The 57,204-nt window shown below is 48.0% G+C and overlaps 2 protein-coding genes across 11 annotated transcripts; one reads left to right on the top strand and one right to left on the bottom strand.

Annotated features, from left to right (window-relative positions):
- Positions 1–22,530: 22,530 nt before the first annotated feature.
- On the bottom strand, positions 22,531–24,888 carry NDUFB11 (NADH:ubiquinone oxidoreductase subunit B11). The gene is made up of 3 exons (XM_004323603.4): positions 24,536–24,888; positions 22,911–23,041; positions 22,531–22,756 (listed from the first exon to the last, which is right to left on the bottom strand). The coding sequence occupies exons 1-3, from the start codon at positions 24,740–24,742 to the stop codon at positions 22,630–22,632; spliced, it is 465 nt and encodes a 154-aa protein (XP_004323651.3). The 5' UTR covers positions 24,743–24,888; the 3' UTR covers positions 22,531–22,629.
- Positions 24,889–25,360: 472 nt separating this feature from the next.
- RBM10 (RNA binding motif protein 10) lies at positions 25,361–54,894 on the top strand. 10 transcript variants are annotated; one of them, XM_033850075.2, is made up of 24 exons: positions 25,361–25,828; positions 27,682–27,823; positions 39,753–39,936; positions 41,413–41,643; positions 43,504–43,573; positions 45,437–45,510; positions 46,937–47,023; positions 49,094–49,154; positions 49,298–49,474; positions 49,857–50,017; positions 50,193–50,290; positions 50,377–50,464; positions 51,070–51,256; positions 51,360–51,502; positions 51,589–51,706; positions 51,791–51,882; positions 51,970–52,134; positions 53,126–53,275; positions 53,372–53,437; positions 53,513–53,701; positions 53,781–53,855; positions 54,146–54,252; positions 54,328–54,457; positions 54,552–54,894. In XM_033850075.2, exons 1-24 carry the CDS (start codon positions 25,513–25,515, stop codon positions 54,675–54,677), a joined length of 3,237 nt encoding a protein of 1,078 aa, XP_033705966.1. In that variant the 5' UTR covers positions 25,361–25,512; the 3' UTR covers positions 54,678–54,894. The 10 variants fall into 10 exon arrangements, with proteins under 10 accessions (XP_033705966.1, XP_033705964.1, XP_033705967.1 ...); XM_033850073.2 differs by having other exon boundaries at positions 39,711–39,936; positions 49,857–50,014; XM_033850076.2 differs by having other exon boundaries at positions 39,711–39,936; positions 51,142–51,256.
- The last annotated feature ends 2,310 nt before the right edge of the window (positions 54,895–57,204 follow it).

The following is a 57,204-nucleotide window of genomic DNA, read 5'->3' as shown; positions in this document are numbered from 1 at the left end:
CAATGTGGATGAACACAGTGGACGTTAAGCTAAGTGAAATAAGCATGATCTTATGTGTGAAAATATTGCATGATCTTACTTATGTGTGAAATCTAGAAAAGTCAAACTCATAGAAGCAGAGAGTAGAACGGTGGTTAACAGGGGTGGAGAGGTGGGGGAAATAGGGAGATGTTGGTCAAAGGGTAGAAAGTTGCAGTTTTGTAGGATGAGTAAGTTCTAGAAATCTAACGTATAGCATGACTATAGTTAATAATACTGTACTGTATACTGGAAATTTGCTAGATTTCACAGGAAATCACAGAGTAGATTCCACAGGACTTCCCCGGTGGTTCAGTGGTTAAGAATCCACCTTCTGAGGCTGTTTAGGGGGGACGAGGGGAAGATGGCGGAAGAGTAAGACGTGGAGACCACCTTCCTCCCCTCAGATACACCAGAAATACATCTACACGTGGAACAACTCCTACAGAACACCTACTGAACGCTGGCAGAAGACCTCAGACCTCCCAAAAGGCAAGAAAGTCCCCACGTACCTGGGTAGGGAAAAAGAAAAAACAGAGACAAAAGGATAGGGACGGGACCTGCACCAGTGGGAGGGAGCTGTGAAGGAGGAAAGGTTTCCACACACTAGGAAGCCCCTTCGCGGGCAGAGACTGCGGGTGGCGGAGCAGGGAGCTTCGGGGCCGCGGAGGACAGCACAGCAACCGGGGTGCGGAGGGCAAAGCGGGGAGATTCCCGCACAGAGGATCGGTGCCCACCGGCACTCACCAGCCCGAGAGGCTTGTCTGCTCACCCGCCGGGGCGTGCGGGGCTGCGAGCTGAGGCTCGGGCTGTGGTTGGAGCGCAGGGAGAGGACTGGGGTTGGCAGCGTGAACATAGCCTGAAGGGGTTAGTGCACCACGGCTAGCCAGGAGGGAGTCCGGGAAAAGGTCTGGAGCTGCCGATGAGGCAAGACACTTTTTCTTCCCTCTTTGTTTCCTGGTGCACGAGGAGAGGGGATTGAGAACGCTGCTTAAAGGAGCTCCAGAGACGGGAGCGAGCCGCGGCTAAAACCGCGGACCCCAGAGACGGACATGGGACGCTAAGGCTGCTGCTGCCGCCACCAAGAAGCCTGTGTGCAAGCACAGGTCACTATCCACACCTCCCCTCCCGGGAGCCTGTGCAGCCCGTCACTGCCAGGTTCCTGGGATCCAGGGACAACTTCCCAGGGAGAACGCACGGCGTGCCTCAGGCGGGTGCAACGTCACGCTGGCCCCTGCCGCTGCAGGCTCGCCCCGCACTCCATGCCCCTCCCTCCCCCCAAGCCTGAGTGAGCCAGAGCCCCTGAATCAGCGGCTCCTTTAACCCCGTCCTGTCTGAGCGAAGAACAGACGCCCTCCAGCGACCTACACGCAGAGGCAGGGCCAAATCCAAAGCTGAGCCCCTGGGAGCTGTGAGAACAAAAAAGAGAAAGGGAAATCTCTCCCAGCAGCCTCAGAAGCAGCGGATTAAAGCTCCACAATCAACTTGATGTACCCTGCATCTGTGGAATACATGAATAGACAACGAATCATCCCAAACTGAGGAGGTGGACTTTGAGAGCAAGATTTATGATTTTTTCCCCTTTTCCTCTTTTTGTGAGTGTGTATGTGTATGCTTCTGCGTGAGATTTTGTCCGTATAGCTTTGCATCCACAATTTGTCCTAGGGTTCTATCCGTCCGTGGTTTTTTTTTTTTTTTCTTTTCTTAATAATTAATTTTAATAACTTTATTTTATTTTACTTTATCTTCTTTCTTTCTTTCTTCCTTTCCTTCCTTCCTTCCTTTAGACAAGGAATAATCCCAAATTGAGGAGGTGGACTTTGAGAACAAGATTTATGATTTTTTCCCCTTTTCCTCTTTTTGTGAGTGTGTATGTCTGTGCTTCTGTATGAGATTTTGTCTGTATAGCTTTGCTTCCACCATTTCTCCTAAGGTTCTATCCGTCCATTTTTTGGTTTTTTTTTAAATTTATTTTCTTAATAATTATTTTTAATTTAATAACGTTATTTTATTTTATTTTATTTCATCTTCTTTCTTTATTTCTTTTTTCCTTCCTTCCCTCCTTCCTTCCTCCCACCATCCTTCCCTCCCTCCCTCCCTCCTTTCTTTCTTTCTTTCCTTCTTTCCTTCTTTCCTTATTTTCTTCTTCCTTCCTTCCTTCCTTCCGTCCTTCCTTCCTTCCTTCCTTCCTTTCTTCCTTTCTTTCTTTCTTTCTTTCTTTCTTTCTTTCTTTCTTTCTTCCTACTTTGACTAATTCTTTCTCTCTATTTTTTCTCCCTTTTATACTGAGCCGGGTGGATGAAAGGCTCTTGGTGCTCCAGCCAGGAGTCAGTGCTGTGCCTCTGAGGTGGGAGAGCCAACTTCAGGACACTGGTCCACAAGAGACCTCCCAGCTCCACATAATATCAAATGGTGAAAATCTCCCAGAGATCTCCATCTCAACGCCAGCACCCAGCTTCACTCAACGACCAGAAAGCTACAGTGCTGGACACCCTATGCCAAACAAATAGCAGAACAGGAACACAACCCCACCCATTAGCAGAGAGGCTGCCTAAAATCATAATAAGTCCAGAGACACCCCAAAACACACCACCAGACGTGGACCTGCCCACCAGAAACACAAGATCCAGCCTCATCCACCAGAACACAGGCACTGGTCCCCTCCACCAGGAAGCCTACACAACACACTGAACCAACCTTAGTCACTGGGGACAGACACCAAAAACAACGGGAACTACGAACCTGCAGCCTGCAAAAAGGAGACCCCAAACACACTAAGATAAGCAAAATGAGAACACAGAAAAACACACAGCACATGAAGGAGCAAGATAAAAACCCACCAGACCTAACAAATGAAGAGGAAGTAAGCAGTCTACCTGAAAAAGAATTCAGAAAAATGATAGTAAAGATGATCCAAAATCTTGGAAATAGAATAGACAAAATGCAAGAAACATTTAACAAGGACCTAGAAGAACTAAAGATGAAACAAACAACGATGAACAACACAATAAATGAAATGAAAAATACTCTAGATGGGATCAATAGCAGAATAACTGAGGCAGAAGAACAGATAAGTGACCTGGAAGATAAAATAGTGGAAATAACTACTGCAGAGCAAAATAAAGAAAAAAGAATGAAAAGAACTGAGGACAGTCTCAGAGACCTCTGGGACAACATTAAACGCACCAACATTCGAATTATAGGGGTTCCAGAAGAAGAAGAGAAAAAGAAAGGGACTGAGAAAATATTTGAAGAGATTATAGTTGAAATTTTCCCTAATATGGGAAAGGAAATAGTTACTCAAGTCCAGGAAGCACAGAGAGTCCCATACAGGATAAATCCAAGGAGAAATACTCCAAGACACATATTAATCAAACTGTCAAAAATTACATACAAAGAAAGCATATTAAAAGCAGCAAGGGAAAAACAACACATAACACACAAGGGAATCCCCATAAGGTTAACAGCTGATCTTTCAGCAGAAACTCTGCAAGCCAGAAGGGAGTGGCAGGACATATTTAAAGTGATGAAGGACAAAAACCTGCAACCAAGATTACTCTACCCAGCAAGGATCTCATGCAGATTTGATGGAGAAATTAAAACCTTTACAGACAAGCAAAAGCTAAGAGGGTTCAGCACCACCAAACCAGCTTTACAACAAATGCTAAAGGAACTTCTCTAGGCAAGAAACACAAGAGAAGGAAAAGACCTACAATAACAAACCCAAAACAATTTAGAAAATGGGAATAGAAGCATACATATCGATAATTACGTTAAATGTAAATGGACTAAATGCTCCCACCAAAAGACACAGATTGGCTGAATGGATACAAAAACAAGACCCATATATATGCTGTCTGCAAGAGACCCACTTCAGACCTAGAGACACATACAGACTGAAAGTAAGGGGATGGAAAAAAATATTCCATGCAAATGAAAACCAAAAGAAAGCTGGAGTAGCAATTCTCATATCAGACAAAATATACTTTAAAATAAAGACTATTAGAAGAGACAAAGAAGGACACTACATAATGATCAAGGGATTGATCCCAGAAGAAGATATAACAATTGTAAATATTTATGCACCCAACATAGGAGCACCTCGATACATAAGGCAAACACTAACAGCCATAAAAGGGGAAATCGACAGTAACACATTCATAGTAGGGGACTTTAACACCTCACTTTCACCAATGGACAGATCATCCAAAATGAAAATAAATAAGGAAACACAAGCTTTAAATGATACATTAAACAAGATGGACTTAATTGATATTTATAGTACACACCATCCAAAAACAACAGAATACACATTTTTCTCAAGTGCTCATGGAAGATTCTCCAGGATAGATCATATCTTGGGTCACAAATCAAGCCTTGGTAAGTTTAAGAAAATTGAAATTGTATCAAGTATGTTTTACGACCACAATGCTATGAGACTAGATATCAATTACAGGAAAAGATCTGTAAAAAATACAAACACATGGAGGCTAAACAATACACTACTTAATAACGAAGTGATCACTGAAGAAATCAAAGAGGAAATAAAAAAAATACCTAGAAACAAATGACAATGGAGACACGATGACCCAAAACCTATGGGATGCAGCAAAAGCAGTTCTAAGAGGGAAGTTTACAGCAATACAAGCCCACCTTAAGAAACAGGAAACATCTCGAACAAACAACCTAACCTTGCACCTAGCGCAATTAGAGAAAGAAGAACAAAAAACCCCCAAACTTAGCAGAACGCAAGAAATCATAAAGATCAGATCAGAAATAAATGAAAAAGAAATGAAGGAAACGATAGCAAAGATCAATAAAACTAAAAGCTGGTTCTTTGAGAAGATAAACAAAATAGATAAACCATTAGCCAGACTCATCAAGAAAAAAAAGGGAGAAGACTCAAATCAATAGAATTAGAAATGAAAAAGGAGAAGTAACAACTGACACTGCAGAAATAGAAAATATCATGAGAGATTACTACAAGCAACTCTATGCCAATAAAATGGACAACCTGGAAGAAATGGACAAATTCGTAGAAATGCACAACCTGCCAAGACTGAATCAGGAAGAAACAGAAAATATGAACACACCAATCACGAGCACTGAAATTGAAACTGTGATTAAAAATCTTCCAACAGGGCTTCCCTGGTGGCGCAGTGGTTGAGGGTCCGCCTGCCGATGCAGGGGACACGGGTTCGCGCCCCGGTCCGGGAAGATCCCACATGCTGCGGAGCGGCTGGGCCCGTAAGCCATGGCCGCTGAGCCTGCGCGTCTGGAGCCTGTGCTCCGCAACGGGAGAGGCCACAACAGTGAGAGGCCCGCGTACCGAAAAAATAAATAAATAAATAAATAATAAAGATAAAAAAAAAAAATCTTCCAACAAACAAAAGCCCAGGACCAGATGGCTTCACAGGAGAATTCAATAAACATTTAGAGAAGAGCTAACACCTATCTTTCTCAAACTCTTCCAAAATATAGCAGAGGGAAGAACACTCCCAAATTCATTCTACAAGGCCACCATCACCTTGATACCAAAACCAGACAAAGATGTCACAAAGAAAGAAAACTACAGGCCAATATCACTGATGAACATAGATGCAAAAATCCTCAACAAAATACTAGCAAACAAAATCCAACAGCACATTAAGATGATCATACACCATGATCAAGTGGGGTTTATTCCAGGAATGCAAGGATTCTTCAGTATATGCAAATCAATCAATGTGATAAACCATATTAACAAATTGAAGGAGAAAACCATATGATCATCTCAATAGATGCAGAGAAAACTTTTGACAAAATTCAACACCCATTTATGATAAAAACCCTCCAGAAAGTAGGCATAGAGGGAACTTTCCTCAACATAATAATGGCTGTATATGACAAGCCCACAGCCAACATCATCCTCAATGGTGAAAAACTGAAAGCATTGCCACTAAGATCAGGAACAAGACAAGGTTGCCCACTCTCACCATTCTTATTCAACATAGTTTTGGAAGTTTTAGCCACAGCAATCAGAGAAGAAAAGGAAATAAAAGGAATCCAAATTGGAAAAGAAGAAGTAAAGCTGTCACTGTTTGCAGATGACATGATACTATACATAGAGAATCCTAAAGATGCTACCAGAAAACTACTAGAGCTAATCAATGAATCTGGTAAAGTTGCAGGGTACAAAATTAATGCACAGAAATCTCTGGCATTCCTATACACGAATGATGAAAAATCTGAAAGTGAAATCAAGAAAACACTCCCATTTACCATTGCAACAAAAAGAATAAAATATCTAGGAATAAACCTACCTAAGGAGACAAAAGACCCGTATGCTGAAAACTATAAGACACTGATGAAAGAAATTAAAGGTGATACAAATAGATGGAGAGATATACCATGTTCTTGGATTGGAAGAGTCAACATTGTGAAAATGACTCTACTACCCAAAGCAATCTACAGGTTCAATGCAATCCCTATCAAACTACCACTGGCATTTTTCACAGAACTAGAACAAAAAATTTCACAATTTGTATGGTAACACAAAAGACCCCGAATAGCCAAAGCAATCTTGAGAGCGAAAAACGGAGCTGGAGGAATCAGGCTCCCTGACTTCAGATTATACTACAAAGGTACAGTAATCAAGACAGTATGGTACTGGCACAAAAACAGAAAGATAGATCAATGGAACAGGATAGAAAGCCCAGAGATAAACCCATGCACATATGGACACCTTATCTTTGATAAAGGATGCAGGAATGTACAGTGGAGAAAGGACAGCCTCTTCAATAAATGTTGTTGGGAAAACTGGACAGGTACATGTAAAAGTATGAGATTAGATCACTCCCTAACACCATACACAAAAATAAGGTCAAAATGGATTAAAGACCTAAATGTAAGGCCAGAAACCATCAAACTCTTAGAGGAAAACATAGGCAGAACACTCTATGACATAAATCACAGCAAGATCCTTTTTGATCCACCTCCTAGAGAAATGGAAATAAAAACAAAAATAAACAAATGGGACCTAATGAAACTTCAAAGCTTTTGCACAGCAAAGGAAACCATAAACAAGAACAAAAGACAACCCTCAGAATGGGAGAAAATAATTGCAAATGAAGCAACCGACAAAGGATTAATCTCCAAAATTTACAAGCAGCTCATACAGCTCAATAACAACAACAAAAAAAACCCAATCCAAAAATGGGCAGAAGACCTAAATAGACATTTCTCCAAAGAAGACATACAGACTGCCAACAAACACATGAAAGAATGCTCAACATCATTATCATTAGAGAAATGCAAATCAAAACTACAATGAGATATCATCTCACACCAGTCAGAATGGCCATCATCAAAAAATCTAGAAACAATAAATGCTGGAGAGGATGTGGAGAAAAGGGAACACTCCTGCACTGCTGGTGGGAATGTGAATTGGTACAGCCACTATGGAGAACAGTATGGAGGTTCCTTAAAAAACTACAAATAGAACTACCATATGACCCAGCAATCCCACTACTGGGCATATACCCTGAGAAAACCAAAATTCAAAAAGAGTCATGTACCAAAATGTTCATTGCAGCTCTATTTACAATAGCCAGAGATGGAAGCAACCTAAGTGCCCATCATCGGATGAATGGATAAAGAAGATGTGGCACATATATACAATGGAATATTACTCAGCCATAAAAAGAAACAAAATTGAGCTATTTGTAATGAGCTGGATAGACCTAGAGTCTGTCATACAGAGTGAAGTAAGTCAGAAAGAGAAAGACAAATACCGTATGCTAACACATATCTATGGAATTTAAGAAAAAAAATGTCATGAAAAACCTAGGGGTAAGACAGGAATAAAGACACAGACCTACTAGAGAACAGATTTGAGGATATGGGGAAGGGGAAGGGTAAGCTGTGACAAAGTGAGAGAGAGGCATGGACATATATATACTTCCAAACGTAAGGTAGATAGCTAGTGGGAAGCAGCCACATAGCACAGGTATATCAGCTCGGTGCTTTTTGACCACCTGGAGGGGTGGGATAGGGAGGGTGGGAGGGAGGGAGATGCAAGAGGGAAGAGATATGGGAACATATGTATATGTATAACGGATTCACTTTGTTATAAAGCAGAAACTAACACACCATTGTAAAGCAATTATACCTCAATAAAGATGTTAAAAAAAAAAAAAAGAATCCACCTTCCAATGCAGGGCAGTGGATATGGGTTCAATCCCTGGTCCAGGAAGATCCCACATGCTGTGGAGCAACTAATCCAGTGTGCCACAACTACTGAACCTGCGCTCTAGAGCCTGCGAGCCACAACTGCTGAGCCCATGCACCACAACTACTGAAGTCCACACACCGTAGAGCCCGTGCTCCGCAACAAGAGAAGCCACCGCAATGAGAAGCCTGCACACTGCAATGAAGAGTAGTCCCCGCTTACAGGAACTAGAGAAAGCCTGCACACAGCAATGAAGACCCAACGCAGCCAAAAATAAATAAATTTTTTTTAAATGCTCTGTAAGAGTAGATTTCAGGGGCTCGTAGCACACATACACAAAAAGGTAACTATGTGAGAAGACAGATATGTAAATTAGCTTGACTGTAGTAATCATTTCACTATGTATATCTAATTGCCTAGTGGACATTAACAATGGCACATGAAAAAATATATATCTCCAAAAAGGGAACCCTCCTACACTGTTGGTAGGAGTGTAAATTGGTACAACCACTATGAAAAATAGTATGGAGGTTCCTCAAGAAACTAAAATAGAGTTGTCATATTATCCAGCAATCCCACTCCTGGGCATATATCTGGACAAAACTATAATTCAAAAAGATACATGCACCCCTATGCTCATAGCAGCAGTATTCACAATAGCCAAGACATGGAAACAAGCTAAATGTTCATTGACAGATGAATGGATAAAGAAGATATGATATATATACATACACACACACACACACACACACACACACACAATGGCATACTACTCAGCCATAAGAAAGAATGAAATGATGCCACTTGCAGAAACATGGATGCAACTAGAGATCATCATACTAAGTGAAGTAAGTCAGAAAGAGAAAGACAAATACCATATGATACCACTTGTATGTGGAATCTAAAATATGACACAAATGAACTTATCTACAAAACAGAAACAGATTCAGAGACATAGGGAACAGACTTGTGATTGCCAAGGGGGAGGGGAGGGAAGGATTGGGAGTTTGGGATTAGTAGATGGAAACTATTATATATAGGATAGATAAACAACAAGGTCCTACTGTAGAGCACAGGGAACTATATACAATATCCTGTGATAAACCATAATGGAAAAGAATATGAGAAAGAATGTATATATATGTATAACTGAATCATTTTGATGTACAGCAGAAATTAACACAACATTGTAGGGACTTCCCTGGTGGCACAGTGGTTAAGAATCCGCCTACTAATGCAGGGGACACAGGTTCGATCCCTGGTTCAGGAAGATCCCACGTGCCGTGGAACAACTAAGCCCGTGCGCCACAACTACTGAGCCTGCACTCTAGGGCCTGCGTGCCGCAACTACCGAGGTCGCACGCTGCAACTACTGACGCCCGCATGCCTAGAGCTTGTGCTCCGCAACAAGAGAAGCCACCGCAATGAGAAGCCTGCTCAACGCAACGAAGAGTAGCCCCTGCTCGCCACAACTAGAGAAAGCCCACGCTCAGCAACGAAGACCCAACGCAGCCAAAAAAAGAAAAACAAAACAAAAAAACCCCCACAACATTGTAAATCAACTATACTTCAATAAAATAAATTTTAAAAGAAAAAGAAGTCCAAGGATCAATATCAGTATCAGACAAATTTTAACATAATACCATTTCAAGTTAAATAAGAAAATGACATCATGTAATAATATAATAGATGTCTAAAAAGTAATTGCTAACATTTAAAACCAAATCCTAATAAATGCATTTTACAATATAAAAAAGCCACTCCCTATCCACACTGTTACCCCATCCTCCAAGTCCTGAATCCATAGGGGTTACCCCAGTGTATTACTGTCCCTATTCCCCCAAATTGTGTATGGTCTTACACTACAGACATGCTGAGCATTTTCCACAATAATACTAAGATATTATACATTTTATATACTATATGTATTATATATTATCTCCATCTTACAGATCAGGAAACTGAGGCTCAGAAGGAATAAGGAATTTAACAAAAGTCAAACTATGTTGGTGTGAAATAAAGGAAAATAAATATATTGGTCTCTGCCCCCAGTTCCTGACACAGAGGTCCTGAAACCCTTGTAAATTCCTACGTGATAAGAGCATTAGCAGCACCTTTATTTTACTGAGGCGACTCTGGGTGGGCTCCTGGATGGTCACCAGAAAGACCAAACCATGATTAGGAGCTTGGCATTTTCAGCCCCAACCTCCATCCTCCAGAGAGGGGAGAGGGCTGGAAATGGAGTTAATGATCAGTCATGCCTACGTGGGGAAGCCTCCATAAAATCCCAATAGCATGGAGTTCCAGGAGCTTCCGGGTGGGTGAACACATCCACATACCAGGAGGGTGATGCACCCCAACTCCACAGGGACAGAAGCTCCTGCACTTGGGACCCTCCCAGACCTCACCCTAGGTATCTCTTCATCTGGCTGTTCATCGGCATCCTTTATCATGTCCTTTAATAAACTGGTAAATGTAAGTAAGTATTTCCTTGAGTTCTGTGAGTTGCTCTACCAAATTAATCCAACCTGAAGAGGAGGTCGTGGGAACCTCCAAGTTGCAACCAAATCAGACAGAATTTGTGGGTAACCTGGGGACCTACTACTTGCAAATGGCATTTGAAGTGGGGTGGGGGGCAGTCTTGTGGGGCTGAGCCCTTAACCTGTGGGATCTGATGTGCTCTCCAGGTAGACAGTGTTAGAATTGAGTTCAGTTGTAGGATACCCAGCTGATGTCACAGAGAATTGCTTGCTGTGGAAAAAACCTCCACATGTTTGGTGACCAGAGTGTCAGAAATCCCATCCTCTCCCTTCCCTGTGTCTCCCTGAAGTAAGGGAGACACAGGGAAGGGCGCGGGTGGGATATTTTTTCCTATACGCAAGAGGGAGAACTGGGTGATTTTTTCTAACATAGTTGGTAAGTGGTAGAGCTAAGTACCAAATGCAGGTAAGTCTGAATCTAAAGGGTGACTATTATCTAAGAAAAATCCTATCCCATATCTTCTTGAAGATTGCATATCTTCCTGAAGGGCAGCTGTATTTCTCACAGGGTCCTCCAAAATCTCCAAACACCAATGACACACAGCCCCAAACACTGACCCTTAAAGAATCCAATTAAGGAGCCAAAGAAACCCCCATCAGAGTGTCGCTCGTCACTGGCCCACATAAACACGAGCAGCACAGCCGCTCTCCCAGTGATCGACAGTCACGTATCCTCAATCAGCAGCCTCGCAGGCCTCAATCACTATTTCCCTCAGGACTCACTAATGGAGCCACATTCCCAACATCACTGGCAGCTGATCACTGACCTTCCAAAACTGCCAATGGCCAAATCATAGGGACTATCAGAGTATACAGAACCATCCCTCAGTCCTTGACTGTCAGGGTCAAGATATTTTTGTAAAGGGTCTGAGATTTTACCCTCTTAGAAGACAGCAAGTTTTAGAGATGCTGACAGAAGACATGAGATTCCTGGGGCAGAGACAAAGGAGTTTGCTATTCACGGAGCAGCAAGCAGCACGTACATCATATCGGCACCCCATGTCCTCGAAGTCCCACAGGGGTGACATAGAGGGACCCTGGTGGATGCTGCACACACAGTGGGTTTACATCACAGCCATGAAAAGCTGAATTTGGGGAATCCAGCCTGCTCTTTGTCCCAGAGGGAGATATTACCTCATCCCTCAAGGTTCCTCACTGTCAACACAGCCCTGAGAAATGGCCAAGGTATTAAGTGGTCAGAGTCCATCTTAGACAACCAGGAAGTAGTCTATGGTCAGGCTATTATACTGCACCCAACACAAAGGAGCTTAGACTGACTTTCGGATGTTTGGTGTCAGCATCAATAACGACAGCATCCAAAAGCAAACCCCATCCCCAGTGGAGAGACGTTCTATGCCCCAGTCTTTCCTCCATATACAAACACATAACCCAAAGGAACACAGTTCATTTCAGTTCAGAATTTGTTGTTAGACTTGACTGGGAACACCATGACATTGGTTTGGTGAAGTCCAATAGGTGGTAACATCAATCGCTAAACACAGCATAATCTGAGACCATTCAGGTGTTGGGGGAAGCAGATGAATTTGTATCGGTCAGATCTAAACAAGGTCATGCTGGCCCATGTGTTTGTACAGTTATGAGGGAGGTCTGTCTTCAGGAGTTGACATTGATGGCCTCGGGCACAGTAGACTAGTTTAGGACCAGCCATGTTCTCATGAGTTTTTCTGTTTTTGTCATCCCAAGGAAGTGATGACACACCTGGTAGCAGGTCAGATTGCCAGCTGTCTGCTTGACTCGGGGAAACCACACGATTGTTTTGCCAGGCTGTAGTGCTCAATCTAGGGGACAAAGAACATTTATTGGCTCCCCATCTCGCACCTCTCAGGGTCTAAGATGTTCCTTCCCCAAGTACACTCCTTCCATAGCCATGAAATCGCTGTGTCCCATCCCAGTGCCTATAACTTCACTTTTATTCAATCATTTCCTGTTTGCACACAGACCTTCCATCCAGATGCAGGGTCAGGTGCAAGAGGACAAAAGGCATTTTTATAAAATTTACAGAGATTTTTTTTTTAATGTCGTCTATCTTGGCCCCTGTGGGCCACTGGAGGGGAATTCGGTAAGCAGTGTCTTCAGTCAAGTGGTCAGTGTTGTTATGATCTACGACCACGTCCATCCAACAAAAGAATCCAGGTGACTGAACCAGAATGAAGTTCAAATCCCCTAGGTCCCTTTTGGGCTGAGTTGCCACCCCTTTTGTCCTGACCATTACCCAGAAGGTATCCAATAGGCGATCCCTTTCCGGTGGCAGCCACATCCAGTGACCAAACTGACTTACTTAAGTGTGTGGACCAGAAAGAGGTAGAGAGAGGTAGAGTCTGAAATCCTTTTGAGTCCATTTTAGAGGAGGCTGTTCAATGTTCAACAATATAAGATACCTGCTGATGGTAGGGAGCACTGTTGGGTGCACCACTGTCAGACTGCAAACAGTCTGCACCAGAAACATAGAGATTTTTACTTTGTACCCAGTCTCTGATGGTGGATGTGTTACCATGTCCAAGGGACAACGGCAGTGATCTGAGCAGCACAGACTCCATCCGCTGCTTGATTCTAGTTGGTCTCATCAGAGAACAGGCCCATACTATGGGCGTCTACATCAGTCACCCAGACTGACCTCAACCACTCACCATCCATTACAGATTCCCACAGGCCACCATCACTGTCCTCAGAAACACCCATTCACTCTCACCAGAGACCCTCTATCAGACAACCTCCTCCATCACCATCTCAAATCAAGTTCCAATTCTATGCCAACTGCTGTTCAGCTGCTTCTGAGAACCACTTCCATTTCCAGTCCCCACCACTAATATCACCTTTTCTAAGGGCTGCTCTTTTTTTCACAGGCACAGTGAGGCCACCATTTCTGTCCAGCATGAGAAAGCTAAATTGCTCTAAAGCTGTGATTTTCCAACTTTTTAAAGTATCATAGCCTTTTCAAAAACAGAAAAGGGGAAAAAATTAAAATAAAAAAATAAAAACAGAAAAGGGGGAGTGCTACTTGTGGAATTTGGTTTTCCTCGTTGAGCAAAACAAGGGTCAGTCAAGGACAAGACCCTGCCTTTCCTGCCACTAGCCGCCCCGCCCCCAGCTCAAGTAGACCTGCTTACTGGATGATAAATGTGTCAGTCAAAGCAAGACCCTCCCCTCAACTGCCAATAGACCCGTGCTACGCAGGGCCCCGTGGCTCAGACATTCTGACTCGTTGGAAAGGCTATCAATCAAGGCCCCACTCCCGCCCCCTGCTCGCAGATGAGCGGCGGGTCCAGAGCCTGCACTCACAAACAGGCTGGCTGGTCAATCAGTCCTCCACCGTCTCGCTCAGCACACCCAGTGCCCCAGGAGCAAGAGCTCTTGATTGGCCATCTGCTGCCCTTTCAGATGGAGAATCCACCCTCTAAAGGTGGCAAAGCTGCTGTGATGAACAGCTGATTAACCCAAGGGCTGTCACTGGCCCACAGATCTGTCACGACTGGCTCCACCTCTTCCCAGACATCTGTTGACACGAAGACGGGCGTGCCTGCAAACAGGCTCTGCGCGCATCCCAGCTTCCCTCTGCTGGTCCTTTTAAGGTGTCCGGTTTGGAGCCCAGTCTCCACCAGGGAAGAGAGACCGTGGCGCAGTGTAGGTTTCCCAGACTGTAAGACCGCAGAGGGAAAGAGTCCCTACGCAGCCACATTCTGGAAAAACAAAAACCTGGGGGTGGGTCCAAAACACTTTTAAAGATTAACTCAGCGAGCTGCTTCTTTGGAGTTCTCACCTAGCGCTTAGGTATTGGCTTTCCTTCAGACTGCATGGGAAATTTTACCTGCATGTGTGCATGTCTGATTTTTTCAAAATATATTTGAACTTTCTGTAATTGTGTTTTCTGTAAGATTCTGTAATATGGTAATGGTAGTGAGTAATTCACTTACAACTCTAGTTTGAGTTGAAAAACAAAAGTAGTAAAAATAACCATAACTACAATACTCTTATTGGTTACACAATGTAAAAAATATATAAACTGTAACATCAAAAACCTAAATTGTGAGGAAAAGTGTAAAGTTTAGGAGTGCTATTGAAGTTATCAGCTAAAAATAGGATGTTATAATTTCAAGATAATTTACGAGCCTCGTGGTAACCATAAGGGAAAAACCTGCAGTAAGTACACAAAAGAACATGATAAAGAAGTCAAAACATACTGATACTGAAAGAAATCAAAACACACAAAAAAGACAGCAGGATAAGAAATAAGGAACAATGGATCTACAAAACAGCCAGAGAATAATGAAAATGGCAATAGTAAATCCTTACCTACCAATAATTACCTTAAATGTAAATAGATTAAATACTCTAATCAAAAGACATAGATAAAATAGATTAAAAAATACAAGACCCAACCATATGCTGCCTGCAAGAGACTCACTTTGGTCTTAAAGACACATATAGACTGAGAGTGAAGGGATGGAAAAAGGTAATTCAAGCAAATGGTCACACACACACAAAAAGGCAAGTGTAGCTATATATCAGACAAAATAGACTTTAAATTAATAATGGTAAATTTTTTTAATCAAAAGCCTTTTTCAGGGTCAGATCCCAAATGGCCCCTCTGAGCTTGTTTTTTCAAAATGAATCTCCCCCCCAAAGAGGCCACGTTTGTAGGGCAAGTGGAATTTTCTGAAAAAGGGAGAAAGTGGATTCTAGGTTAGAAAAATAGCGGCCCAGAGGTTGTTATGACTTAGAATCTTGGCAGAAACAGAGGCTGGAAACTGTGCAAATAATGTTTTTCATTTAGATGGAATTTGTTCAAATACACACACACACACACACCAAACCTCGGTGTGACACCTGGCCCCAAACCACCATTCCTGCCACGTCTTGATGGGTTTAGGGTTTTTGAAGATTTCCTCCATCTCCCCTTCCTCTCTCCTCTTTCTCCTCTTCCTTTCCCTCTCCCCCTCATTAAAATAACAACCTAGTTTATTTTTGTTTAATTGCTGGTAGCATGACCTCAATTACAAGGACAACACAACTAATGCAGTTTGTGTGTGCTGTGGGGGGAAAAAAACTCCAAAAGAAAAAAAAAACCTAGAGAATGAATAGTAAGGGGGATTGTACCTTTAAACGAGGGGAGTCCTCTTTGAGAAGCTGATGTTTAGCAAAACACTTGAAGGAGGTGAAGGAGTTGGAAAGAGGATAAAAAGACAACGCTACAGCATTTCAGGGCCCCAGTTCAGGGCCTCTAATTGACACCTCGTGGCATTTGTTGATGGCTGCTCTGCTCTTTTCCTAAAGTTCAGCTGAAACCCTGGATCCTCATTCTGACCCTGTCAGAGTTCCCCAAACTCTCTCTACCTTTGAAGCAATTGACTCCAAGAATCCTGCAGCTTTTCTGACAACTGCTACCTAAAGTACCTGACTGGCCTAAGTAATTTTTCAGACCTTGCCTACTGGAACCACAGCTTTCAATACCACACCCTAAACCTCTCAGTAGTGACTGCCAGGTTTCCAGAACCACCTTCCATACCGAGTCCACAATCTGAACATCCCCAAAACCATAGTTACCACAAGTTCATTTTATAGGGCACTTCCATGGCCACTACATTAATATTAATGAGGATTCATTCATTCAACCAATATTTACAAACACCTAATCTGTGGCAGGCAGTGTTATAAGTACTCTCAGATTAATCCTCTCAAGATCCTTAGGAGGTAGTTAATGTCATTAGCCCGAGTTGATAGAGGAGGAAAATGGAAATATAAGGTCACACATTGGATGTGGAGAGGGCTGTGATTTGAACCCAGTCTGGCTCTAGAATCCATGCCCTTAACCCCTGTGACTGTCTTGCAATCATGGGTCTTGTTTCAAAGTTCTCTCTTCAGTTAGGCACTTCCCTTATGTCTTTCTTAAATGTCAGCTCAGTGAGGCCTTTTTCATGGCCATTCTAGCTAAAATTTACACACACACACACACACACACACACACACACACACACACTCTCACTATACCCTTTCCTGCGTCATTTTTCTCCTTAACATTTATCATTATATTATACATTTTATTTATCTAGCAATTATTACCGCAAATTGTTATTCGTTCTTTACATTTAATATCTGTGTCCTGCACTAGAAGTCAGCTGCAAAAGGGCAAGGATTTTCGCCTGTTTTATTTGCTGCTGTATCCCTTGTCACACAGTAGGCACTTGGTAAATATTTGTGGAATGAATGAATGAACCCTTCCCTTGTGGGATGAAAGAATGAATAAGTGAGTGAATGAACCCTTCCAATGATGGCTGATTCCAGGCTGCCTTGCTTGGATCCTGGTTGGCTCTGGATTCACCCCTCTGACTCCCATGCTTTCGACCGCAAGTGTATTGGCTCTGTTTACAAATGTTAACGTTTAAAATCAGAATTATACCAATTCAGATTAATTTCTATTGAGGAAGTTTGCCCTGGAGTTAATTCTGAGTCAATATAAATTCTTGTTCAATGCCGTACAGTGGTGAAGTTAACCCAAAGCCAATTTTGTCCATTTTCACTTTTCTGAAATTGTTTTCAGTGGGATGAATCATTTTTCGGGTTAATATTTACAGTGATTATTAGATCAACACATCAATATTCTTATCTGTGTCATATTTCAGCAATAATAGCTTTGCCCCTGATATCTCCTTGCCCTCAGGCTGCTCTTTGAACAGCTCAGGCACATTCTTGCTTTGAGGACTGCACTGGTTGTTCCCTCTGCCAGAAATGCTCTTGCATCTGTAGTTCATCTCTTTCTTTCTTCACATGTTTTTCCTCAAAAAAAAAATCGCCTTTCAACAAGTCCTAAGCAGACTACCCTATTCAAATACAATCTTCTCCCATCCTGCACTCCTGATCCCCCTTACTGCTGTTATTTATTTTTTTATTGAGATATAATTGATTTACAGTGTTTCAGGTATACAGCAAAGTGATTCAGTTATATATATATACATATGTATACATATATATGTACGTATATATTTCAGATTCTTTTCCATTATAGGTTATTACAAGATATTGAATATAGTTCCCTGTGCTATACAGTAGGTCCTTGTTGTTTATCTATTTTATATATTGTAGTGCATATCTAATCCCAAACTCCTAATTTATCCCTCCCCCGCCTTTATTATTTTTTCTTTTTTGCGGTACGCGGGCCTCTCACTGTTGTGGCCTCTCACGTTGCGGAGCACAGGCTATGTCTGAATTGCAAAAAGCGGTAGCTCCCTTGATATCTTTTGAACGGAATGTTGCTGACAACAGGCAAAAGTGGAATTCAAGAGGGAATCTTATGCTAGAGAAAGAAACATTATTGCAATAATTCAATTCTGTCTTTTTTTTTTTTTTGCGGTATGCGGGCCTCTCACTGTTGTGGCCTCTCCCGTAGCGGAGCACAGGCTCCGGACGCGCAGGCCCAGCGGCCATGGCTCACGGGCCCAGCCGCTCCGCGGCATGTGGGATCTTCCTGGACCGGGGCACGAACCCGTGTCCCCTGCATCGGCAGGCGGACTCTCAACCACTGCGCCACCAGGGAAGCCCCCCGCCTTTATTTTTAATTTAATGCATACTTATCACCTCCCAATACACAAATATAATGTAATTTATTGTCTTGTTTATCGTCTGTCTCCCTCTGCTAGAACAAAACTCCACAAGGGCAGGAAGTTTTGAATCTTTTGTTCCCGGCTGTATCCCCACTACCTATAATAGTGCCTGGCACCCAGTAGGCACTCAATAAATATTTGTTGAATGAATAGCTCCTGTTCTTCTGAGCTTTATTTGTGGCAAGTTTTCACCAAGTCTAATATTTCAAGATTGCAGTTTGCAGGTTCATGTTTGGTTGAGAGCATTGGTTCTGTTTTCCCTTAACACATTTTAAAGTTCACGGTTTTAGCTGTTGTCAGTTTGTTCTGCAGTGATTATGTCTATCAGTAATAGTCATTGTGAATCCGGTAAGATATTTTGTTTTTATTTCCTGGGTAATCCAGGAGAAAAACTGTAAGCAATCCCCTTAGACAGTCCAGAATTGTCTGGGATGGGCTTTGCTAAGCTGGGTTTTCAGTCAGCTTCTGGTCAACTTTGTGTAGTGTGTAAAATCTAAACTCCTTCCAACAAGGACCTGCTGTCTAGCACAGGAAACTGTATTCAGTATCTTGTCGTAACGTATGATGGAAAAGAATCTGAAAATATATATAACTGAATCACTTTGCTGTACACCTGAAACTAACACAACATTGTAAATCAACTATACTTCAATTTTTTAAAAAAATCTAAACTCCTTCTAACCATGGCCCATGGGGCCCTACAGATCTGGCCCATGACCATCTCTATAACCTCGTTTCTAACCATTCTTTTGCTGGATGATTCCAGTGATTCTAGTAAGCACAGTATTCCAGCCACACTCGCTTTCTGGCAGAATTTATCTCATCTGTTGGTTTCCATGCTTGTTTATCCTCTGTCTCACCCACAGCCTTGAGGTAAAGTCCATGAGGACAGAGACTGTCTTAGTTTGGGTCCTTCCAGAAGCTGACCCTGAGACAAAGATTGAAGTTAAGTAGTTTATCTAGGATGTGATTCCAGGAAGCACCTGTCAGGCAGTGGGGAAGTGAGGAAGTGAGACAAAGAAGGGAGGGCAGCCGATGAAGAGTGTTATTAAACGACTTAGTGCTGTGGGCAACTGGGACTTGTTCCCACTGTGGAGTTCTGGAGGCCAGTGGAGAACACACAGCTCGGGGATGTCCCATCTGAGGGGCAAGGGGGCAGGGGTACTTATCTACCAGCTCTCGTCGGTCATTGGCTGAGGGCTGCTGCCAGGAGGTGTTCATTTCCTGGCCCCTACAGCCTGCCAGGCCCAGAGGCAGAATGGCCTTATGCAGCTTGAGAGAAGCCCTCCAGCCAAGAGATGCAGACCCTGGCAGTTGGCAGTTGGCCAGTGCACACCGGAGCAGTGAGGGAGCTGACAGTGTCTGCCACAGCGACTATGGTTAGGGAACTGACAGTGTCTGCCACAGGGACTGTGACTGTCTTGTTCACTGGGCCTCGCACATGGTACGTGCTCTATTAGACTGAAAGGTGAAGCTGGTTCGTACCTGTTATTTTGCCAGAGCAAAGCTGGGCCCCATACATCAAGGTTCAAATATCCTTGGGGCCAAACAGTATGGTGAAAACATTGAGTGTAAGGTCTCTGACCACTCACACTGGCCTCCACTCCCACCCTGGGAAATTCCTGAGGACAGGGATCCTGGTATCTGTCATGCCTGGCACTGTCAGGGTTTGACACATAGTAGGCACTCAACTTCCACCCCTTCATCCCAATGTGGTCCTTAGAATGTCAGTCAGTCACCAGAATGGCTACAATGAAAAAGATGGGGAGTGCTGAGTGATGCTGAGGATTCACCACTGGGGAAGTGTAGATTGGAGAATTGGCATGATTTACAAAGCTGATCGTATGTCTACTCCCATGATTTAGTAATTCCATTCTTAGGTATATGCCCAAGAGAAATGAGTGCATATATCCATCAAAAGATATATACAAGAATGTTCACAGAAGAATTATTCTTAATAGCCCCAAATAGAAAACTACCCAAATGCCCATCAACAGTGGAATAGATGAAGTGTGGTCTATTCATGGCAATGCAAGAGAATACAGCAGTGAGGATGGGCAAACGACTAGTTACATAACAACGTGGATCCATCTTGCAAACATCATGAGATTGAACGTTGTTAGAAGTCCAGAGAGTGATTACCCTTGGGGGAGGGGGGTGGACTTGAAGGGAGCTTCTGGCGTTTGTTTCACATTCTCTTTCTTGACCTGGGTGCTGGTCACATGGGTGTGTCTAGTTTGTAAAAAGTAAATGAGCTCTGTAAACTCACGGTGTGTACACTTTTCTGTATGTACATTTTAATTTAATGATTTAAGAGGTGGCCAGTGTGGCTGGGGCCCATGAAGGAGAGGAAAGGTTGCTGTCAGAAAGGGGGCAAGGACATGAATTTTAGGATTTGGTCTAAGTGCAGCTTCTTGTTTGACCAGAATGGAGGTTTCTTGAGAGCTTGAGAGCTTGATGAGGAGGCGGGGTGGGGGGGGGGCAGAGGGGGCGATCAGAAATGCTCTTCCTCAGGGGCTGTAAGCCTGAAGGGCATTGATGGTAGGGAATGGCACCTATACCAGAGGTAACAATACCAGTGTGTTGCAGCACATACTGTGCCAATCCCTGCTCTAAGTGAACAGATATACCCAAATACCTGCCCTCGTGGAGCTTACATCCTGGTGGGGGTTAGTGGGGGGACATATTCTCTGGGCCAAGGGTAGCTATGGCTGCAACAGGCTGAGGTTTATTATGGGGGTATTCCCCCCATATACTCAGGTACTTGGTGGCTGGGATAACACGCCCCTTTCACTTCCACAGTCCCCGTAACTGTCGGCTGGAGAGTGGAGAGTGCTGGCTTTACACATTAGTACTCTCTGCTTTGGAGCTGCCCTCGAGTTGGGAGACTGGCTCCACAAGGAGCATTCAGGGAGTGACACTGCTCACTTCCAGGAAGGTTCACCTGGATATCACTCCCACCTTAGCCTCATACAAGTGAACTAGGACTCCTCCTGACTCAGAAGCTAGGGTTAGGGGCATCACCTGTAGTGGTGGGTCCATCAGGCCAGATGTTCTTCCGGTAGCCAGTGACTGGGGGCTCCTGCCCTCTCCGACACCCCAGGCAGGGACATGCACAGAGATGGCAGCAATGAGCATGTGATATGGGAATCTCATAGTGTGAGCTGTGGAAGGGGGCCACAGGGGAGAGGGCAGAGATGCCAGGGGCACGAAGGGGAGCCCAGATGCCCAGACTTAACGGGGATCTAGGAGAGACTCCCTGGAAAGAAACAAAGAGCCAGAGCAAGTGTCCAACTCCATCTGCCAGATCCAGAGAGACGGAGACAGAGAGAGCCTGAGAATGAGCCCCTGACGCAAGGACATGGCCTATTCCCAGAGAAAAAGAATGGGGGATGGGGTGGGCAGTGGAGAGAGACTTCCTGCTCGAAAGAGAGACACAGAAAGACACAGAGAGAGATAAGGGGGCAGGGAGAGAAACAGACACACATGCACACACACAGAGATGTGCATCTTGAGTTAGAGACCATCCAGATTGGGGCAGAGGGGAAGAGAGAGGCATCCACACTCACCAAGACACAAGACGGAGGCAGAAACCCCAGAGATGAGAGAAACAGAGAAGAAGGCAGGGAGCGAGACAAACACTCATCCTCAGCAATAGAAAAGCCCTGCTCTGACCCACCACCCTCAATCCCTGGTCACCCTGGCCCTTCTTCCAACATAGGCGGTCCCAGTGTGGTAGCTTTTTTCTAAATACGGCTGCCATCAATTTCTTCTCATATGCTACACCTTGATCCAGAGAAGGCCTGAGCCACCACATAAAAAGCCCAGGCTACTCTGCTGGAGAGAGAGGCCACATAGAAGACTCAAGTACCAAACATGGGAATACAGAAGTCATCTTGGATGTCCAGCCCAGTTGAGCCTCCAGATGATTCCAGCCCAAGCCACCCAACACCCCAAGAAGGACCATCTAGTTGAGCCTGGTCAACCACAGGACCATGAAAGGTAATAGTAAATTGTCGTTTTAAGCCACTGAGTTTTAGGGTGTTTGTCACATGGCAACAGATAACCAGAATACCCAGAAAAGGCTTTTAAAGCCTGACATCCCACTCCCACATCCCCCTTACAACAAAAGCAACACCAGCCAGTCACAGTTTCAGTCCCTTTAATTAGGTGCTCTGAAGAGAGGGCAGAATGGCAGACAAGGGGTGGAGAAGGTGGTGCTTCTTAAGCCCCTTTCAGTAACCGGTCAGTCCTCATCCTCTGGCAGCTGGATCTTGCTGGGGTCGAAGCAGTTGGAGTCCATGATGGGGAGGCCATTGGCCTCTCGGTATTTTACAAGCCTCTCAGCTTCCCGGCGGGCCCACTCCTGCATCCTGGAGGCAGCAGCGTGAGGGTAGACGTGAGGGAGCTTCAATGGACACCAATCCCCATCTTAGCTCCCCAAGGACAGGATTTCTGGCAGTCTCCTTCAATCTCCACCCCTGCTTCTGCCCCGACCCGTCCCACTCTCTTTGACACCCCATGCACCTGTAGTCAGGCAGATAAGCCACAAAGGTGCTGCCAAGGACCAAGATGATGGAGAAGCCAAAGAAGAAGACGACCCGCATGTTCCAGAGGTCCACAGCAGGGTCCCTGTCATAACCGTGGGAGTCTGGGTTCTATGGCAAAGAGAAGAAGAGGTCAATGAGGGCTTCCTGCTGCTCCACAAAGCCTTATGCTGGCGCTGCATAACCTGGTCTCCAATTTCACCTTGGACCAATCTCCCCTCCCTCCCTAAATTCCTCTCTATTCTTAGGACTTGTCAAGCTCCTTCCCACCACAGGGCCTTTGCACCTGCTGTTCCCTCCGCCTGGAAAGCCTTTCCCCCAGATCTAGTCATGGCTGGATCTGTCTCCTCATTCAAGGTTTTGGCTTCATCATCACTCCCCTTAGGAGGCACTCCCTAGTCACCTTATCTATTAAGTTGAACTACAGAAAATTGCCATTTTTACAGGTCAAAAATGGCTCAACCTATTAACTCCCTACCCCCAAGTCACTCTCCATCCTCTTACCTTGCTTAACTTTCTAGCATTTACTAGTTTACCAAAGTAGCATATCCTCCAAATCCTCTGATCACATCATCTTATGTTATTGATTACATACTCTATATTACTGTTTTCTAACATTGTACATGTTTATTTTCAGTATTCTCCACTACCACGTAAGCTCTGTGAAAGCAGGGGCTTTATCTGATTTCCATACTGCTGAATCCCTAGCACCCTGAACTTAACCTGGCATTACAGCAGGCCCTCAATACATAGTTACAGAATGAATGAATAAATGAATAAGCATCCTATATATCACAGCCCCTCAACCAGAGATTAGTATTAATGAAGTACCTATTATATGCCAGGCCTTTTCACAAGCACAAACTGCACAATATCCCAGTGAAGTGGAAAGTGGCAAGAATAATTAACACCTTCTAATGGTGAGTACTAAGTGCCACCTGCTGTTTTGAGCATTTTGATTCATTTAATTACACGAGGCAGGTGTACTGTAGTATTTTATTTTTTTAGAAGGTGTCCTAACACTTTCCCCATCTTACATAGAAATTGAGGCACCAAGGGGTTTAGCTACTTGCCCAAGGTCACTGCCTGTATTCCAACTCAGGCGTTCTGATTTCAGTCTCTGATATCGGTATAGCACAGCAGACCTGGCTCCACCACACATTCAGTTATGTGAGCTTAGACAAGTCACTTAACATCTTTATGCTTCAGCTTCCTCATCTGTAGAATGGGTACACTAATACTACCTACCTCGAAATAAGGTTGTTATGAGGATTAAATGAGTTAATATATGTAAAGTGTTTCAAACACCTGAGCAAGCACTATATCAGTGTTTAGTATTACTGTTGTTATATTGCTTCAAACGTGTTTTGAGCACTGTCCACTTCAGGGTTGATATCTGTCTGCAAAATAAGGCCAATCTCGCCTCTGGCCCTGAACCCGAAGGTGATCAGGGGACAAAGGAGGAAAACAAGCTAGGCAAAATTCCCAAATCTTCGAGGATTTCGCCGGCTGCGCAATCTTCAGCCGACTAAGAACGTCCTCTATGGCGCCCATCCGCCGGTCTCCGATTGACCCTTCCGGCGTCCCGTATCCCCTCCCTCTCACCTTCTCGTAGAGGTTTTCGTCCTCGGGATCTGGGTCCTCCTGCCAGCGTAAAGTCGGTTCCGGCGGCCGCTTTCCCGCCACAGCGGACGGGACGATCACAGCCCTGGAGGAGCTGGATTCCCAGCGAACACGGGCAGCCGGGAGCCCTCGCCTCGCCGCCACCGCCAAAAGGCGGCGGCCGCACAAACCTAACATCCCGGCCACCATGACAGATCGTTCTGCAGTTTATCGGGGGCGGGGACGGAAATGTGACTGCGCAGCTGCAGCTGGTCCGAGCGCGAGAATTGTCGCTCCGCCCCTACCGCAATAGGTCCCGAGTCGAGATTTTGTTTTCAAAAGGGCGAGGCGTCCTCTTTCCCTCCCTCTGTCACGGCCTCACGGAAGCAACCATCTTCTTATCCTCTCGATCAGGCTATGGAATTTCTGACCGAAAGGCTGTGGAATTTCCTTGAAAATAAAGCGGTAGCACGCGTGTGAATTCCGTTCCCAACCAATCGCACGGAGAGCTCCCTTGCCCTCTGGCGAGAAGGGCGGAGCTTCCGTTGCTCTTTCATCTTAGAAGGAAGCCAACTTTTTTTTTTTTTTTTTTTTTTTTTGCGGTACGCGGGCCTCTCACTGTTGTGGCCTCTCCCGTTGCGGAGCACAGGCTCGGGACGCGCAGGCTCAGCGGCCATGGCTCACGGGCCCAGCCGCTCTGCAGCATGTGGCATCTTCCCGGACTGGGGCACGAACCCCCGTCCCCTGCATCGGCAGGCGGACTCCCAACCACTGCACCACCAGGGAAGCCCGGAAGCCAACCTTTCTTAAAAGCGCCTCGCCGGATTGGCCAATTGCTGCTCCTTTTCTCGACTTGTGGGAGTTTGCATGGGGAGCGGGGAAATGGCGTACACTTGCCAATCAGAGCAAGCCGGGGCTGGCCGACGGCGGACGGCGACCAATAGACTGGGCAGGCCAGAGCGCGCTCCCTTAGTAGGTGGATGGTGGTTGAAGCGCCGGCTCCCGTCTTGTCGTCGCCATTTTGTGCTGGTGATCGCGGCCGGCTGGGAGTAGGCGGCAGTGGGTTTCCAGGAGAGGGTAGCGCGCCTCGCGCTTCTCCCCTCCCTCCCATCTCCGCCCTTCCCCCCCTCCTCCGCCCTTCCGCCCCTAGCCTCGGACTTGGTAGCTGCGCGGACCGGCTCCGGCTGAGCTGCGAGAGTTGGAGGAGGTGGCGGCGGGCCGAGGTGATGTCCGAGAGCCCTCCCTTGACAGCCCGGGCCGAGAAGGTGAGCGTCGACGCTGGTCGTGGGGGCGGAGGTAAGGGGCCGGGGTGGGGGAGGGGGTGCGTAGAGGAGGCGGGAGGGCGGACTGCGGGTGGCGGATCTGGGCTTCGCAAAGAACCGATCGATGCTTGCACGGTCTGAGCCGGGGAGGGGGTGTCTTTTTGTTTTTTGTTTTTCTCCTTTAGAGAGCAGAGGCGCGTGCGCGATTGGGACACTGGATGGGTGCACGCGGGTTGGGGGAAGGGAGGGACGAATGGGAGTGGGCTACTGTGGCTCACTGTGTCTGCGACGCCGAACTTTATCCGTGGGAGGCGGGTGTCTGCGACTTTGCTTTTTATTCATAGAAGTGTGCTCTCTGCAATCGTGTGTGACTTTGGTACTTACCTACCCATGGGGAAGTGTTTTGTGGCTCTGGTCCTTATTCTTGGGTGGGGGAGGAGGGAGAACGTCGGTATGACTCGGGTCTCTATCCTCGGAGTGTGTGTCTGTAACCCTGGTCCTTATCCATGGGGAGGGGTCCTTATCCATAGAAAGTCTTCTTACGATTGGCCCTAATCCACTTACTGGGTGGGGGCGGGGAGTGCAAGGAACGTGTGTAAGACTTATTTCCCCGTCTTTTTTTTGGGGGGGGGGGGGCTTCGTATCTGTTACTCTGACGCTCATCCTGTGAAAGGGGGCCTCAGTGTGTGATTATGGCCCGTGTTGATTGTGAGTTCCTGTCTGTGATTTTGGCCCGTAGTTATTTGGGGCTCGAGTCTGTGACTTTGGTCCCTATCTGTTTTGGATACCAGTGTATGACTCTGGCCCCTTTGCCAGATCTACTGAGGGTTTTGTCTCCGGCTCTCATCCACTGAGGCCCCTGGTTGTGATTCTCTTACCCATCTGGGAGCAGGTAACTCTGGTTCCCTGTGGCTTGAAGAGGAAGAGAAAATTGGTGTGAGTGTATACAAGGAGGAAAGGTGTGGTGGCAACCTAGTGTTGGGCAGGTGCTGTTAACGCCTGACTTTGCCTGATTTTTGTTTAGAGGGTGGGGCCTGAAGATTCTGGGATACTTCGTGGTGACCCCTGGCCCGGTCACATGGCTTTCAGGCCTTCCTTCGTTCTCACCGCAGCCCTGAGGGTTGCGGGAAGGGACTGCCCTTCCGTCCCAGCAGAGTAACAGTGGTTCAAAACAGGCTCCGAAAGGGCTCCTTATTACCTCTGAATAACTTGGGCCCAGAGCCCTGGAGAGGGAGCCGCCTTGGGGGACCTGGCTGTGCATAAGAGACAGGGCTCAGGGCTGAGCCAGTTGCCCTGTGAGGGCCAAAACTGTGTTAGCCGGGAGCCTAGGGAGGCGGCAGCTGTCTCATTGCCAAGTTACCCTTCACCCCCTGAGCCTTTCGTGGTCTCCTGCTGTCTCATAGTGGGCAGCCAGCATCTTCTTGGGAGGATGAAATGGCACCTGAGGGCTCATGGAAGAAGCCTGGTGGGTGCCTGGGACTCCCGCTGTGAAGTCTCGCCTCCATGCCTAATGTGCCTGATCTCAGACAAGTCATCCAGCACTTAGAGCCCCCTGGGCAGGTAGCTCCGGGCTTGACTTGTCTACCAGTCTCAGGTGGCAAAGCCCTGATCACAGAATTGGTGGCACCACCGGGTCTCTGCAAGATGCTGTCTGCTGAAGGCCATGCTGTTTCTAGGGCGGCCGGCTCTAGCCTCACGTTTGTAGGGAAACGAAGCAGCAGGCCAAATAGGGACTGCCTTCCTGCTCTGGTCCACAGGAGCGCTAGGAGTTGGGAAACAGCGTCGCTGGGCTCAGGGACAGCAGAAAGCCTTCGCAATAAGCGTTTCTCAAGGAGGCCCTCTCTGCCCCAACTGCCTTGACCCCTTTCTTCCTTCTGCTCTCTCCAGAGTCCCTGCAGGAGGCATCACCCAGGCTGGCAGATCATGGTGGCAGCAGTGGGGGTGGCTGGGAAGTGAAACGGAGCCAGCGGCTGAGGAGGGGCCCCAGCAGCCCCCGCAGGCCCTATCAGGACATGGAGTATGAAAGACGGTGAGTTACCTGCTCCCACCTTTGCCAAGAAATCTAGGCTTGTCCCTGTGTGAGAGTTGATCCAGGAAAGTGCTAGGAGGGGGCTTTTGTGCAGAAAACAACAACAACAACAAAAAACAGCACAGCAGATAATTGGTTTCTTTTCAGCAGACATTTACCTTGGCACTTGTGAGCCAGGACCTGTGCTAGGCTCTGGGAGTGCATTGGTGAATTGAGACAAATAAGATTGTAGCCTTCTCCTTACTTAGGGTCTCACAAGGGAGACCACACAGTTTACAGATCATTACAAAACAGCTTGATAGGTGCCATGTTTGGTTGCAGAGTGGGAAGGGATCCAGAGAAAGGGAGGAATGGAGACTGATGCCTAGGTTTCTAGTTTGGATGAGCCAGATAGGTATATGGTGCCATTCACCAAGGTGTGGACAGCCACTGCAGGAGGAGAGGCAGAGGTGCATGACAGATGGGCAGTGGGTGGGTTGTAAGTGCTGTGGATTCTCAGGAGAGAGGTGTGGGCTGTAGCTTTGGGTTTGAGGGATGAAGAGGAGTGGTGCCTTCAGAGTCAGGAATTTGCCCAGAAAATGTATGGGGCAAGCCAGGTCAGATAGTATTACTCAGCACTGCATTTTTAAGATTTAGGATTCAGGGACAGGGTGGGCTGAAGTTGCTGTGATACTTGTCTTGGAATGGGACACTCTTATACAGTTATTTTTAAACTCTGGTACGAACAAGAAACAGTTGGGACACTTGGTGAAATACAGAGATCCCGGGCCATACCCTTCCCATACGGGTGGATCACCTCGCTTGATTCTAACGAAGATGATTTATTCCTGACTTTTAAAGATTGTATAGGAAAGTAGACCTAATTGTCCCAGAGAGCCTCTATTAAGAGTCAGTAGATTTATGAAAAGTCAGGGAGGAAATAATTTTTTTAATGTCTTACAAAGGGTTTCTGCTACCACCACCTTTTCAAAAATATAGAATTATAATATTTTGTTTCTGAAAAGTGATGAGCCCAAACTTGAGGTGTGGTCATCCTCTAGTGTTATTCAGCCTTGACTTTATTTCAGAATGTCTTTTGAAAGGCATTCGATTTTGGATGGTATTCACTGGAAGAGCTCTGTGGCAGTTTCTGAGTTTGAGTAGGTAAGATACTTGCCTCAGACTTTATTACCAAATAAAGCCACTGGCTTTCTTTTGGCTTTTAAAGGACCTCAAGTGCAGAGGTTTGAGTTAATCATACTTTTCCAGTTCAAGGTACATTTCTATCATAGGTTGGTACAAGACCTTCTCTTGCCATATTTATTTTTTCCTTTTTTATTTCCAATACCCATAGCTGTAGGCAGCTGCTCTGTTGTGTTTGAAACGTATCCTTCTAAAATATGTAGTGTTGTTTCGAGTGTGTGTGTTTTCAATTTACACAAATGGCAGAGTATTACAGTCTTCATTCTGTTTCCTGGACTTTGTATTACTCAGCCCTGCATTCTTAAGATCTGTCTGTATTGCCATGTGTATGTTAGTGCTTTGCTTCTAGTTGGTCCCAAAGACACCATGGGGTGTGCCTACTGCCTTTTACTTAATGATTCCCTCAAGGATGGATACCTGTTTTTAATTTTGGTGTGCTGAAATTCATCACTTTTTGTCCTATAACCTTTCCTTTCAGAATCTTCTCTATTCCTATCTCTGGATCACAAAGATTGTTCTCACTCTATAGTTTTACCTTTTGCTTTCACATCTTTAAATCCATCTAGAGGCCACTTTTGAATATGTTATAATGTAGGTTCTGGTTTTATTTTCCTCCATATAGTGGGCAGTTTTCCCAGTACAGCCCCCCAGATACTTACTTTGTAAGTAGTCATCTCATCCTCTGAAACAGGTCACAAAGATCTATAAAATTCGTTTAAAGGACATAAAAATCTGAATAAACCAAAATACAGGTCTTTGGTATTCCTTTTTTTAAAATTGATATATAGTAGATGTATAATATTATGTAAGTTTCAGGTGTGCAGCATAGTGATACAGTTTTTAAAGATTATATATTCCATTCATAGTTATTATAAAATACTGGCTATATTCCCTACGTTGTACAATATATCCTTATAGCTTATTTATTTTATACATAGTAGTTTGTACCTCTTAATGCCCTACCCCTATCTTGTCCCTCCCCTCTTCCTTTTCCCCACTGGTAACCACTAGTTCTCTAATCTGTGAATTTGTTTCTGTTTTGTTATAGTCATTACTTTGTTTTAAGTTTTAGATTCCACATATAAGTGATATACAGAATTTTATCTTTCTCTGACTTACTTCATTTAGCATTAATACCCTCCAAGTCCATCCATGTTGCAAATGGCAAAATTTCATTCTTCTTTATGGCTGAGTAGTATTCCATTGTATATATGTACCACATGTTCTTTAGCCATTTATCTGTTGATGCACACTTAAGTTGCTTCCATATCTTGGCAGTTGTAAATAATGCTGCTGTGAACATTGGGGTACATGTATCTTTTTGAATTAGTGTTTGCATTTTTTTCAGATATAGACCCAGGAGTGGACTGTTTTTAGTTTTTTGAGATGCCTTCATACTGTTTTCCACAGTCGCTGCACCAGTTTACATTCCTACCAACAGTGTACGAGGGTCCCCTTTTCTCCACATCCTCACCAACGTTTGTTGTCAGTGTTCTTTTTGATGATAGCCATTCTGACAGGTGTGAGGTGATACCTCATTGTGGTTTTAATTTGCATTTCTCTGATGATTAACGATGTTGAACATCTTTTCATGTGCCTCTTGGCCATCTGTATGTCTTCTTTGGAAAAATGTCTATCAGGTCTTCTGTCCCTTTTTTTTTTTTTTTGCGGTACGCAGGCCTCTCACTGTTGTGGCCTCTCACATTGCGGAGCACAGGCTATGTCTGAATTGCAAAAAGCAGTAGCTCTCTTGATATCTTTTGAACGGAATGTTGCTGACAACAGGCAAAAGTGGAATTCAAGAGGGAATCTTATGCTGGAGAAAGAAACATTGTTGCAATAATTCAATTCTGTCTTCTTTTTTTCTTTTTTTTTTTTGCGGTACGCGGGCCTCTCACTGTTGGGGCTTCTCCCGTTGCGGGGCACGAACCCATGTCCCCTGCATCGGCAGGTGGACTCTCAACCACTGCGCCACCAGGGAAGCCCCTTCTGTCCATTTTTAAGTTGGGTTTGTTTGTTTCTGTTTGTTTGTTTGATATTGAGTTGTATGAGCTGTTTATATATTTTGGATATTAACCCCTTATTGGTCATATCATTTGCAAATATTTTCTTCCATTCAGTCGGTTGTTTTGTTTTGTTGATAGTTTTCTTTGCTGTGTAAAAGCTTTTAAGTTTAATCTGGTCGTGTATTGTTTGTTAAAGTAATTCCTAGATGCTTCAGTAGTTTTTATTCGCATCTTGTCTTTTTATTTTCCAAGCTGGTATTTACTGGGGTAGAAGAAAGCTGTTGGTTTTTTTTAAGTTATCTTATCTCTGCTGTGTTCCATTGTTATTTCTACTCATTCATTGTTGACTTTGATGGTCTTTCTAAGTAGTTAGCCATGTTGTATACAAACCAATCCTGGCTTTTCTTATTTCTTTTTCCTCACTTATAGCACTGACCAGGACTTTTGATACCATGTTAAATAGTATCTGTGATGCTGATTAAGATTCATTTTAGTTAAGAGTCACAAGTATAGATTCATTTTGGTAGGTTGTAACTGAAAATCCAAAGAATAATGGCTTAAACAATATAGTTTATTTTCTTTCCCATAAAGGACATCTGCAGACAGACAGTCAGTCCAGGCCTGATAGGCAGCCCCTTTTGTTTAGCCATCAAGTGTGATGTGTACTGTAGGCTTTTAGAATATAGTCTTCAATAAATCAAGAAAATTCTCTAGTTTTAGTTTGCTAAGACTGAACAGAAATGAGTATTGAACTTCATAATTACATGCTTTTTTCCCTCCTTTTGTCCATCAACTTCATAAATTGCATTCAATTGCATCCTTGATATTATTGAGATACACCCTCCTTGATCATGGTATGTATGTGTATGTTTATAACTTCTCATTTTGAAAAAACCTCAGATTTACAAAAAAAAAATTGCAAGTACAACAAACTCCCTTAATCCTCTACCCAGAACCACTAATTGTAAACATTTTGCCACATTCGCTTTACCTACCTACAAGCCTACTCCTTCCTCCTTCCCCCTCTTTTTTCTCCCCTCTCCCTTTTCTCCTCCCCTCTCCCTTCCCCTCTTCCTTCTCCTTCCCTCTACCCCTCCTCCACTTTCTATACATAACATTTTTTTCTGACTCATTTGAGTTAGTGGCAGACATGACCGGTAAGTACTACAGCATGTTCGTCCCGCTTTCTCTTTCATAATCACAGGATGCTTATCAATATCAAGAAATTTAACATTGATACAATACTTTTGTCTTAAAGTCTATATTCAGATGTCATCAGTTCTTCCAAAAATGTCTTTTATAGCTGTTTTTCCCTAATCCAGTATCCAATCCAAGATCACACATCACATTGAGCTACTTTGTTTTTTAGTCTCGTTTAATCTGGAATAGTTATTCAATCTTTGTCTTTTATGAACTTGATGTTTAAAGAGTACATGTCGGTTGTTTTGTAAATGTTTCTCAATTTGTGTTTTTCTAATGTTTACTCATGAATTTTTGGAAGAAAAATTATTTAAATAATGTGTATACTTTTAAAACACTGTTACATTTAATTAGATAATTGTTTTATTTAGGATATTTGCATCTGTGTCCATCAGTGATGGGGTCCTATAATTTCCTTTTCTGGTATTTATCTGGCATTGAATCAAGGTGGCGTCATGACATGACTTGGGCATCTTTTGCTATTTCTCTGTTTATTGGAGGAACTCATAAAAGACTTATCTGTCCCTTGAAAATTTGGTAAAACTCACCTTTAAAGGGGCCTGGGTTTTTGATTATCATTTTGTATACTTCTGCCAATTATGGCATTTTATGTTTTCCAGAAATATACTCATTTTGTGGAGATCCTCTTATATTGTGATTCAGTCCAGCTTCCTAGAAATGTATTATGAATGGGGACTACCTTTGGAAGGTATTTAGTCAAAGTGCTCTGTGGCCAATGAAAAGTATCCCTTACTATCTAAATCTTTTCCCTTCCTGAGTTTAGATAGCAAGAGTTCAGTATCCAAATTTATTTGGTTTAGATGCTGGGTGTCAGTTAAGGATTTCATCTGAATATTTATTCAACTCTATTCGGTTGTTTTGGTTTTTATTTTGTTTTTTGTTTTTTGTTTTTTGTTTTTTTGGCTGTGTTGGGTCTTTGTTGCTGTGCGGGGGCTTTCTCTAGTTGTGGCGAGCGGGGGCTACTCTTCATTGCGGTGTGCGGGATTCTCATTGCAGTGGCTTCTCTTGTTGAGGAGCACCGGCTCTAGGTGCGCGGGCTTCAGTAGTTGTGGCACACGGGCTTAGTAGTTGTGGCGCATAGGCTTAGTTGCTCTGTGGCATGTGGGATCTTCCTGGACCAGGGCTCGAACCCGTGTCCCCTGCATTGACAGGTGGATTCTTAACCACTGCACCACCAGGGAAGTCCCCAAATCTGTTCAGTTCTTAGATTCTGATAACTAGAGTCCAAATATCGAGGAATACCTACATTAAGCAACAATGAAAAGCATTGTTCATATCAAAAACCTTAAAAATACTCATATCTCTCACACCAGCTGCTTCTTGTCTAGGCATTTATCATTAAGGAAACAATTTGGGTTCTAAGCCAAGCTCACAAGGACAGAGACTTCATTTTGTTCACAGCAGTATCCTCAGCACCTAGAATAGCACCTGACACATAGCAAATGTTACATTACTATTTGTTGAATGAATAAATGAATGAACAATTTTGAAAAATTGCAAACCAACTGAAATGTCTGGAAACATTTTATTTTTCCCATTTGTTAATTACCTTTTAGCTTTTGGGGGGTTTTCCAGTATTTTATTATGAAATTTCAAGCATACAGCAAAGTTGAAAGAATTTTACAGTGAACACCTCTATATCCATCCACTGGATTCTACCATTAACATTTTATCATATTTGTTTTATCACATGTTTATTTGTTTATGGTATTTTTTATACTCTAGATATTTAAAATTTTTTATGAAGCCAGATTTATCTTTTTTTTAAATTTTATGACTTCTGGGTTTTGCCTTACTTATAAAGGTCTTCCCCATTCTTGAGGTAATCAGTTTTTTCTTACATTTTCTTTCTAATATTTTTAAGGTGTCTATTCAGGGACTTAAATTTTTGATCCATCTAGAATTTACTTGGTGTAAGAAATGAGGTAGATAAACAACTTTATTTTCTTAAAGGTCAACAAACTTTTTCTGTAAAGGACCTGATAGTAAATATTTTTTGGCATCGAAGACCATACAGTCTGTCACAACCAGTCTGCGGAAAGCAACCACAGACAATATGTAAATGAACAGGTATAGCTGTGTTCAAGAAAACTTTATTTAGGTGACTGAATTTGGCCCCCTGGCTGTGGTTTACCAATTCCTGAGCTAGACAGTTATCACAACTAGTATTTATTGACTAATCCATTTTCTCCTTGTTCATTTGAATTGCAACCTTTGCCTGATTCTAAATTTCCATATGTGTGTTTGTGTACTATGAACTCTGATTTTAGCGGATCTGTCCATTTGTGTTTCAATTGCTCCACCTTTATAATATGTTTTAATATTTGGTGGGGTTCCTCTCTCCATCATTAGTCTTTTTTTAAACAGAATTTTCCTGACTCTTCTCTAAGTTGTTTCTTGTCCTTTGCTGTTATAAACAGTGTTGCATTGAGAGTACTGTTTCTGTATGTGTGCAAGTGTATCAGTACATTAAATTCCCAGAAGGAGAATTGGGGGTCAGAGAGTATATAGATTTTTAGTTTTGCCAGCTATTGACAAATTCTCCTCCATGAGGATCGTTCCATTTTCACTCCTACTACCAATATGAGAGTGCCTATTTCCCATACAGCCTTGCCAACAGTTTGTTGTCAAACATTTGGACTTCTGCAGGTTTGTTGAGTTAAAAACATTCGATCACAGATCTTCCTTACAGAAGAATTCCAAATAATATATGTAGATACTCCCCACTCTAAGAAGTAGAGCTTAATTTTCCTCCTCTTGAGTGTGGGTTGATCTTAGTGACTCGCTTCTAAAGCATAGAGTGTAAGAGAAAAAGAAACTTTACAGCGGAGAAACCAGGCAGACCCCACCATAACCAGATGATCAAGTTCAGTGTCACCAGTGGTAAGTCACATTGATAGCATGCCCCTGAGATCTGATGTGATCAGAAGGGCACCTCTATTGTATTCTTCAAAAAACCATAACTGACCAGTATGCTTCAAAATTGTGTCAAGGTCATAAAAAAACAAGGCAAGACTGGGAAACTTTCACAGGCCAGAGGAGACTAAGGGGGCATGATGACTAAATGCAATGTGGTATCTTGGATTAGATCCTGGAACAGAAAGGGGATAGTAGTGGAAAAACTGGTGAAATGCTAATGAAGTCTACAGTTTAGTTAACTTTTTAGTTCTGGCAAATGTACCATGGTTCTCTTCACATTAGAAGAAACTGGGTGAAAAGTATATGAGAATTGTATTATCTTTGAACTTTTCTGTAAATCTAAAATTATCATTTCTTTTTTTTTTTTTTTTTTTTTGTGGTACGCGGGCCTCTCACTGTTGTGGCCTCTCCCATTGCGGAGCACAGGCTCCGGATGCGCAGGCTCAGCGGCCGTGGCTCACGGGCCCAGCCGCTCCGCGGCATGTGGGATCTTCCCGGACTGGGGCACGAACCCGTGTCCCCTGCATCTGCAGGCGGACTCTCAACCACTGCGCCACCAGGGAAGCCCAAAATTATCATTTCTTAAAAATAAGTTTGACTTTATCAAATTAGAAACTTTTATACATCAAAGAATGCTATTCAAAAGAATGAAAAGACATCCCACAGAATGGGAGAATGTGTTTGCAAATCATATATCTGATAAGGGATTAACACCCAGGATATATAAAGAACTCCTACAAGAGCAACAGAAAAACCTAATTCAAAAATGGGCAAAAGACTTGAATAGACATTTCTCCAAAGAAGATGTATAATTGGCCAATAAGCACATGAAAAATGCAAAATAACAAGTGTTAATGAGGATGTGGAGAAATTGGAAGCTTTGTGCATTGCTGGTAGGAATGTATAATGGTACAGCTGCTATGGAACACTGTTTGGCAGTTCCTCAAAAAATCAGTTACCATAGGATTCAGCAATTCCACTCCTGGGTGTGTACCCAAAAGAACTGAAAGCAGGGACTCAAACAGATACTTGTACACCAGTGTTCATAGCAGCATTATTCACAATATCCAAAACAACCAGTAGGTGGAAACAACCCAGGTGTCCATCAAGAGATGTAGCATATACCATACATACATATATGGCCATAAAAAGAAATGAAATTCTGATGCATTCTACAACCTGAACCTTGAAAACATTCTGCTAAGTGAGATAAGCCAGACACAAAGGGACAAATGTTATATGAGTCCACTTTTATGAGGTACCTAGAATAGGCAAACTCATAGAGACAGAAACTAGAGTAGAGAGTGCCAGGTGGTGTGGGGAATTATTGTTTAATTAGAGTACAGAGTTTCTGTTTGGGGTGATGAAAAGGTTCTAGAAATAGATAGTGGTGATGACTGTACAACATTTTGAGTGTACTTTGTGCCACTGAGTTGTATACTTTAAAATGGTAAAGTCCTTGGGCTCCCTGGTGGTGCAGTGGTTAAGAATCCGCCTGCCAATGCAGGGGACACGGGTTCGAGCTCTGGTCTGGGAAGATCCCACATGCCGCGGAGCAGCTAAGCTTGTGCCCCACAACTACTGAGCCTGCGCTCTAGAGCCCACATGCCACATCTACTGAAGCCCACGCACTCTAGAGCCTGCGCTCCGCTACAAGAGAAGCCCGTGCACCGCAATGAAGAGTAGCTCCCACTCACCACAACTAGAGAAAGCCCGCGTGCAGCAACGAAGACCCAACACAGCCAAAAATAGTAAATAAATAAAAATAAAAAAATTTATTTAAAAAAATGGTAAAGTTCTTGTTAAATATATTTTATCACAGTAAAAATGATTTAGGAAAAATATACAAAAATAAATTTTAAGTGTTATAAAAATGACCTATCCAGTATAGTTTTAATTTTCATCTTTCATTATGAGTGAGATAGAGCATCTTTTCAAATATAAACCATCTGTACAGTTGACCCTTGAAAAACACAGGTTTGAACTGCATAGGTCCACTGATACACAGATTCTTTTCAATAGTAAATACTACAATGCTACAGGATCCATGGTTGAATCTGAGCATGTGGAGGAACCACAGATACAGAGGCCTGACTATAAGTTATACTCGGATTTTCAACTGAGCAGAGGGTCGGTGCCCATAACCCCTGCATTGTTCAAAGGTCAACTGTATTATTTTCTGTGAATTCAGTTCCCTTTTTCTTTATCCCTTATCTTTTCCCTGTTTATTGTTTGTCTTGACTTGGCTTTTGACGGTTTTTGTTTTTTCCAAGCAGAAATGTTTTATTTTTATGTAGTCAGATTTAATAGTCTTTTCTTCTGTGGCTTCTGGATTTGGGTCATAGTTTACCCCATTTCAAGATTATCAAAAAACTATCTCGTGTTTTATTCTTCTTTTCCTCTATGGTTTCATTTCTTCCATTTAAATCTTTGACCCATTTCAAATGTATCCTGGCTTATATGTGTGAAGTATAGTCATAAGATCTTGCACATGTCTAGGTATTTAACCTTTTTGATGCAGTGATCCTTGGGATCTTCCTATTTCTGAACAGTGGCTCTCTGAATACAAGCACAATATTTATTTCTGTGTATTAATTTTGAACCCAGCATCTTTACTGATTTATCTTATTATTTATAATCAGTTCTCAGTTGATTCTCTTAGGCTTAGGCAGATACATCCTCATATCATCTACAAGTAATGGTAATTTTACCTTTTCCTTTCCAGCTCTTAATCTTTTTTTTCCTTTGTTTAATTGTTTAATAGCGAGTATCTTAGAATAATGTTAATAATGGTGTGGATAATGGATATTCTAGTATCATTTCTGACCACGATTGGGATCCTGCTAGTAGTAGTCTATGGTGATGTCCATTTTTGTCTTGTTTTAAGTAGATATGTATTGGTTGCTTTTAGAATACTTTTAGAGGGAGTTTCCTGGTGGTCCAGTGGTTCCTCAGTGCTCTTTAGAGTCATTATTTTATCAAAGAATAATTATTGGGCACCTGCTGAGTATTAGGCACTAAGCTAAGCTTTGGGGAATAGGGCAGTGAACCGAACAGGTGGTTCCCTCATCTCCCAAAACTCAGTCTAGTAATTTTTTTTTTTTTTGCGGTACGCGGGCCTATCACTGTTGTGGCCTCTCCCGTTGCGGAGCACAGGCTCTGGACGCGCAGGCTCAGCGGCCATGGCTCACGGGCCCAGCCGCTCCGCGGCACGCGGGATCTTCCCAGACCGGGGCACGAACTCGCATCCCCTGCATCAGCAGGTGGACTCTCAAACACTGTGCCACCAGGGAAGCCAGTCTAGTAATTTTTTAAATCATCAAAGAAATGCACATTAAATCAATGTTGAGATAATTATTTTACAGTTATTGCAGTAGGAGAAATTTTAACAAAACAGCTGCCAGGGGCTTCGCTGGTGGTGCAGTGGTTAAGAATCCGCCTGCCAATGCAGGGGACACGGGTTTGAGCCCTGGTCCAGGAAGATCCCACATGCCGCGGAGCAACTAAGCCCATGTGCCACAAATACTGAGCCTGCGCTCTAGAGCCCACGAGCCACGACTACCGAGCCCATGTTGCTGAAGCCCGCATGCCTAGAGCCCGTGCTCCGCAACAAGAGAAGCCACTGCAATGAGAAGCCCGCGCACCACAACAAAGAGTAGCCCCTGCTCGCTGCAACCAGAGAAAAGCCCACGCGAAATAAATACATACATACATACATACAATGAGAAGCCCACGTACCGCAACAAAGAGTAGCCTCCTCTCACCGCAACCAGAGAAAAGCTCACGCGAAATAAATACATACATACACACAATGAGAAGCCTGCATACCTCAACGAAGAGTAGCCTCCGCTCGCCGCAAGCAGAGAAAAGCCCACGCAAAATAAATAAATACATAACTACATACAATGAGAAGCCCGCGTACCGCAACGAAGAGTAGCCTCCGCTTGCCGCAGCCAGAGAAAAGCCCACGCGAAATAAATACATACATACATACATACAATGAGAAGCCTGCGTACCGCAACAAAGAGTAGCCTCCGCTCGCCGCAGCCAGAGAAAAGCCCGCACAAAATAAATACATACATATATACATACGTGCAAACAGACAGCTGCCAGTGCTAGCAAGGTGACCGTGGAACAGGGGTGCAGGGTAGCACAGTGCACGATGAGGTGGAAGGAAAGAGGTCAGCAGGGACCTCATCCCGCAGGACCCTGCAGACCTTATAGGACCTTAGTGAGCATTTTGGTGTTTTGTAAGGAGCAATATGGTTGGGCTTGATTGACTTTGCCTTGTGAAACCCTCACTCACATTTGGGGTATAGAGAGTAAACTAGGGGAGGCCTGGGTGGAGGTGAGGAGACCAGTCGGGGTTCCACATCTAAGGGCCCAGTGAGGGAATGGAGAGGTGGGGAAGGGAAGGAGAGAAGTGGGTTGAATTTGAGGGAGAGGTGGGAGCCAGTTGGCCCCACGGGGTCAGCATGTAGGGATCCCTGTCAGGGGTTGGGGCTGAGGGTCTAGGGAGGGGGGTGGGTGGGGTCACTCTCACCTCTTGCACCTTTCAGAAAGGATTGCCCTCTCTTCCCTCCCCATCCTTCTTTCCCCAGAGGGGGTCGTGGAGACAGGACTGGCCGTTACGGAGCCGCCGATCGTTCACAGGATGATGGTGGGGAGAACCGCAGCCGGGATCACGACTACCGGGACATGGACTACCGCTCATATCCCCGCGAGTATGGCAGCCAGGAGGGCAAGCACGACTATGATGACTCGTCCGAAGAGCAGAGTGCAGAGGTGAGGGCAGGGGAGGGCCAGCTCCTGCAGGGCCTCTGTCTGGCTGTAGCACCGTGTGCAGGTAGCTCTCAGCTCCCATGCCTTCAGACTGTGCTCGGTGGCTTTGCCTCACCTGGAGGGTCTGTCCCCACTCCCCTCTCTGAGGGCTCCTCTCCCAAGTTGGGTCTCCCTAACTTCCACGTGCTTGGCTCTATACTTCTGAGGGCCCCTGGCCACCACCTGTCTCCCTTCTTCCCTGTTGTTCAGGGTTCACTGCAAGCCCTATACTGCCTGCTCCCAGCCAATTTGGGGACCCGGCATCTAGGGTTGGGAGGGCACTTGGATATCACTTGGATATCACCAAGCAAAGCAGCTCTGGGGGGCTGACCGTGGGCATTCCCAGTGGTGGCAGAGCCTCTAGACAGAAGGGGAAGTCCCCTCAGGCCTCTACTTTGAGCTCAGAAGCTAGCCATTTCCATGTTGTATAGTTAGCCCTGGCCTGAGTGGGGAGGCATGATGTTCACCATCAGGGAGCCCCCATCTGACGGGAAGCAGCAGCCTTGCCTTACGGGAACCCCAAGTTGAGGGGGCGTCAGGGCCCTGGTCCACACAAGCAGACAGCTCTCCTTTCCAGTGGGAAGCAGAGTGTGGGCTGCCGGCCACCCTCTGGGGGGTCCAATGGAAAGACCCCTGTGGTGGGCAACCAAGCTTCCTCGATGGCAGCTGTGAGCTGTGCCTGGATGTCTCCAGGGCACTGGCTGGGCCCTGGGTGGACCAGGAAGAGTGGAGTGCTGAGTTATCTGGCCTCCGTGAGGGCAGGAGGGGTGTGGACCCAGGCCTGGCTTGCTTAGTCCTGAAAGGATGGTTTGGGCAACGCCCAGGAATCCAGTGACCACACCCTGTTAGGAGAGAACCTGGTGGTGATGGAGGACTGGCCAGGCAGGGGATCAGGGACCGGAAGGCAGCGCTGTAGCCCTCGCACCTTTGCCAGGCCCTGCTGGCTGGCTCTGGCTGAGGTCTTAAGCTATTCCTAAACCCACGACTTGGTGGCAGGGCCCAGGCTGGGAATCTTAAGCGAGGTGTGGCCTTCCATGGCACAGGGAAAAATTGTGCACATGCTAGCTGAGCTGGCGAGGGAGGAGGGGGGAGAAACAGAGCAGGGTTTAGTGTGCCAACCCCAAATGGTCTCTTCCCAAGGAGGTTTTAAATGGTGTCTGGTCACCTGTCTGTGGGAGTTCCTCTCCCACACCAATACTGCCACCGGCCTCTCCCCACTCCCCACCAAAGCAGCCCCCAAAAGCATCCTGGGGAGAATCTCCAACCCCAGAAGGGTTGCAGTCCAGGGCCTGCCCACATTGCCTGCCCCAAGCCTTTAGCCGGAGCCCGCCCACCCCTGGCTTTCAGAGCCTGCCTGCCTCGGAGAGCCAGCGGCCAGCTCCTAGGCCCACCCCAGACTGACTGCCCGTCTGGTGTCTCTCGTCTCATTCTGTTGGCCAGGATTCCTACGAGGCCTCCCCGGGCTCCGAGACTCAGCGTAGGCGGCGGCGGCGGCACAGGCACAGCCCCACCGGCCCACCAGGCTTCCCCCGAGACGGCGACTATCGGGACCAGGACTATCGGACCGAGCAAGGGGAGGAGGAGGAGGAGGAGGAGGAGGAGGAGGAGGAGGAGAAGGCCAGTAACATCGTCATGCTGAGGATGCTGCCACAGGCAGCCACTGAGGATGACGTACGTGCCCCCCGTGTCCCTGGGCAGGTGGCAGAGCAGGAGGCCAGGCTGGGTCTCCTCCAGGGCCCTCAGCTTCTCCCTTACCCCCAACCTCAGCACTTTTCATGCCTTATCCCCACTAGCTTCTGTCCGCCAGCACTGATCCGTCCCCCGATAGGCCTTGTTGTCTCCTAGTCTGGAAGGGAGGAGCGTTGGATAGGCTGACTTGGCCCAGGGGCTGTGGTGGTGGGTGGGGGAGGGAACAGAGCATTCCTTCTGCACATTCCACTGGCCATCCATCCATTCTGCAAATGTCCATCAAAGGCCAGATGCTCACCAGTCCCAGTGCCAGATATTTCTGGTGACAGAGATGTTGTGGAGACCCTGCAGCCTGGGCGGTGGGGTGGTTCCCCGTGGGATTTTCTGAGGTTTTATTCTCATTCCCCGCCCTCCACCCTCCACCCTCTTTTGCCAGCAGCATCAGATCTCCTCACTGGCACGACCACAGAGCCTTGGGTTCTCCTTTGACTTCATTGCTGCTGCAGCCTTCCCACCCTGTTTTCCTGTGTGACGTTCCCTCCGATCCTCCTCCCTTCTCGTGCAGACCTCTCCTAGAGAGCAGGAAAACCCCAAGTGGGCCACTAGAACAGCCTCCTCACTAGCCTCCCCAGTTCTCCGCCTCCTCCCCACTGCCCGTGAATTCTCTGCTCATCTCTCCTCTGAAACCTGCTGGCTGCCTATGTTGTCGCAGAGAAAACCCCACCTGTGTGCTTGAGAGCTTTCAGGTCTGGCCCACCTGCACTGTTCAGGGTCAGACGGTAACTGAGTGCTGACATCTGTGGAGGATTTATCACAGGGTGGGCCACATGTCAGGTCTGATTTAATCTGCACAGCCACCCTGTAGGGAAGGTACTCTTTGTATTTTCATTCTACGGATGAGGAAGCCAGGCCCCCAGCAGTGAAGCAGTTTGCCTCAGGTCCCACAGCCGGTGAGTGGCACAGCAGAGTTGGGGTCTGAACCTGGACAGCTGAACCCCAGAGCCCACATTCTAGCTGTTTCCTGAGCTCTCCCTGAGTGTTAGCAGTTCTGATCTGCTCCTGTGTGTCTTTCTTTTTCATCCTTGTATGTGTATGTTTAATTTCCCTTTTGTTGTTGAACCTGATGAGGAAACAGGCCCAGAGGCATTAAGGCTGCTGCCCAAGAATGCCCAGCACAGGCTCCCAATCGCTTGCGAGAGGCACCACTGGCCTAGAGACTCTGCCTCGCCTGGTCCAAATCCCAAATTGCATCTGCAGCTTCCCTCTGGCTTAGGTCATCCAGGAAGCTTTCCAAATCCCACGGCCATGCCTTTTGGTTTCCACCCCAAGTTACTGCTCCATTTATGGTCTAGCACACATGTTTGGGGTTTGCTCAGTCCCCAGTCCTTCCCAGTTTCGTACTTTTTGTCATGGGTCTCTCTTGATGCAAGCCGGAGGGCAGTCCCTTTGCAAAGGGCCAGAATTGCTTGCCAGCTTTCCTTGCTCTGTGGCTGCACCAAGCCTGTTGTCAGACCACCCCTGCCCACCATTCTTGAGCTGCTGGCTCGCTTGCTCTCTTGCTGTTCTCCATCCCTGAGGGTCGTTATGCTGCCATACTTCACCTTGCACCATGCCCCTTTTTTCATTTGACTCACTCTGCAAGTCTGGGGCTGAAAGCTGAGACTGGGTACTGGTGTGGGGCTGGGGCTGTGGTCACTTGGGGGAAAGCCCTGAGAGAGGGAGAGGAGACAGTGTGTGCACATCCCCTATGACCCTCTGGGGTCCTGGAGGCCTCCAGCCAGCCTCAGGTACCCAGTAGCCCCCTCGTGCTGAGCTTGCTCCAATCCGTATCGCCCCGTACAGATCCGTGGCCAGCTGCAGTCCCACGGCGTCCAAGCACGGGAGGTCCGGCTGATGCGGAACAAATCCTCAGGTGAGCTTTTGTTCTAGTACCTTCCTCTTCCACTGGCCAGCCTCAGCCTCCGAGTCTCCCTCCTGCCTCTGCCTTTTCCCTCACCCTCCCTACCCTGCCTTCCTGCCACAGCTGGGAATGGGCAGCTTGGGGGTACCCTCTTCTTCTCTCCCCCTCATCCCACTCTCCTCACAGCTCCGGCCAGTAGCCTCTTGTGTGAGGCTGTCAGGGAGGGGGTGCAGCTCTGAGATGAGCTGAGTGCTCCCCGGGGGCAGGGCCAGGGCCAGGCTCCGGGGAACCTCCTCTTTGGGACTCTGAGTATCTGAGATGGTCACCCCGTCCCCCCAGTAGCCTCCCTTCCCTCCCCTTTCTTCTCCTTCCCCTGCCCCTTGCTCTCCCCCACATTTTTCTGGTAACAGCCTCTGACCAGAAAGAGGTCTGACACGGCCCCACCCATGAGTCCCAAGAGGGGAGGCAGGGGATGGCTCTTGTCCAAGGGTGCATCCCAAGGAGCAGCCAGGATCGCTGGCCTCGCTTGTTCCCTCCCTCCCTCTTGCAGGCTGCTTGGAGCTGGCCTGAGGTTAGTAGGGTGGTGGGGGGTTGTCTCTGCAGGACCTCTGGCCCAGGCTCCCCAGGGCAGGCACAGTGGGGCCTCGTTCTGCCTGGGCTTCTCTCTGCATCTCTCAGTCTCTCTCCTCCCCACGCCTCCATCTCTCCATCTCTCTCTCTCTCCATCTCTCTCTCTCTCTCTGTCTCTCTGTCTCTCTGTCTCTCTGTCTCTCTCTGTCTCTCTCTCTCTCTCTGTCTCTGTCTCTGTCTCTGTCTCTCTTTAATTATACCATTCCATCCTCCTGTGCATCCTAATGGTTATTCTTTCGGAGATCAAGCATGCCCCTCAAGTCCCGCCGTGTCTAAGCCCTCCCTGTGTGTGCACCTCCAAAGAAGGAGCTACTTTCCCCTGGTATCAAGCCCTGGATCCTTTTCCCAGCCCTGGCCAGGCCTGGAGTCTCTCTTCATAGCATGTAGGTCTTGCTCTGCTGTACCCCAGCCAAGCTGACAGGATTCTGGTCTCCCTGAGGCGCTGTCCCAGGTGCAGCCCTCTCCGTGGCCCTGGGCGCTTCTCCCAGGCACCTGCTGATTCTTTAAGATCTACCTGGACGATCCTGGCCCCCATTCTCCTGCTGTCTTGGAGGACTTGGACTGTAGGTGGCTGTAATCTTCCCAGCTTGGCCCTGAGGTGGCTCCCTGGTGAGGCCAACCTTCCCTGGACTGTGGTGAGGCTGAGGTGACCTTGTGTCCCTAACTCCCTCTGGTTCCTGTTGGGCCTAGAGCCTTCCCAGCCTCCCCGAGCAGCCTGGCCCAGCTTCTCTTTTGCTCCTTTGATTAAACACCTGTTACAGGACCCCTCCTGGGCTGCCCTGGCCTTGTGCTGGGCCCCACCATTTGGTTATTTATTCTGGCCCATGTGAAGCCAGCTGCCTGCCCATCTGTCCTCCTTCCTTCTCTGGAGACGTCTCCTTGTACCCTTTCCCTCCCAGCTCCTTCTCTCCATCTCTATCACCCCAGGCTGTCCGGGCAGGTGTGCCTGAGCCCCATCTCTCTGTCTTTCTTCCCAGCTGGCGTGTGTGTATCCCCTGCCCCCAACCCCTCTCCAGCTCTGTTTTCTTCCCTCCCGCTTCCCTCTTTCCTGCCCCTCCCGACCATCTACCTTGCCTCCCACACCCTGGTCTTTCTTTGCTTCTCTCTCTCCCTTTCTTCCTTTTTCCTCTCCCCACTTCCCTCTCTGCCCCCTAGTCCTCTCCCCTCGGGTCCCGCCCCCGGGAACGCCGTGTGTCCAAAGCTGTTGACTAACCCACTGCGTCTGTATCTGAATGCTGTCTCCAGGTCAGAGCCGGGGCTTCGCCTTCGTCGAGTTTAGTCACTTGCAGGACGCTACACGATGGATGGAAGCCAATCAGGTTGCTTTGCCGCACTTGAACCCCCCCCCCAAACAAATACTACTTTGTAATCGAGCGCTCCCCATCGCCTGATTCTTACGGACACAGTTCCCTGCCCTGTGGCCCTGTGTCCCATCCCCCCACCCCCTCTCTCCCCCTTCCTGACCCTCACTATCTCCTCTTCCCATCTCTCGCTACCCACTGGGCTTCCCATCAGGAACCCACACTCACCACTGGCCCTTCCCACTGGCCAGGCACTAGCTCTGCCTCTCTTCCTCTCGTGGCTGAGCTTTCAGAGAAAGGGCTGCCTTGGGGGTGGGGTGGGGGTGGGGTTCTTCCACCTAAGTTCCCACTCCCCGGGGGACCGCCCTGCTCTGGGGTCAGGCAGAGCCAGGACTCTGTTCCACTCTTGGGCACCGCTGGAAGTCCAGCCATTGGGGAACTTAGCTGTTGGCACACTAACTAGCAAGTCCTGTTTTGCCAGCTCTGTCCCTGCATGTGAGTTTGGTCCTTTGATTTCCATGGGACAGGCCAGCACTGCTCTGTTGATCGAAAGTACCAGTCAGGAGTGATGGTTTCATTCACCAGGACTCACTTCGGTCACCCCACCCCTCCCACTGCACCTGGCCCCCACAGGAGTCACCACTTGCCCCACTCCGCTAGGGACAGGCCTGCCCTCTCAGCGAGGAGCCGTGCTGTCCAGAAGGGAGGGGAGCCTGCTCCCCCAGCCTGGCACGGGCTCCCAACCCAGCAGCTTTGGGACCTTCAGAGACCCAAAGCTTCTGCTCGCGCACCCAGAGCCCAGCTCACTGGTGTGGGGCACTGAAGGAAAGCCTCAGGGGAGGAAGGGGCAATGTGGTGGAAGGGAGGCTCAGCAGGGGCGGCCCTGGGGCCATCTCTGCCGGTCCACAGGCTAGTGCCATGGGCCCAGGACCCAGCCAGCCACGGGAAGACAGCCTCACAGCAGGACCGTCCATCTTTTAAATATGGCTCTTTCTTTTTCCCCTTCTCCAGCACTAGTGCGCGTGCGCTCTCTCTTTCTCTCTTTCTCTCCCCTCCTCTCCCTCCCCTCCCCTCCCCGTCCCCCCTCATCCCAAGTGTAGCCTGTGTAGTGCTGGCCCTGGGTGTGGCCTGGCAGTGTCAGGGCCGAGTGGGGGTTTCCCCCGCTGTCCGGCAAGCTTCGGGCAGCCGAGCACTGTGTGCCTGGTGGCGTGTGTTCACGTGTGCGTGCGCGTGCCCGGAAAGGCAGCAAACAGCTGCGCCCGAGGGCTGTGGCGCTTTCCCTCCCTCCTTCCCTTCCTTCTTCCCTCGTCAGTTCTCCGACCTCCCTCCGTTCCCTGTCCCTCATCCATCCAGCTGAAGGGCTCGCTCACTCTCTTCTCCTGTGCTGAGACGGTGCGTGGGGCACTGCTGCCTAGGCCTCACTGTGCTCTGCTTTTCCCCGCAGCACTCCCTCAACATCCTGGGCCAGAAGGTGTCCATGCACTACAGCGACCCCAAGCCCAAGATCAATGAGGACTGGCTGTGTAATAAGGTACAGGGGCGGTGGCAACGTCTCTGTCTCCCCGGGGCCTCTGAGTGGTGTGGGTGTGGAGGACTGGCTCAGCTCAAGCAGCGCTGCTCCTTGCCACCCACCCACCAGTTTGTACTGAGCTTTCACTTGGTGCCAGGCTCTGCCCTCATGCGGCACGATCTTGCCTGAAGCCCCAGTAGACTTGAAACAGATGTTTATGTAAGTGACTAGTGACAGTGGAGGCATAATGTGATCCATAAAATGTGGGCTTCAGAACCAGACTAGCTGAAGTTAGACTCTCCCAAATCTGCCTTGATTTTCGTCAGGGTATTTAACCTCTCTTTGCCTCACTCTCCCCATCTCTATGATGCAAATACCAATGACCCCGCTCCCCAAAGGTAGTTGGGAGGATTGAAATGTGGTGATGAGAGGGTAACACTTGGAACGACACCTGGCCCGCCGTTAACAATGTTCAGTGTCAGCTCTTGTCCTGAAGGAACGTGTAGGGTGTTCTGAGAGCCTGTGTCAGGTGACCCAACCTCTGACAAAGCCATGTCCGCCTGAGACTTAGGGTACAAGCTGTAGCTCTTTGCAGTCATATTCCCTAAGAGGAGGCTGAGGCTCAGAGAGGTGGAACCTTGAGTTGTGCCTTGCTCCTGATCGTGGGCCATGGATGCCACCGTGAGTTCAGATCTCCCCTGGGGCCAGCCTCACAAGCAGCCTTGGGACTCTATAGCCTCACCTCCTGCAGCCGTCTGGCAGCCCTGAGACCTAAGGGGAGACCTGAGAGCTTGCGGGGGCCCTCTCCCCAAGAGGAACTCTGCCCAGTAAGGGGAGTGGTTCCTGCTTATTTCAAAACCAAAAAAGTAATATCAGAAGGCGGGTGTCCAACCTCTCTGGAGAGGTAGGGACAGAGTGACGGGAGGACTCCATCCCTCCTGTATTTTCAGATACTCCTTGAAACTAGGGGATTCTCTTTCTTTTCTCTCCTTTATCCACCACATGCTGTTGCTCTCCAGTCTTGTCACTTCCATCACAGAAATGCCATTCCCACTGCTCAGGCCAGTCCTCACCTCCTCCCCCACACAGTCGCCACAGGCCCCTCTCTGGTGTGCTGGCCTCTTGCCTCTTTCTCCCACTCCCTCACTGGTGACATTCCTCAAAACCACTTCTGACCACGTCCCTCCTCCTCTGCTGAAAACCCCCACAACTCTGAGCTTGAGTGTGACTCCCCTCTGTGATCTAGTGTCACCTTCCCTGTCCAGCCTTTGCTTTTGCCTCTCTCCTCACCCTCCTACACAAAATCTCTTGCTGCCTCCGCCAGCAGTCGCTTCCCAGCAAAACCAAACCAAACTCTTGGACCTCCCAGATCAAACAGCCCTGCTGACTATACCCAGCTGAGTGATCTGGGCCTCTAGGCCCGCTCCCCTCCCAGAGCCCCTGGGGGGGACCATTTCCACAGACTCACCTGCTGCCCCTCTGTGCTACATCTGCTCCCCACTGTTAGGCCAGGAGGGCAGAGGCCATATCCTGCACGGAGCCTGGCGCGGGAGCAGTGCTTAGTACGTGACCATGGATCACAGACAGAAATGTGGTGAAAGCTGGGCATCTCCAGAGGCTGCAACATCCCAGGCAGATTTATTTCTCAAGAGCGGCAGGATCCAATCCAGTCCTCGAGATGAAGGAGGGGTGGGAGTCTGGCAAGAGAGGGGCTGCTGGCTTTGAGGGATAGAAATAACGAGGGTTTCTGAATAGGGAAGTACATTTTGGGAAGAGGAACCTACCAAAGGGACTTTGGAGGTGGGGGCATTTCTGGGAGTTGGTACCTCGGAGCAGGCGGCACTTGGTAACAGAGGGGGGGGAGTTATGGATCCTGAGTTGAGGGGTTGGCACTGAGGACAAATTTGAGACCATGTAAAGGGAAGATTCACGGGACCGAGGAGGACAGCCAGAGCCCCAAAGCCCCCTGCCACCCCTGACCCTGGGACCTTCCCGGGGCATGGCGGGTTCCCTGGGGGATCTCTGGATCCACGTTTGGAGGGTGCAGTGGAAAGCCCCACCCCCTCTGATAGCCTGGCCTGTGCCTCACAGTGTGGCGTCCAGAACTTCAAACGCCGTGAGAAGTGCTTCAAATGTGGTGTGCCCAAGTCAGGTATGGCCCTCCTACCTCCCTCTTTCCCGGGACGTTGCTGGGAAGAGGGAGAAGGGTGAGGGGCCAGTGCTCTGGGAGGAGGGAGACCAGCCTGGGATCCCCTCCCCCTTCGTCATTGGCCTGTCTTCTGCCGCCCCTGACAGAGGCAGAGCAGAAGCTGCCCCTGGGCGCAAGGTTGGATCAGCAGACACTACCGCTGGGTGGTCGGGAGCTAAGCCAGGGCCTGCTGCCCCTGCCACAGCCCTACCAGGCCCAGGGAGTGCTGGCCTCCCAGGCCCTGTCACAGGGCTCGGAGCCGAGCTCAGAGAACGCCAACGACAGTGAGTCAGTTGTTCCTTCCTTCCTCCCTGCCCTAGGGTGTCTAGGCTGGGCTCTCCAAGGCCAGAGAGATGGTGGTGACCAGGACTTCATCCTCCCAGGGGCCTCTGCCTGGTGGGGGGACACACATGTAATGTAGGGAGAGCAGAGGAAGAGCATTGCCAAACTCGACTTTGGGGGTGTGTTGAGAAGGTTCTCAGCAGGTGGGTGACCGAGCTGGGACTTGGACTGACAAGCAGAGTTTATCTGAGAGGAAGAGGTGAGGGGAAGCAGTGGGCGCAAGGACGCGGAGGCCAGGGGAGAGGGAGCAGAGGGGAGCCACCAGAGGGTAGGACGGGAGCGGAATATCAGTGGTGCTTCCTAATGCTGGGCCCCTTCCTGCAGCCATCATTTTGCGCAACCTGAACCCACACAGCACCATGGATTCCATCCTGGGGGCCCTGGCACCCTACGCAGTGCTGTCCTCCTCCAACGTACGCGTCATCAAGGACAAGCAGACCCAACTGAACCGTGGCTTTGCCTTCATCCAGCTCTCCACCATCGTGGTGAGGGCGGCACAGGGGGGGGCCGGGCAGCCAGGATCCCGGCCCCCGGGGCAGGGAGGAGGGACCCTGACCCTAGCCCCCCACCGCGGCCCCAAGCCTGGAAATGGGGCAATGGAGCCGGGGACCTCCCCGGGCCTGACCCTTCTGCCCCTGCCCCCGCCACCTCCTCCCCCAGGAGGCAGCCCAGCTGCTGCAGATCCTGCAGGCCCTGCACCCGCCGCTCACCATCGACGGCAAGACCATCAACGTTGAGTTTGCCAAGGGTTCTAAGAGGTCAGGGCCCCACCTGTGTCCTTTCCCAGCTTGCCCCCCAGCTTGGGGCCTCCTGTCTCACTCCCAGTCTCTGACATCCTCCCCAGGGACATGGCCTCCAACGAAGGCAGTCGCATCAATGCTGCCTCTGTGGCCAGCACTGCCATTGCCGCGGCCCAGTGGGCCATCTCGCAGGTACTCAGAGACTCCCCTCCACCCCAGCATCCCTGTACCTGGGCCGCCTCCACCCTCCCGCTCCCTCTCTGCAAACAGGAGGGCTGGCTTGCTGTTTTGGCTTCCTGTGGCCCCGAAAACCTCTCACAGTGGTCGCCGGTGGGGGCTATGGGGTCCGCGCTGCAGCTCCCTTCCCAGGCACCTCCTCCCAGGCTTTCCTTTTCAGCGCCGTCGCGGCTGCTTTTCTGTTCTGTTTGGTAGCTGTATATCATCCTGAATTGTTACAACCTTTCTTGGTAAAAGGGAATTTATAAGTGGCTGCAAGAAAATTGGCAGATGACAATAAAGAAGGGGAGGATGGTATCTTCCTTGGTCTGACACCCAACACATATATCACGCAACACATGTACCAGTGTCAGCCCTAGGAGCGTTTTGGCGCATGTCTTTGTTCCAGTCTTGTTTTTGTCACCACCCTGCTCTGCTCTGGCCGGGTGGCCCTTGTTTGAGGGCTGCATGCTTTCTGTCAGCAGACACTTGCTTCACTTGTGGGCAGACGTCTCTTAGCTGGTCCCCCTCCCCTCTGTGCCCCCTCCTCTGCTAATGAACCCCTCCCACCTGCCCCTCAGGCCTCCCAGGGTGGGGAGGGTGCCTGGGCCACCCCCGAGGAGCCACCGGTCGACTACAGCTACTACCAACAGGAGGAGGGCTATGGCGGCAGCCAGGGCACAGAGTCCTCTCTCTATGCCCATGGCTACCTCAAGGGCACGAAGGGCCCCGGCATCACTGGAACCAAAGGGGACCCAGCCGGAGCAGGTTAGCCTCAGCATCTCTCCCTGAGCCCATGGTGGGGACTGGCAAGCATAGGGTCCTGGGCCCTGCCGTTCACGTTCTCCTTTTTCCCTGTCCCCCTTTACAGGTCCCGAGGCCTCCCTGGAGCCTGGGGCAGACTCTGTGTCCCTGCAGGCTTTCTCCCGCACCCAGCCTGGTGCCACCCCTGGTGTCTACCAGCAGTCAGCAGCTGAAGCAAGCGGCAGCCAGGGCACTGCTGCCAACAGCCAGGTGAGGAAAATCAAGGGGAGGTCCTGGGGGCCATGGGGGCACTGGTAGACACTGAGCCCTGTTCCCCTGTCTTGCCCCGTGACTAGTCATACACCATCATGTCACCCGCTGTGCTCAAATCTGAGCTCCAGAGCCCCACCCATCCCAGCTCTTCCCTGCCACCAGCCACGAGTCCCTCTGCCCAGGAGTCCTACAGCCAGTACCGTGAGTAGCCATGGCCTATGGTGAGGGGTGGGGAATTCCTTAACAAAGCAGAGAGGAGTGCGACCCCCTCTTCTCACTCTCCAGCTGTTCCTGACGTCTCCACCTACCAGTACGACGAGACATCTGGCTACTACTATGACCCCCAGACTGGCCTCTACTACGACCCCAACTCTCAGGTGATAGGGCAGTCTGGGGAGTGGGCAGGGTCTGCAGTCCCCTCCTCGAGGTCTTCCCTCACACCCCTTCTCCCCCACCTCCCCCAGTACTACTACAATGCTCAGAGCCAGCAGTACCTGTACTGGGATGGGGAAAGGCGGACCTATGTTCCTGCCCTGGAGCAGTCAGCTGATGGGCATAAGGAAACGGGAGCGCCCTCGAAGGAGGGCAAAGAGAAGAAGGAAAAGCACAAGACCAAGACGGCCCAACAGGTGAACACTGGGAGTCCAGCAGTCACTGGCTGGCTGTTAGGTGTCTTCTGATGAATGCCATTCTGTCATCTGTTATCCTCCGCTGCCAAGGGAGGGGATGGCGGTGGATGTGCACGTGGGCAGTAGTTGTGCCCAGGAGAGACCAGGCTCCCGGTCCAGCTCTGCTCTTTGCTGCGTGACCTTGAGCCAGGGCCGTCTCCCTACCAGGTACATGGTAGGGCTGCCCACCTCCCTGAGGTGGCCAGTGCCATCCAAGTGTACCCTGTCTGCTTTCCCATCCCCTGGTGGGAACCTTTGTGCTGTTGGTGGCAATGTGGGCTGGTGTGGGCACGCCTGAAGCCAGGCTAGCCCTGCCTGTGGAAACAAATGCGCATGCATGCTCCTTTGGGCCCAGAACCCCACCTAAGGGTGTGTCCGTGTCTGTCTGTGTATATATACCCCAGAGAACTTCTCGCGGGCCCATCAGGGGGTGGGCAGGAAGACAACCATCGCAGTGTTCTGTGGTGGTGGGCAGTTGGAGGGAACCTCAGTGTCTTGTCTGTGGAGGAAGAGTATGACAGTCTGGGTGCAACACTTAGAAGCAAGAACTACGTGTTCCTTTGGCAGCCTGGTAAATTCTAAAAATGGTGTTGTGCCTGGGGGTCGGGGTTGGGCAACGACATGGAACGTGGCGTAGTATCACACGTGTAAATTAAAATTATACACAGAGCAAGCCATTCTATGCATTTTAGAACGATAAAATGAAAACACACGGCAAACCTAATAGCATGGGTGCCCATGAGGAGAATGGGGGCACAGCTGGGGAGGGGCTTGCTGAGGAGCACTGATGACAGGACGACAGAGAAATGGGGACTTTCACTTCCGCTTCTCTCACCTTCTGCTTGAGGCTGCAGGGCAGGAAGGGGCGGGCTGCTGCAAGGGCAGAGGTTGGAGTTGGCGACCCCAGCAGTCGGAGGATTCCTAAGAGCCTCACCCCCACCCTCGCCCCTAGATTGCCAAGGACATGGAACGCTGGGCCCGCAGCCTCAACAAGCAAAAAGAAAACTTCAAAAACAGCTTCCAGCCCATCAGTTCCCTACGAGACGATGAAAGGCGGGAGTCGGCCACCGCAGATGCTGGCTACGCCATCCTCGAGAAGAAGGTGTGTGTGGCTGTCCATCCGCGCCCTGCCCCCCAGTCTTGTCATCCCTTTGGTCCTTCCGTGGAATCTCTGAATTTCTGTGTTCCTCCACCCCAGGGAGCACTAGCTGAGAGACAGCACACCAGCATGGACCTCCCAAAACTGGCCAGTGATGACCGCCCAGTGAGTGCCCAGGGCAGAAAGAAGGGCAGGGCTCTGAGCTAGCCAGACCAGACCTCTCACCCTCACCTTTTTCAGAGCCCACCGAGGGGGCTGGTGGCAGCCTACAGCGGGGAGAGTGACAGTGAGGAGGAGCAAGAGCGCGGGGGGCCGGAGCGGGAGGAGAAGCTCACTGACTGGCAGAAGCTGGCCTGTCTGCTCTGCCGGCGCCAGTTCCCCAGCAAGGAGGCGCTCATCCGCCACCAGCAGCTCTCCGGGCTCCACAAGGTGACTGAGGGAGGCTTGGCTGGGAACCCTGTCCTGGCCCGGCCCAGCCGCTTCACTCCTCCTCCTGTCCTCCTTGCAGCAAAACCTTGAGATTCACCGGCGAGCCCACCTGTCAGAAAATGAGCTGGAGGCACTTGAGAAGAACGACATGGAGGTGAGGTGTGACCCACTCCTGGGCTCCATCCCTTGGTCCCTTACCAAGCGCTCCATCCGTGTAGGCAGCTGGCGCTCAGGTTCCTCAGCTAGACACAGCCTGGCTGCCATCAGCCACTTCACGTCCTTTCCCTGCAAGGCTTCTTCCCGATTCCCCCCATGCTGGCTGCTGGCATTCACAGGACCACAGATCTGTTCGCTAGATCTAGCTCCCTTTGGGGGTCCCCCAGCTGTGCCCATGTTTCCTGCAAATAGCGATCAGCTCCTTCATTCTCACACACACTCTTTCAGCAAATGAAGTACCGGGACCGCGCAGCTGAACGCAGAGAGAAGTATGGCATCCCTGAGCCGCCGGAGCCCAAGAGGAGGAAATATAGCGGCATGTCTGCGGCCTCTGTGTGAGTGCCCGGGGCCAGGTCGGGGGCCTGGGGCCGGCAGGCCAGTCGCTCACACTGTGCCACTGTCTCCTGCAGGGACTTTGAGCAGCCCACGCGGGATGGGCTGGGCAGTGACAACATTGGCAGTCGCATGCTCCAGGCTATGGGCTGGAAAGAGGGCAGTGGCCTGGGCCGCAAGAAACAGGGCATTGTGACTCCCATTGAGGTGAGTCTGTGGGGATCCCATCCCCATCCTCCGGTACTCTCTGCTGTAGCCCTGGCCCCCGCCCCACCTGACAGAGTCTGCCTCCCTCACACAGGCCCAGACACGGGTGCGGGGCTCCGGCTTGGGTGCCCGAGGCAGCTCCTATGGGGTCACCTCAACCGAGTCATACAAGGAGACGCTGCACAAGACAATGGTGACCCGCTTCAACGAGGCCCAGTGAGCAGCTGCAAGACCTACTTATACTTATGTTGGGTGTCCAGCCTGGAGCAGGGGAGGATGAAATGTTGGGTGGTCAGAACAGGGGCCCTGCACCTGTTGACTGGCCTAACTCCGCAGCCAGAGAGGCCCTGACCAAGTCAGACTTTTGAGTTGGTGACTTTTATTGGAAAACTGGGCTGGGTTCATGTCTTTCTTTTTGTAATAAAAGCTGAAAAGTCCGCAGCTTGCATGTCTCTTTCTCATGTCCCAGAGTGGTTTGTGGCCCACACAGATACAGGGACATAAACACAGATGGACAAGATCTTGGTCACAGCCCCTCACCATTATCGGGTCCAGCAGGTCATGCTGTACCAGGAAACCAAGCACCACCAGGGCACCGTCAGGCTTGAAGACCCTCTGGGTCACAGCCAGGACTAGGAACCCCCCATCCCCTGGCCTTGCCACCCTGCAGCTGCACTTGCTGTATGGCTGCAAGGCTAAACTGTACTTGGGTCTGGGGACAATGCCTGAGGGCACCTCTGAGTGAACAACGATAGGCACTCTGGCGCCAGTGGGCCCTGTGCCCTCAACAGGCTGATGACCCCAGAGGTGTGGAGATAAGAGAATCAGCCTGCCAGTCCCAGGGATGCCCCACTAGTTGGGTCCACCCTGTGGACCTCGTCCTCATCCGCTCCACGGCTTTTACCACAGCACCAGTCCCACTAACCAGTCTCCACCCTGTGATTCACAAGTATGCGTGTGCTCTCAGCACAGGTCTGAGTACAGTGGAACATGAAGCTGGGGCTGCCCTCTCCGGGCCTTGGGGGGGCTGGGCTGTGAAACGGGGCCAGGAACCGCCCCTCCCCAAAACATACATGCTTTTAAGACAAGAAGGTGGAAAGGAGGTAGTGTAGGAAGAGCAAGTGGTTCAAAGCCCCTCCTTCCTCACTTAGTAGTCTGCATTATGACATCACCCTACACAAGTTGTAAGGAGAGGGATGAAAAAGCGAGGCTGGTGTAATCTTGATCCCCAAAACAGATGAGATAATTCAAGAAGAGAACATTTCAAGCCACTTACACCTGTAGATTAAAAATCCTTAATAAAGTCTTAGCTACGGCTTCCCTGGTGGCGCAGTGGTTAAGAATCCGCCTGCCAATGCAGGGGACACGGTTTCGAGCCCTGATCCGGGAAGATCCCACATGCCGTGGAGCAAGTAAGCCCGTGCACTACAACTACTGAGCCTGCGCTCTAGAGCCTGTGAGCCACAACTACTGAGCCCATATGCCACAACTGCTGAAGCCCGCATGCCTAGAGCCCATGCTCCGCAGCAAGAGAAGCCACCACAATGAGAAGCCCACTCAAGGAAGAGTAGCCCCCGCTTGCCGCAGCTAGAGAAAGCCTGCACACAGCAACGAAGACCCAACGTGGCCAAAAAGAAAGAAAGAAATTTATTTTTAAAAAATGTTAGCTAAATGAATCCAATATTATATTTAGCAAATATGTTTGGATCAAATAGTTTATCTCAGGAGTGCAAAATTGAGTCAACATTAGAGAAACTATATATGTAGTGCTCTACATTAACAGACCAAAAGTAAACAAACGTAATAATCTCAACCACAGAAAGCATTTGATAAGGTTCAAGAATCAATAAATCCATACTTACAGAAATTAATGGATAAAAGAATAAATACATGGAGGAGAAGAGAAATATCTCCTATACAGTAGAATGTCAACTAATAATCACGGCACAATGATGATGTTCTGTTAATGTTATGAAATCTCTGGGTGCTAAAGCTAGCGGTTACACTTTGATGTAAACAGGATGTTTACACAGATTCAAAGTATCTCTCCATGAGATATATGTTAGTTAATTCCAAAGGGGGAAAATAGTATCTTTACAGTAGAGAAACCTGGCAGATACCATCTTAATGAGGGGAACAAAGTGAACATTATCAGTATTAAAATCCTGAGCCATCTGATAGGATGAAATGAGGAGACAGCATCACTTTTGTGATATTCCCAGGCAATATGCAGAACACGAATCTAACCACAAGGAAACATCAGACAAAGCCAAACTGAGGGACAGTCTACAAAATTCCTGGCTTATAATCTTCAAAAGTGTCAATGTCATGAAGGTCAAGGGAGCACTGAAGAACCGTTCCAGATTGAAGGAGACATCCCATTTGTATGTTCAAATGTTACCTCCTGGCTACCCCATTTAAAGTTCCAAACTCTCCCCTGCCATACTCCCTATGCCCCTTTCCTTGCATTCTTTTTCTCCATGACATTTCTCAATTTCTAACATACTATAAGTTTTCTTACTTTTCTATAGTCTCCTTCACTAGAATGAAAACATCAGGAGGGAAGGGACTTTTGTCTGCCTTGCTCACCACTGTGTCCCCGATGCCTTGAACAGGGTTTGGCACATACCGGACCATGGAAGCATGAATAAATACACACACCACAACTGTTCAAATCATTCTCATTCTCAAGACTCCATTTTTTTTAAAAAATGGCTAATACATAAAGAGTCCTTAGGGACCTCCCT

The sequence above is a fragment of the Tursiops truncatus genome, chromosome X (assembly GCF_011762595.2).
Source record: "Tursiops truncatus isolate mTurTru1 chromosome X, mTurTru1.mat.Y, whole genome shotgun sequence".
NCBI lineage: Eukaryota > Metazoa > Chordata > Mammalia > Artiodactyla > Delphinidae > Tursiops > Tursiops truncatus.
The sequence above is the reverse complement of the archived record's forward strand: the minus strand, read 5'-3'. Positions and strand labels throughout refer to the sequence as shown.

Coding starts and splice junctions, on each gene's coding strand:
- RBM10 (XM_033850072.2), top strand. CDS start 25,513: ATGGTGGTTGAAGCGCCGGCTCCCGTCTTGTCGTCGCCATTTTGTGCT. Junction 25,829..27,681: donor CGCTGGTCGTGGGGGCGGAG/GTAAGGGGCCGG, acceptor TGCTCTCTCCAG/AGTCCCTGCAGGAGGCATCA. Junction 51,257..51,359: donor AGGGGACCCAGCCGGAGCAG/GTTAGCCTCAGC, acceptor CCCCCTTTACAG/GTCCCGAGGCCTCCCTGGAG.
- NDUFB11 (XM_004323603.4), bottom strand. CDS start 24,742: ATGGTGGCCGGGATGTTAGGTTTGTGCGGCCGCCGCCTTTTGGCGGTG. Junction 23,042..24,535: donor ACGAAAACCTCTACGAGAAG/GTGAGAGGGAGG, acceptor TCTTTGCCATAG/AACCCAGACTCCCACGGTTA. Junction 22,757..22,910: donor GCTTATCTGCCTGACTACAG/GTGCATGGGGTG, acceptor TGCTGCCTCCAG/GATGCAGGAGTGGGCCCGCC.